The following is a 72,089-nucleotide window of genomic DNA, read 5'->3' as shown; positions in this document are numbered from 1 at the left end:
TGGTGGACAAGGTTTCAGAATACTTTTGGTGGATGAGGGAGTGACATATACTACAAAAGTATTTCTCGCAGTGCTTTTTACTAGAACTAAATTATGGGAACCACCTAAATGCCAAAAACAAGTGAGTGGATCACAAAGATGCAGTATATATGGAACATTACTCAGGCAAACAAAAAGATGCCATTTGTGGCCATATGGATTGAGCTGGAAGGGATAACACTAAGTGAAATAGGTCAGAAGGAGAAAGATAAACTCAAGATGGTGTCACTAATATGTGGAATATTGAACAACTAAACTAAGAGTCAGGTGAGGACAACCTATAAAATCTACCCTTGAAAGATGACCACAGAATTGAAGCATCCAGAGGAGAAAGGGGTGGAGGAAGCATAAAAGCAATGGGGGAAGGAAGCACAATGGAATCAGGTGGTGACACTGGGTGGTAAGTGGTGGGTGCATTAAGCTTCCATTGCTTGAAGGATGTTTCCAAATATTATCTCTAGTAGAAATAATTTTGAAAACTAAATAAAAAATTTAAAAATCCTATTCCTAGGCCTCCCCGGTGGCGCAGCGGTTGAGCGCTGGGTTGCGAAGCTGCTGCATCCTCTGCAGCACCGGTTCGATCCCTGCTCCCCAGCCACCAGAGGAGGGTCCCACATGGTGCACAGACCTCTCCTGCTGCCCGCTGCTCCCCTCAGCAGTGTACTTTGGTCCTTCTGCCTGCTCTGCTCCCCACTCTGGCTCTGGTGAATTCTCTCACCCTCCCGCACTTCTGACTGTACCCAGTGCATATATAAACAAAACAAACAAACAAACAAAGAATAAATAAGTAAATAAAACATGCCTCTATAAAAAAAAATAAATAAATAAATAATAAAAATAAATAAATAAAAATCCTATTCCTTAAATATCCTATTTCTCACTGTGGAGACATCTTTTGCACACATAATTCCTCATGATTTTTTCCATAGAGAACATGGTGTTTATTCATTCAACAATTTCTTGGGGTGTGTTTGGGTAATACTTACCCCTAGATTGCAACATTCTGATGAATAGTATTGATTGCTCTCTCAATGACTCAATCAAAATAATTGTCCAAATATAACTGATAGATAAATGAAAAAAAAAAAGATTCTATCACTTATTCTTTGAAAATATATGTAAAATATATGTAACTGGAAACAACTTCTATTATTAATAATACTTAATAAAGAAAATTAAGACTGCACAGATACAGGGAAGTGCCTTCCTGACTCGCCTTTAAGACCAGGTATCTATGCCTCTGGAACCCACCTTGACTGCCTAGAACTGGAAAAGGGCAGCCCCCACAGCCAGAGGTGAGCTGAAAAGCCCCCACAAGCCAGGTCCACTCCGCCAGTTGGAGCCCAGAGAGGGATCCTGTGATTTGGAGCCCAGTGGGCAATCCAGCCACGACCATGGCAGTCTGTGGGACCGCAAGACCCACTCTGGAATTAAACAAATACAGAAGGAGATTTTCTGTGACAGTAACCACTAACATATGCATAGTACTACTGCCCTACTGGACTTCCGGCATAACAGTTTTTGACTCAATTTGACCACCAGTTACCAACATCCCAGAAAGAGCACACCAAAAAGATGCCAGCCAGTGTCCCAATGCATAGGACAAATTAGAAAACAAGCAGCAGGGAGAAGAAAAACTACAAGCAACCAAGCAAGTCCTCAAGGAAAAGATATACCACAAAAAGAAAATCATCCACCAGAATGCAACAACACTGACTTGGAAGAAATGCTGAGCCTTCCAGAGAGAGAATTTAAAATTGCCATTATTAAAAAAACTGAAAGAAGTCATAAAGGGAAACAATGATAAGGAAAAAATAATCAACGATAGGAAGAATGAAATTGAGTCCCTAAAGAGAGAAGTGAAAGAAATGCAGATCAAAGGATTAATGGAGGAGCTAAAGAACTCTGGGAAAAGCAGTGATAGCAGAATAGACGAAATGGAAGAACGAATAAGTACTCTCGAAGACACAGAAATAAAAAGAACCAAAAAGAAAAGGAAAGAGAAGTATGAGGAAAAAGAATAAAGAAAGACTTCAGGAACTATCTAACTACATGCGGAAAGAAAATATAAGAGTTATAGGAATCCCGGAATGAGAGGAGAGAGACATAAGAAAAGAGAAAATATTCAAGGAAATAATTGAAGAGAACCTCCCAAACATGAAGGAGGAGCTGAAAATAGACATACAAGAAGCAAGAACACCAAATTCCATGATGAAAGGAAAATACAGCAGGACACATAATAGTAAAGTTCCTAAGAATCCAAGACAGGAAAAAATAATGAAGATGACAAGAGGGAAGAAACAGGTAACATACAAAGGAAAACCAATCAGGCTGACATCAGACTTCTCCAAAGAAACACTATGGGCAAGGAGAGAGTAGAGAGACATAGTCAACAGACTCCAAGACAACAAATGCCAACCAAGAATACTCTATCCCACAAAGCTTTCCTTCCTATGTGAGGAAAGAATAAGGACCTTCCCGGATAAACAGAAAACTCCAGAATTTCATTACAACTAAACCCCACTCCAAAAAATATTACAAGGAGTCCTAAAGCTAGATCCAACAGAGGGATAAATAAGAATGAAACGAGACCAAAAAATAATTAATTAAGGTGCCTCCCCAGTGGCACAGCAGTTGAGCGCTAGGTTGAGAGGCTGCCTCTGTAGCACCAGTTCGATCCCCGGCCGCTGGCAAGGGTCCCACATGGCGCACAGACCTCTCCTGCCACCCACTGCTCCCCTCAGCAGTGTACTTCGGTCCTTCTGCCTGTTCTGCTCCCTGCTCTAGCTCTGGTGAGTTCTCTTACCCTCGCACGCTTCTGACTGTACCCAGTACTTGTGTGGGTAAATAAATGAATCTATTAAAAATAAATAAATAAATAAATAAATAAATAAAACCAGAAAAAAGACTAACAAAATGGCAAATACAGACACTAGCATATCAATATTAACTCTAAATGTAAACATACTAAACTCTTCAATAAAAAGACACAGAGTCGCAGGCTGGATTAAGAAACAAAACCCAACCTTTTGCTGTCTCCAGGAAACACACTTAACTACAAAAGATGAGAACAGACTGAAAGTAAAAGGATGGAAAACAATCCTACAAGCAAATGGACCAAAAAAAAAAAAAAAAGGCAGAAACAGCTATGCTTATATCGGATAAAACAGATTTCAAACTCAAAAAGGTAAAAAGAGACCCTGACAGTCACCACATTATGATCAAGGGGACAATACTTCAAGAAGAAATAACACTCATTAACATTTACTCACCAAATGAAGGAGCACCAAAATATATTAGACAACTATTATCATCTCTGAAAACAGACATCAGAGAAAACACTCATGTAGTAGGAGATTTCAACACAACACTATCAACAATGGATAGATCAATGAGACAAAAAGTAAGTAAGGACACCAAAGCTCTAAATAAGTATCTAGAGCTCAAGGACTTAACAGACATCTCTAGAACACGAAACTCAAAAAAATTTGAGTACACATTTTTCTCAAGCACACATGGATCATTCTCCAAGATCACATACTGGGACACAAGACAAACATCAACAGATACACCAAGATTGAAATCATACCAACCATCTTCTCTGACAATGAAGGCATCAAACTAAAAATAAACCATAAAAAGAAGGCAAGGAACCCTCCAACCTCATGGAGATTGAAATCCACACTGTTGGAAGACACTGGACTAATGAAGAGATCAAAGAAGAAATTAAAAAATACTTTGAGTTAAATGACAAGGAGGACACCAATTTCCTAAATGTATGGGACACAGCAAAAGCAGTAATAAGAGGAAAATATATAGCAATACAGGCTCACATCAACAAACAAGAAAGAACTCAAAGAAACAACCTAATCTCACAACTTAAAGAACTAGAAAAAGAACCAAAAAAAAAAACCCTAAAACCAGTAGAAGAAATAATAAAAATCAAAGCAGAAATAAATGAAATTGAAACTAAAAAAACAATCCGAAAGATCAATGAAACCAAAAGTTGGTTCTTCAAAATAATAAATAAAATACACAAACCCTTAGCCAGGCTCACAAAGGAAAAATGGGAGAAAGCACAAATAAATAGGATCATAAATGAAAGAGGAGAAATCACAACAAACACAGAAGAAATTAAAAGAATAATCAGAAACTACTATGAACAGTTATATGCAAACAAGCTCAACAATCTAGAAGAGATGGACAAATTCCTACAACTCTACAATCACCTAAAGCTAGATAAAGAAAAAATAGAACACCTAAACAGACCAACTATAAGCAGTGAAATTGAAATGGTAATCAAAACTCTCCCCAAAAACAAAAGCTCAGGACAAGGTGGATTTACAATTGAATTCTACCAAACATTCAGAAACAAATTAGTGCCTATCCTTCATAAACAAATTAGTGCCTATCCTTCATAAACTGAGAAGGAAGGGATAATACCAAACACGTTCTATAAAGCCAACATTACACTAATACCAAAACCAAACAAGGACAACACAAAAAAAGTAAACTATAGGCCAATCTCTCTAATGAACACTGATGCAAAAATCCTCAATAAAATTTTAGCTATCAGAATCCAACAACGTATCCATAAGATAATTCACCATGACCAAGTAGGATTTATTCCAGGGATACAAGGATGGTTTAACATACGAAAATCAATCAATGTAATCCAACACATCAACAAGAAGAAATATAAAAACCATATGATAATATAATAGATTCTGAGAAAGCTTTCAACAAAGTACAACACCCATTTATGATAAAGAACCTTGAAATTCTCAGGATACAAGGAACATACCTCAACATCATAAAGGCCATATATAACAAGCCCATAGCCAATATCATTCTCAACGGTGAAAAGTTGAATGCATTTCCATTAAGGTCTGGAACAAGACAGGATGCCCCTTCTCACCACTGCTTTTCAAAATAATACTGGAAGTCCTGGCCAGAGCAATAAGACAAGAGAAAAACATACAAAGAATCCAAATAAGGAAGGAAGAAATCAAACTATCACTATCCACAGATGATATGAAAATATACAGAGAACCCCAAAAACTCCACAGAAAAACTAATCAAACTAATTGATCAGTTTAGTAAAGTGGCAGGATACAAAATCAACACACAAAAATCAGTAGCCTTCCTATACATAAACAATAAATTTGAAGAAGAAGAAATCAAGAAAATCATCCCTTTTATTATTGAAACAAAAAAAAATCAAATACTTGGGAATAAGCCTAACAAAAGAGATAAAGGACCTATACAAAGAAAACTATAAAACACTGTAAAAAGAAATAGAAGACAAAAAGAAATGTTAAGACATCCCCTACTCATGGATTGGAAGAATTAACATTACCAAAATGGCCTTCCTACCAAAGGCAATTTACAGATTCAATGCTATTCCAATAAAAATTTTAATAACATTCTTCAGAGAAATAGAACAAACATTGATGAAATTCATATGGAATCACCAAAAACCCTGAATAGCCAAAGCTCTCTTGAAAAAAAAAAAAGGAGGGAATGGAGGCATCACACTCCCAGATTTCAAACTATACTACAAAGCCATGATAATCAAAACTGCATGGTATTAGAACAAGAACAGACACATGGACCAATGGAACTGAATAGAAACTCCAGAAATAAATCCACTGATTTACAGTCAACTAATCTTTGACAAAGGAGCAAAGAATACGCAATGGAGCAAAGAAAGTTTGTTCAATAAATGGTGCTGGGAAAACTGGGTCGCTACATGCAAAAGAATGAAGCTTGACCACTACCTCACACCATACACAAAAACCAACTCAAAATGGATTAAAGAACTAGACATAAGACCTGAAACCATAAAATATATAGAAGGAAATATAGGTGAAATACTACATGACATACACCTCAGCAACATCTTTAAAAACTTATCACCCAAAGCAGTGACAGTGAAGGGAAAAATAAACAGCTGGGACTACATTAAATTAAAGAGCTTCTGTACAGCCAAAGAGACATTAACTAAAACAAAGAGACACCCAACCGACTGGGAGAACATTTTTGCAGACAACACTAATGATAAAGGACTGATCACAAAAATCTACAAAGAGCTGAAGAGACTCAACAAAAACAAAGTAAATAATCCAGTCAAAAAATGGGCAGAAGAGCTAAAAAGAAACTTCTCCAAAGAGGAAATGCAAATGGCCAACAGGCATATGAAAAAGTGTTCAGCATCACTTGTAATCAGGAAAATGCAAATCAAAACTACAATGAGATACTATCTTACACCAGTGAGAATGACACATATTAAAAAAAAAAACAAACAAACAAAAACTAGCTACAACAAATGCTGGCAAGGATGTGGAGAAAAAGGAACTCTCCTGCACTGCTGGTGGGAGTGCAAACTGGTCCAACCACTATGAAAAGCTGTGTGGAGATTCCTCAACCTGCTAAAGATGGGGCTTCCATATGATCCAGCAATTCCTCTCCTAGGTATTTACCAAAGGACACAGAGACATTAATTCAAAAGGGCACCGGCACCCCTGTTTATAGCAGCACTATTTACAATAGCTAAGCTACGGAAACAACCCAAATGCCCAAAAATAGATGACTGGATCAAGAAGATGTGGTACATAGACACAATGAAATATTACTCAGCAATCAAAAAAGATAAACTCATGCAATTTGTAGCAATACGGATGGAGCTGGAAGGGATCATGCTCAGCAAAATAAGACAGAAAGAGAAAGAAAGATACTGGATGGTCTCACTCATAGCAGGAATTTAGAAAACCTAAAGACTAATTATAATAAAGGAAAAAGACTAATTATAATAAAGGAAAAATCCAAATCAACAAGCAACTATAAACCAGACACACTATGAGGGGGTGGGGGAAGGAAGGAGGGATTAGAGTCAAAATAGGGAAGTGGGTATAATATGGGAATATAACCAAGATGAAAAGATACATTGTGTAAAAATGAAAAATGATGTAAAAAATACATAAAATAAAATATTAAAAAAACAAATACAATGCATTGAAATTTGACTATCACAAAAAATAAATAAAATTAATATTCTTTTTCTCATTTATTGTCCCAATTGTGGCATCCTAAAGTTGGATTAACAAACTGTATAACTCTGGAAATATGACCACTGTACATGGTCAGTTTTCCTTATATTAAAAAGAGTTTGATAGGCCAGCATATGACAATTTTTACAACTATACAGTCTAGGTCTCTCTGGTAGTCTAAGGCTTAAGTCTCAGCACTATAACCACCATGGTCTTAGTTGGATCCTGTCCAGGGAGCTAACCTACTTATGGGGCAAGAGACCTCTCCTGTCTCACCTGCTGCTCCCCTTAGCAGTGTATTTCAATAAATCTGCCCATTCTGCTCCTCACTCTGTGGAATTCTCTCACCACCTCAACACCTCACCTCCCCACCCTGCATCTCTGGCCCACACCTCAGTTCTTCTATACAATAATAAATTTTAAACAATTTTGAAAATATTACACAGGCTGCTAAACCTCAGGAGATAAGAAACCCCTGGGAACACCTAGTCCTTATATTTCCAGACATGAAATATTTGAGTGCTTTGAGAAGTTACAGTTGCACCTAAATCTGGTTCTTGTAACATGGTTGTTTAGTCATGGAAGGATGAAATGATATAATTAAATCATCCTTATTCCTAACATGATGAGGCTAGGAAAAGTGATACTCAGCTATGTCTTCAGAAGGAGAAGGTGAGTTTCAGAGGTATGATGCCCATATTGTGTAGGTGTTAAAACATGCTCTAAGATCAACTCTGTGCAAATGAGCAAAAAGGCTTCTGTGCATTTGCAGGTCACTGAGCTTTGCCTAGAGAGAGCCGGCCTAGGACATCCATCTGGACTCAGTCTGCATTGTTCACTCACCTTGTATAAGGACACTAGAGGCTAATTTGTGAATTAATCTGTAAAATCACCAGCCCCCAAAATAGAGTCATAATACTACAAATACATTTATGCAGATCGTGCAACGCACAAATTGTGTTCAAACTTAACTGTCTAATGTGTTTATTAATCCTTTGAAGAGTTTATTTTCTTACCGATTAATGCATGAAGCTCAGAGAGACATTCTGATGAGTAAAATTTTATACTGAAAATCATGTAGCTGGTGTTGAACCTAAATATAGTATTTATGTTTTAGTGTCCTTTCTGTAACTTCTGTTAATTTTTTCTTCTTTACAAAGTGGAGACTGAATTTTGAACATGAAATCAGATTTAGGGAAAAAGATTCCACATCTATGCCATTCAATGCATAGCCATTATACGTACATGTGGCTACCAAACATTTGAAATGTGGTTCCTTTGATTTCAGAGTGCTGCACCATAAATGCATTATGAAATCCAAAGATATTTTAAGAAATTGTGAAAGCCTAGTTATAGCTCTGATATCATTACTTTTTAAAATGAGATTATTTGGATATACCAGGTGAATAAATTATAGCATTAAAATTGACTTCCACTGTTTATTTTATGGTTTTTAAAAAATAGGCTTCCAGAATTATGTAAATTATGCATTTTTGTGAAATTTAGTTTTCTGAGGCAATATTGTTTGAGGCTCCACCTTTATAAAATACTCTTTATTTAAAGATTTATTTATTCATTTATTTATTCACCTCATTCATAAGGTGGGGTACAGACCAGAGATGCGGGAATGAGAGGATTCACCAGAGACAGAGTGGGGAACAGAACAGGCATACTGACTGAAACACACTGCTGAGGGAAGCAGCGGGCGAGACAGGAGAGGTCTGTCTCGCCATGTGGGTTGCTCCCTGGCCGGCCGGGGATCAAACTCATGCTGCAGAGGCTGTGGATTGCTTCATAGTGCAGTGCTTAACCCCTTGTGCCAAAAGGGAGGCCCAAGATACTCTTAACTGTTGTCATTTTAATGATACTTTGGGTACAATGAAATGCTTTAGAACACATTTTAATTACTAAATTTCTTTTGAATTGCTACAATTCCTGAGACCTCAACCAGGTAAATCAGTGCAGTAGATTATTTTAAGGATGGTCAAACTTGCAACACAAAAATTTTAGACCTAACATAGTAGAAATTACTACTTAGCAGATGGTTAAACAGATACCAATAAACATTGTTCACTGTCTATGCAGGTTATGATACATTTGTATAACATTTGTCTTATAAAAACAGACATATTACATTGGCTGGAATCTCTGAGGATAGGTCTCAAAGATGATGCTTTCAAAGATGAGCTTTACCTGAGCATGCAGTGCTTTCTGGCATAGACAGGAGCAAAGAGAGGTTCAAAGAAGAAGATAGTAAGTTTTCAGCCCTAACGGAGAGTAACCCAATAGTTCCTTTATGTTCACAAATATCATGTCCTAAGATTGCAACACTGCAGGTTCTGAGTCAGTGCTGTAGGTTAGTGGGTTAGTTCTGTGCATTTCACATCCTCCCAGTGATAGTGGTGGGGCCATTTGGTGGACAGTGTGTTAAATTGCAAGGACCTATAGCACAGGTTTGTTTAGGAAGCAGGAAAAAAAAGTCAGCTGCTTGGATAAAAGACAGACAGGTGGAGAACATGGGGTAAACAAAGGTACAGGAAATATGCATGGGAACTAGATTCTCCATGAGAGTAGACATTGTCTGTAACACTAAGGACACACTGAAAGCATCGACGAAGAGATTCAAGGTAAGTGCACAGTCTTCTTGAAGATTGTCATTTTTCTGTGTGGTCTCTGTGACTGGACTACACCTGTGTGAGGTCACTGGCAGGGAATTAGGGGGAAAAGGCTCCAGCATATGCTGCTAAGACACAAAGCACAATGGGACAATCTGTTTTATGCATGATTCCTTTGTCATCCTCCCTCAAGCTGATACCAGTTAAGTTTTCTGTATATTAGAACTTGCTCAGAGAAGACATGTTCAGTGTTAGGAAGCTTCCTTATTGTAAACTGGCTTGTTAAATCAGGAATAGGCACCAACCTCTTAAGGAACTGCAATGGCCCAAAAAGCATGTCCTAAAAGAGCAGTAACAGAATGGAAGTAGGAAGTCATGAACAGCTTCTTGAAAAGTTTGGAAACGGGTAGATCCAAACTTGGGCTGGTCAAGTTGAGAATTTGCTAAAGCAGATGTCTGAGTGGGGCTCTTTATAATCTCTCGGGAAACACAGAGGAAAAGATAGGGGGTGAGAGAGAAGGCAGTGGAGGGGGAGCGAGGATAAGAATGAGAGTGTGTGTGTGTGTGTGTGTGTGCATGTGTGTGTGTGTGAGAGAGAGAGAGAGAGAGAGAGACAGACACACAGACACACAGAGAGAGATCAGATTTTTCAGACACATTCCTAATTGAACCTGGAACAGGCAGCTCCCACATGTGCGACCTTTCCCCCCCCTGGGAGAATTCTGGGTAGAATGGTAAGTGCCACACAGGAACCTCCTTTGGAAACACAAATAACTAGGTCATTTGCTTTGCCAATATTGGCAGCACTGGAAGAAGCGAACTAAGTCCTGTTCAGTGTTCTTGTAAGTGGTCACATAGCCCAGAAAATGGGCAGAGATTCTGAGAGCAGAGGCATGTGGGAGCCTGCTGTTCTACCATCCAGCTTTACTAAAGTTAAAGTGTAGGAAGAATATGAGTCTGACCAGAAAGTCCGTTTACGATTAGATAAACCAGAGGATGCTTCGGAATGAAAACTCAGTTTCCTAACTACCCTGAGCCAAAGAATATTAAAATGTGATTTTTTTTTAGTGTTGGGGAGAAGATCCTTAAGAAGTTTCAAAAATATTATGGGTTATACATTATTTGGAGGGTTTTAAATATCCTCCAGTTAAGAAACTTATTTGTTTAACTCTGGTTATCTCAAATCATAGGATCCTGGGATACTTACTTCACATATAGGTATCACCAAACCACCAGATTAATAATACTCTGCTGAATAAACGTGGAAACCTTGCCCAAAAATCACTATTGGCTTTAATAAAGACACCTTCTCTGTTGAAATTCTGGAAGCAGAATCACACATAGGCAAGTGTTACCATTAGCAAAAGTGTTTTCTCAGCCCACAGCACTTTCTATATTCTTACCTTAGCTTATTTGCTTTAGAAAGCCTCCCCTATGACGCTTAGGGGTTGTTTTATTTATAAATCTGGAGTTTAAAGTTTTGTACTTTTGTCAAAGAATTGAGGACACTGTACTGTTTCTGAAATTTTATACATGATTCCTAAAATTATAGTCGACAAGTGCTTACTGATTATTTTACCTGAGGCTGACTTCCTGGTGGAGAACCTGTCCTCAGTAGAGGAACACAACAGACTCCAGGTTGATAGAAGAACTTCCATTCAGGAATGGGAGCTGAGCTGGGTCTCTGCCTGTCTAATTGGATTATTGCCTCTTCATTCTCCACAGACTTCCACAGGAGAATGCGTATAAGAAATGTGTCCACATTGACCGAGTTTCTTCTTTCAGGATTAACTGACCAACCTGAGCTTCAGCTGCCCCTTTTCTTCCTCTTCTTGGGGATTTACATAGCTACCATCGTGGGAAATCTCGGCATGATCTCCATAATTGTGTTGAGTTCTCAACTTCACATTCCCATGTACTATTTCCTCAGTAGTTTATCTTTTATAGATTTCTGCTATTCTTCTGTTATTATCCCCAAAATGCTGGTAGGGATTTTAAGCAGAGATAAATCTATCTCTTATGCTGGATGCAATATTCAGTTATATTTGTTCTGTGTGTGTGCCATTTCTGAGTGCTACATGTTGGCAGCAATGGCCTATGATCGCTATGTCGCCATCTGCAGCCCCCTGCTCTACAATGTCATCATGTCCCCGCGGGTCTGTTCTCTGCTGGTGGCTGCTGTCTTCTCAGCAGGTTTTACACTTTCCATGGTTTCTGAGGGTTGTTTGTTAAGTTTGGATTTCTGTGGGTCAAATGTCATTAAGCATTATTACTGTGACATCGTCCCCCTTATGAAACTCTCCTGTTCCAGCACATATATTGATGAACTTTTGGTTTTTGTTGTTGGTGGATTTAACATGGTAACCACCAGCATGACAATCATCATTTCATACACTTTCATCCTCTCCAGCATCCTCCGCATGCACTCTAAAGAGGGCAGGTCCAAGGCTTTCGGCACTTGTGGATCCCACTTGACAGCGGTTGTTATTTTTTATGGGTCTCTCATGTTCATGTATCTCAAACCTGCATCCATCAGCTCAGCCATCCAGGAGAAAATCAGTTCCATTTTTTACACCATCGTGATTCCCATGTTGAATCCCCTGATTTACAGTCTCAGGAATAAGGAAGTACAAAATGCGCTGATGAAGCTATTGAAGAGAAAAACATCTTCAAAATGAATCTCTTAAGCCCTATTTATGTATCATAATGACATATGTGTAAGTGTATGTTTTTACCCTGACCCTTTCAAAAATATGAAGTTCGATAATATAGTTGTTATTGATAAAGATATACACAGATATATAATTCTGAATGAATATCTGAAATACTGTATTGTGAATACAAAATGTCTTCACTCTTACTAAGTTCATAAAATGTTAAAAAAAAACATTGTGAAAGTGAAAATTCCAAATGTTAAAGTTTAATTCCATGCAGGTATTGAACATCAATGTTTATATTTAATTCTGAAGTACGTCTATAAAGAACACAAAATCATGATATTTAGCACATTCATATCAGGCAAGAAAACATACCAAATTGCTGTTGATCCAACAGTCTTTTATTTATCTTATTTAAATAAACATATTTCTCTTTTGGAAATTTGGATAGGAAATACTGAACAGGAAATTGAAGTCATTACAACTTTAAATAAAGGTGAAAGTAAATATCCATCTTCCAAGGCCTATTAAAGGTAAATGTTATTTCAAACATGAATTCAGTGAGAAAGATCCAGCAAAGGACTAAGCTAAAATGTCCCAGTATTTGGTCTTTAGAGGATTATCATTTTTATCTGATATTATATTTATACAGACAAGGACATCATATCTAAATGAGGTCATCATATCTAAATGAGGACATCATATTTATACAGTTTTCTAAATATCTTGTTTTTTTCCTGCATGACTAATATACATGCAGTATTTTACAACTTTCTGTGGAATTCTGTTGAGTTGGTATTTTACCCAAGATGTAAACTCCATATTTTCAGTTTCCTCCTTATACATTTGAATTTAAAAAAAAAAAGTTTATAGTTCCAAAAGAAAATGTTATACAATAAAACAAGATAATGCACTGCATGCAGCATCCAATGGGTCAGTTCATTCATTTTCTCGGCATACAATTATCATGGGCAGTATTACCAGGCATGCTTCTAAGGGCTGGAATATTATGTGAATATGATGGACAAGGTTTCAAAATACTTTTGGTGGATGAGGCAGTGGCATATACTACAAAAGTACTTCTTGCAGTGCTATTTACTAGAGCTAAATTATGGGAACCACCTAAATGCCAAAAACAAGTGAGTGGATCACAAAGATGCGGTATATATGGAACATTACTCAGGCAAACAAAAAGATGCTATTCGTGGCAATCTGGATTGAGCTGGAAGGGATAACACTAAGTGAAATAGGTCAGAAGGAGAAAGATAAAATCAAGATGGTGCCACTAATATGTGGAATATTGAGCAACTAAACTAAGAGTCAGATGGAGACAAGCTATAAAATCTACCCTTGAAAGAGGACTATAGAATTGAAGCATCCAGAGGAGTAAAGGGGTGGAGGAGGCGTTAGAACAATGAGGGAAGGAAGCACAATGGATTCAGGTGGTGGATGCTGGGTGATGGGTGGTAGGTGGCCCTATGGTTGCAATATCCAAATATTTTCTCAAGTAAAAATAAATTAGTTTTAAAAATTAAATAATTTAAAATTACTATTCTTAATTATTCTACTTCTTACAGCGGAGAGTAGAGATCTGCTCCCTCTCTGTGCATGCACAAATCTAAATGCTTATTCCACAGAGCACTTGGCACTATCCATTCAACAATTTCTTGGGTGTATGTTGGGCGACATTCTACCCTCTAGATTGCAATGTTTTGAAGTACTAATGTTCAATCATCTCTAAGTGTTCTAATCAAAATACATAACAAAAACATAAATGGGTGGGTAAATAAAATGATTCCATAATTTGCCCATTAAAAATATACAACAGGGAAACAACCTGTATCAGTAATAATATTTTCCACGAGAAATTTGTATTTCTCATTTATTCTCTTAATTGATGCAACTTAGATATATTTTAATGTTGGATTATGCCAATTGCATTACTCTGGAAATGTGACCACATTGCATGGTTAGATTTCCTTATAATTAAAAAGTGTCTGGTAGGCCAATAATAACAGTTCTTATAATTATGCAGGCTGCTAAACCTCAAGAGATAAGAAACCCTTGGAAACCAGTCACCTTTATATTTCCAGGCATAAAACACTTGAACTGAGAAGTCACAGTTTCACTTAAACCTGATTCTTATTGTTTAGACACTGAAGGATGAAATGGTTTAACTAAGCCATCTTTATCCTTAACGTGATGACACTATGAGAAGCAATAGTCAGCTAAGTCTTCAGAAGGGGAAGGTGAGTTTCAGAGGTATGATGCCCATATTGTGTAGGTGTTACAACATGCTCGAAAATCAGCTCCAATTGTCCAAATGAGCAAAAAGGCTTCTGCGTGTTTGCAGGTCACTGGGCCTTAGCTTAGAGGGAGCAAGACTTGAGTGTGAGTTGTCCACTCACCTTGTCTAAGGGCCCTAGAGGCTAATCTGCAAATTAATCTGTGAAATCACCAGCCCCCAAAATAGAATTATAATACTACAAGTATGTTTATGCCAATACTGCAACACACAAATTGTTGTGTTCACACTTAAGTATCTAATTTGTACTATAATCCTTTGAAGTGTTTTTTTTTTTTTACTGACTAAAACATTAAGCTCAGAGATTTTCTGGTGAGTCCAATGGCATATTGAAAGTAAACATACTAATTTCTAGTTCAGTATTCTTTCTGCTAGTTCTATATGGTTTTTCCCCATTAAAAGTGGAAATTGGTATTTGTCAAAGAAGCCAGATTTAGAAAAAAAAATTATACTACACCTGTGCTGGTCAATTGTAGCCATACATGTAGCATATGGCTACTGAGCATGAAATGGGGTTCCTTGGATTTGAGTAGTGCTGTAACATAAAGTTATGTTATGATTTCAAAAGAGTTAATCAAAAAAGAATGTGAAATCCCTAATTATAACTTTGATATCATTACTTTGTAAAATGAGATGATTTGTATATACCAGGTGAATAAATTATAGCATTAAAATGGACTCAAACAGATTTTTTTTTCCTTTTTAAAAATGGGTCTCTAATATTTTATTCACTTGTCTGCATTATATTTCTAGTTAGGCAATACTGTTTGATATTCCACCTTTTAATATACTATTAATTGTAATCATTTTACTAATAGTTTGTGGTACCCTAAAATATTTCAAAACACCTTTTAAATTGCCAAACTTCTTTTGAGTTACAGGAGGCATGACAGTAATTAAGTGCAGTAATTATTTTAAGGGTGGTGAAACTTGCAACATGAAAAATGTTAGTCCAAACATGGTAAAAAATACCATTTAGCAGATGGTTAAACAGATGTCAGTTAGCATTGTTTATCGTTCATATGATTTAAGATACATTAGGGTTCTCCCTGGTGGCGCAAGGGGTTAAGGCTCAGCACTTCATAATATGAAACTATTGGCAGGCAGCCACTGCAGCATGAGTTTGATCCCCAGCCAGGAAGCTAACCCAGATGGCACAGCAGATGTCTCCTGCCTTTCCCACTGCTCCCCTCAGCAGTGTATTTCAGTAGATTTGCCTGCCTGTTTTGCTCCCTACTCTCTCTGGTGAATCCTTTCACCCCCTCCCCACCCACCTCTGGTCTACACCTCAGTTCTTGTATGCATAAATAAATAAATATTTTTTAAAAGATACATTAGTATAACACTTGTATAAAGACAGATAAATTATACACCTAGAAATCTCTGAGGCTATTCAGGAATAAAAGTACTAAAACATAAAATTGTACAGAATTGTACAGGAGCAAAGAGAGGTTCAAAGTAGAAAATAAGAATATCAAGAGATTTCATCTCTAAAGGAGAATAAGCCAAATAAATAGTGCTTCTCCAATTCTATGTAAACACAGTGTGGATCCAGATATTGTTTAATTGCAGACTCTGAGTCAGTGCTGTGGGTTAGGACATGACATCGTGCATTTCACATCCTCCCAGTGATGGTGGTGGGGCCAGCTAGTGGAAAACTTGTTAAGAAGGAAGGATTTATGCCACAGGCTTGTTTAGAAAGCAAGGAAAAGAAGAAGCTGGCTTGGATAGAGTCAGACAAGAAGAGGACATGGAATAAAAAAAGACACATAGGAAAATGTGTCGGAAATAGAAACCTAATGAAAGTAGATATTGTCTGCGAACTCAAGACATATTGAAAGCATGTATGAAAAGAGGTTAAAGATAAAAAAACTAAATGGATGGTCTTCCTGAAGATTCCTTTGCTATTTCTCTGTGTCATCCTGTGACTGGACTACACCTGTGAGTGGTCAACGGCAAGGGATGAAAGGAAAAGGGGACTCCAGGGTATGTCACTAACACACAAAATACAGTGGGACAATCTCAGTTTTATACATGATTCCTCTGTCATCATCCCTTAGGATAAAAAAGTAAACAAGCCAGTACAGGAGTCAAGTGTTCCATAGAATTGGAACTTGCTAAGAGAAGTCATTTTAGGGTTAGGAAGCTTCCTTGTTTAAATTGACTTGGGAAATCAGGAGGAGGCACCTACAGCATAGGGAACTTCTACGGCCCAAAGGAAGTATGTCATATAGAGCAGGAACAGACTGGAAATAGGAACAGCCTCTTAAAAAGCTTGGATACAGGCAAACCATGGACTGGTCAGGCTGCGAATATGCTGAAGCAGATGTCTAAGTGGGACTCTGTCTAATCTCTCACTAAGAACAAGAGTTATACAGAGAGAGTAGACAGAGAGGTGGTGGGGGGGAGGGAGAGAAAGAAAAAGAAAGGTCAGAATTTTCAGAGAATATGCTTATTAATTGAACCCAGAACAAGCATCTCCCACAAGTGCCATCTCTGCCCCCTCTTGGGAGAATTCTGGGTGAGAAAGGGAGTGTCACACAGGGGCCTCCTGTGGAAACACACATAAACATACCTGGTTGCTTGGTTTGCCAATATTGGCAGCACTGGCAGAAGAACATTAAGTACTGTTCAGTGTTCTTGTGACAATGGTCAGCCCAGCCCAGAAAATGATCACACATTCAGAGAGCAGACATGGTGTGCGGAAGGTTGCCATTTATCATCCAGCTTACTAAAGCGTAGGAAGAATAGGCTTCTGACCAGGAAGCTAGTTTATGATTAGAATAAATTAGAGGCCATTTAAGAATGAAAAGTCAGGGCCTCCCCGGTGGCACAGCAGTTGAGCGCTGGGTTGCGAAGCTGCCCGCAGCCTCTGCGGTGCCGGTTCGATCCCCGGCTGCTCCCCGGCCACCGGAGGAGGGTCCCACATGGCGTACAGACCTCTCCTGCCGCCCGCTGCTCCCCTCAGCAGTGTACTTCGGTCCTTCTGCCTGTTCTGCTCCCCGCTCTGACTCTGGTGAATTCTCTCACCCTCCCGCGCTTCTGACTGTACCCAGTGCATGTATAAACAAAACAAACAAACAAACAAAACAAACAAATAAATAAAACATGCCTCTATTAAAAAAAAAAAAGAATGAAAAGTCAGTTTTCCAAACACTATGAGCCATATAATGTTCAAATGTGTTTGTTTTTTATGTGAAAAGGGTTTGTTTTTTATGTCAATAGCCAAGTAAGTTTTAAAAATAGTGTGTGTTATACAGTTATTTTGGACGTTCTGAAGTATCCTCCAGTAAAGAAATGTTTTTAAACCACATACCTGAAATCACAGGATACTGGGATACTTATTTCTTGAATACCTATTACCACAGTCCCAGAACTGATACCCTACCGAACACATTTGGAAACCTTACCTAGAAATCATTATTGGCCTTAACAAGAGAGACATTTTCTGTTGAAATGCCGGAAGCAGGGTCAATAGATGGAATTGTGTCATTAGCAAAAGTATCTTCTCAGCCCACTGCATTTTCTTTATGTGGTTCTTTCACTGATTTGCTTTAGAAAACACCTCCCATGGTCCTTAGCATTAGACATATCTCTGCATCTGGAGTTAAATGTTTTATACTTTGCTAAAAGAATTTGAGACAATGCACTGTATGTGAAATCTACAGATAGACAGATGCTAACGGACTGTTTTACCTGAGCACTGACTTTCTGGTGGGTAAAAATCTGTCCTCAATGCAAGCATGAAACAGGCTCCCAGGGGATGAAGAACATGGATTCAGGAATGGGAGCTGAGCTGGGTCTCTGCCTGTCTAACTGGACTCTTCTATTATCTCCACAGATTTGCGCAGGAGAATGGGTATAAGAAATCAGTCCACAGTGACCGAGTTTCTTTTTTCAGGATTAACTGACCGACCTGAGCTTCAGCTGCCCCTTTTCTTCCTCTTCTTAGGGATTTATATAGTTACAGTGGTGGGAAATCTCAGCATGATCTCCATAATTGGGCTGAGCCCGCAACTTCACATTCCCATGTATTATTTCCTCAGTAGTTTGTCTTCTTTAGATTTCTGCTATTCTTCTGTCATTGTGCCCCAAATGTTGATAGGGTTTTTAAGGAGAGATAAAGCGATCCCCTATTCTGGATGCATGGCTCAGTTTTTTTTATTTTGTATGCTTGCCGTTTCTGAGTTCTATCTGTTGGCAGCAATGGCCTATGATCGCTATGTCGCCATCTGCAGTCCCCTGCTCTACAATGTCATCATGTCCCCGCGGGTCTGTTCTCTGCTGGTGGCTGGTGTCTTCTCCATAGGTTTTATCCTTTCCATGGTTTATGAAGTTTTTTTGATAAAGTTGGATTTCTGTGGCTCAAATATCATTAAACATTATTACTGTGACATCATCCCCCTTATGAAACTCTCCTGTTCCAGCACTTTCATTGGTGAACTTCTGATTTTTATCATCGGTGGATTTAATTTGATCACCACTATCCTGATAATCATCATTTCATATGCTTTCATCATCTCCAGCATCCTCCGCATCCAATCTAAAGAGGGCAGGTCCAAAGCTTTCAGTACCTGTGGCTCCCACTTGACAGCTGTTGTTATTTTTTATGGGTCTCTCATGTTCATGTATCTCAAACCTGCTTCCAGCAGTTCAGCCGTCCAAGAAAAAATTGCATCTGTATTTTACACCATTGTGATTCCCATGCTGAATCCCCTGATTTATAGTCTGAGGAATAAGGAAGTGCAAAATGCACTGATGAAGCTCTTAAGGAGAAAAACATCATCAAAATGAATATGCCTTTAAGACTTATTTATATATCATAATGATATATATGTAAGCATTTATATCCTGACTTTTTAAAAATAATTTGAATTGAGGTGAAACACAGATGTAGTTACTGGTAAAGGTATATGCATATTTAGTTCTCAATAAATACCTGAAATTTCAGATTGCTATTAATATGATTGCACATACCTAGATTAGTAAAATGTCAAGAAAGTATGAAAATGTAAAATTCCAAATTTTAAACTGAGATTGAACATTAATAATATTTCTATTTAGTTTCCCGAACTAGGCCAATAAAAAAAGACAAAACCACGATTAACAAGAAATTCACATCAGAAAAAAAAGCCACACTAAATTGCTGTTGATGAGATAATCTTCTATGTAACTTACTAAAAAGGAAGAGATTTCTCTTATGGAAATTTGGATAGGAAACACTGAGCTTGAGACTGAAATCATCATTACAACTTCACAGTTAGTTGAAAGCAACTTTCCATTGTTTTTTAAGGTCTTATTAAAGGTCAACGTTATCGCAATCATCAATCAGTGAGAAGGTCCAGCAAAGGTTAAGCTAATATCGTCCCAGTATTTTGTCTCTGGTGATAAGAGGATTAGACTAAGAATATCTAGATTAGTATATCATATTTATACATTTGTATCTAAACATCTTGGGTTTTTCTTGCATAACCATATGTGTGTACTATTTTAGAACTTTCTGCGTAAATTTTTTGGCGTTGACATTTAATCCAGGAGGTAAACGCCATGATTTCAGTTTCTTCTGTATATATTTTGAGTTAAACATGAAGAAAAAGTTTATTTTTTAAGAAGAAACTCCTATATAATAAATCAAAATAATGTACTGCACGCAGAATACAATGTGTCAATTAATTCATGATCTCATCATATGCTTATCATGGACATAATGTACAAGGCAATCTTCTAAGTTCTAGAATATTAAGTGAATAAAATGAACAAGATTTCTACCTATTTATGGTGGATGAGGGAGGAGCATATATTATAGAAATAATTAAAGACACATGATAAATAAATGTTTTCAAAAAAATGAGGCATATAGTTGCCAGTGAATTAAGGGCAACACTTGATAGATCTCCTAAAAAAGAGACATTTATGGAAACATAACTGAAGAAAATAGCACAGGTATGAAAAAACAAAAAGGAAGAATCAGGAACTGAGTACTAAGGATGAAACAAACATAGCCATATTCAATAAACAGGCATTATGGTTAAAAACTCAAGCAAGAGGAGGAAGAGGGACCAAAGGGGATTCAGGAAGAAGGCACATGCCAGAACATGCCAAAATGACTTTATTCTCAGTACACAGAGAAGCTATGAGTGTGTTCCAAAAGTAGAACCTGTTTTACATTGGCAAAATGCAGTCTATATATTAAGAAATTATACAGTGTGTATATTTTGCATATGTTTGAGTACCTGATAAGTGAAGAAAACTATAACCATATTGGAAAACACAGAGAATATATTACTAAACATGCAAAAAATAATATAGTGCTAATTAGAGTGTGACAATAGGACATAAAAGAAAATGAATTCAAAATACATTTCTGATACTGAATTAATCACATTGAATGTTAAAATAAAGTGTGATGGGCCTCCCTGGTGGTGCAGAGGGTTGAACGCAGTGCTGTGAAGCTGTCCGCAGTCTCTGCAGTGCTGGTTCTATTCTCGGCCGGCCAAGGAGATTCCCACATGGCGCGGCAGACTTCTCCTGTCTTGCCACTGCTCCCCTCAGCAGTGTACTCAGTCCTTCTGCCTGTTCTGCTCCCTGCTCTGTCTCTGGTGAATTCTCTCACCCTCCTGCACCTCTGGCCTATACCCCAGTGCTTGTATAAATAAATAAATCTTTGAAAAAAAATAAAAAATAAAGTGTGATGCCTAGGGTGATACAGTTTGATAAAATTAAAATGAAAATTTAGAACTTTCCTACTGCCAAGAAGACTAAGGCCCACAAGGAGAAATTATTGGTGACCTGGATCTTGCTGGTTGATATATGCACCACAGTGAATGGGGACTTTAAGCTGAGCTATCATCAATATCTCACATGTCTCCTCTCTCATTTGATTAATCCTCAGAAGAAGGACCATATATAAACTTTCAGTATTTGTTGAGGCACTGACAGTGGCAGAAGCTGAAATAGCCTATGGAACAGAGAACATAAATCAAACTCTTCACTACTCCTGTAACTGGGCAAGCCTGATGTCAGGATTGCTAACTGTCATGGAATTTTCTGTCATATTTTAACCCTTAACCCTGGAGCTAATGCAGTGGAGTGACTTAAGTTCCTGAGAGAATGATCAAATACAGAGTGTGACGTAATTTCACATATAGAAAGACAAGTTATCCCAGCATACCAAGAGACCTTGAAAGGACTTAGACATGCATGGCTAAAGAGGTCCCATATTACTTTAGAATTATGTGTTGCAGGATGAGCTGACATTAGGAAAGAAACAGTGAAGAGCAAAAGGTCTTCAAGATCATTGACATGAGTAGTCAACTAGCTGGCATCACAAAGTGAATGATGATTCAAAATTTAGGATTCAAAATTTAGTACCTGTGAGATCCAGGATATGTGCCAGGGTCTCCCCCTCCCCCAACCACTCCCCTCCTACACACACACACACACACACACACACACACAGAGCTGCTAGCGATGCCCAGCGTCAGTATAGGTCAGGTTGCACACACTGGTACTGTTTCAGTTTTGAAACCATCATGCTACTGCAAATGAACCAATTGATCGGGTTCAAGCTCCCACAGACACCAATCAGGTTTATGCTCATATTGGTCCTAATCCAGTAAAAAGGACTAATCAAGCTTGAAAAGCAGGTACCCTGGGGAGGATATAAACTAGGCTGCAGTGAGCTTCAGGAGTCAGACAGACTCATCAGAACTCTTTCCTAGGAAGACCTTCGCAACTTTCAATACCTTCAAGACCTTCACAGACCTTCAAGACCTTTGTATCTAGGGCCTCCCTGGTGGCGCAGGGGTTAAAGTCAGCACTATCAAAACTATTGCCAGCCACTACAGCATGAGTTCAATCGCTGGCCAGGGAGCAATCCACATGGCACAACAGACCTCTCCTGCCTTGCCACGCTGGTCCCCTCAGCAATGTATTTCAGTATATCTACCTGTTCTGCTCCCCACTCTCCCTGGTGAATCCTCTCACCCCACACCCCCGCACCTCTCACTTTCATTCCAGTTCTTGTATGCATAAATAAATAAATCTTTTTAAAAAAAAAAGGCCTTTGCATCTGACCTCTGCATCTCACCACCACCTGACCGGTGCGCTAGCATTTTGCCCTGCTTCCCAACAATGCCTGCTGCCTGGGACTGAGTTGTCTATTAGTCCATGCCAGCACCAATAAAGAAATGCCTGGCACTGGCTTATGCCCAGATCTTTCTATGAGCTATAACTCTAGAGCTTCATTCTAACACTTTTCTTTTTCCAATTTTTTTCTCTCATTCACTAACACTTTTCTTTTTCCAATTTTTTTCTCTCATTCAAGTAAGATAAAAATAAATTTGGTAAATAAACCCCATTTTTTCTTGGACCATGATCTTGAGTTCTGTCTTGCAGTTGTAGATTTTTTTTTAAGATTTATTTTTATTTATGCATACAAGAACTGGGGTACAGCCAGAGGTGCAGGGGGTGAGAGGATTTACCAGAGACAGAGTAGGGAACAGAACAGGCAGATCGACTGAAATACACTGCTGAGGGGAGCAGCGGGCAAGACAGGAGAGGTCTGCTATGCATGTGGATAGCTCTCTGGCCGGTGATCAAACTCATGCTACAGTGGCTGTGGCTAGCTTCATAGTGCTGTGTCTTAACCCCTTGCACCACCGGGGAGACCCCTTGTATTTGTAGTGCACAGCTAAGAACCCACCAATCATGAAAATCACCCCCAAGTTTTTATGTTTTCTGTGTCTGGTGATATCCCAGGAGACCCCAACTGCTGTGTTTATATTATTACTTATAACAGTACCACATTTTGATTACTTTTACTTCTATGCAATAGATCCTTAAGAGTAGGATTCCTGGGCTGAAATATTTAAGTTCTTTCAGTTTTCATAGATGATGGCAGTCAAGAATATAAAGATGAAGCCAGATTACAGAAACTAAGAGGATGTGAGGAATTAGTAAAATGCATCAAAAAAGAAATCAAGTTTCCAGCTAGGGAGGACAGTAGCCAATGAGGCCAAAAATAAAGTGTAAATTAATGGAGGCAGCCCAAACCTGGTGACGAAGAATTTGGTAAGGACTACTTTGGGCTAGATTAAAGGTGTCTACAGGACATGAAATAAACAGGACATTTTTCTGAAATTTAAACACAGATTAGGAGTTGTCAGCAAGAGGATGTAGTTAAATCAGGAGTGTGTATCATCATGTCAGGAATATTGCACATATTGTGACAAGAGATAAAGAAGAAAGTTCTGGAGAACACCAACATTCATGACAAAGAGCAAGGAAGTTAGATTGAGGAGGTAAAGAATTGCAAATGGGGCCTCCCTGGTATTGCAAGGGGTTAAGACACAACCTATGAAGCTATCAGCAGCCACTGCAGCACAAGTTCAATCCCCAGCCAGGGAGCAAACCCACATGGAGCAGCAGACCTCTTCTGACTTGCCCGCTATTCCCCTCAACAGTGTATTTTTGGTCAATCTGCCTGTTCTGCTCCCCACTCTGTCTCTGGTGAATCCTCTCACCCTCCACATCTCTGGCTTGTACCCCAGTGCTTGTATGCATCCATAAATAAATCTTAAAGAAAAAAATTACAAATGTTTGGTGACATGCACCTGGGAAGGTGAGACCCTAATCCCTAAATCATACAGAATGCTATAAATGAAATAAAACCTCATTTAAAATGGGGGAATTTTTTTTTTAATAAAGGAGCATAAATGTTGTTGAGGAAATAAAAAGAGGCTGGAGTTTTGAAGAGAAACTGAGCAATGACAAAGCTACAGAGAAAGCAAATGCAGTAGAACTTGAACATAGGTCACTTAATTTGACAACTAGGTCACTGTGATCTTGTCAAATTATCTCACAATGATTATCTCACAATGATCATTGTGAGACCATTGGTGATTCTGGTATTTTCAGTAAAATAATGGAGAACAGAAAATAGAAGAGATTGAAATATTTTAATAGAAAGGAAATATGACCCAAATACTAAAATCATGTAAGATAAAGATTTAGGATATAAAGATTTAAGCTACCTGACACCTGAATAATCACATTCCTGCCCAACAGATGTGTGCTCAAGGCAACACTAAATCATGATCCCTGCAGCTGAAACAGCCATGCCGGACATCTGGCTGAAGGGAAAAGCACAAAGGGTCTGTGTGACCCCTGGGCATGTAGAGAAGTGGCATTCCCCTTCATATTTGGGTCTTAGTGAAGACTGTAAAGTGGGTGTCTATGGGCACAGTACCTACACAGCACAATTATATGGACCTTGCTCGGCTGCCCCTCACATGCCACTTCATGCCACTGACTTCTCTGTTCCCTTCATCAACAAGATATCCCCTGAGGTGCAGGCCTTCAGGATGGGATTCCCTGATGTGTGGAAGTGGGTGATGGCATTTTGCTGAAAGTTAGTCCTAAGCATCATGATTATGTAAGTCCCAGGAATGCTTTTGACATTGAAGTTCCTTTTATTCAACACTAGAATTTCAGAATCAGAATTTGAAAGGGTGGTGCCTGCTTTTACCAGCCACCCTGGGTGATTGCTCAGCACAATAAGTTAAGACTCCTTCCAGTGATAGTGCTGACAGCGGGACAGGGAGTAGGACTTATTCTTGGATGTGTTTCTAGTCCTCAGGCCCTTTCACATGTACAGGTTCTTTGATGCGAACCTCTAGTTTAGAGCTTCTCAATCTAAGTCGTCTTTACTTTTGAGACTTTCTTCATGAATTACCTGAACATTTATGTCAAATTTTGGGTCTGGTGCATAATTTGGAGGAGCTAGTGAGAGAAAGAGTAGCAGTATTTGATATAAGACAGTAGCAGTGGCTTCAATGCTAGATATAGTCTTTCCTTCAGAATCTGAGTTTGCTCTTCAAATTTAGTGATATTTACCAAACCACCCAACAGGACCTCAAGCTTTACTTTATGTCTCTCAACCTATATATTTGCCTGTTAGGGAAAAAAACCATGGACTCTATGTAAAGCATCCCCGGATTACTTTCCTGACTCTGCCTCTTAGCAGATGTGTGACTTACAGCAAATGCCATCATGACTCTAAACTCCACTAGTCTCTTAAGCAAAATGGAACTAAGTGTTCTCTTCACAAAGTGTTCTCTCTACTAGCAACTGGGATCAAGTTTACACAGTCAGGACACAACACATATCAACACCTTTCACCTTTTCCCCTCTGTTGTTGTGGGTATAGCTATGGGCAGAGGGACAGAACAGAGCCCCCCTGGACATGGCAGGTGAGATTATCAGTATCACATTCAAGTCTCTGTATCATCAAGGCAAGGAATTCTTGAAGTATTCGATGGAGGGAAATTGGGAGTTTGACATGATTAATCTGACCCAGTACAAAAGCTATGTCCACCCTCATAAGGATGTGAAATCCAAGAACAGCATGAAGCTCTCAGACATTTTACTGAGTTGTGTCCATTTGCCTATTCAAAGTATTCAAATACCTAAAAAACAGAAATTATCAAATTTAGTAGAAACCTAGTTAAGAATCTGGTGTACAATTAGCATTTATTGCATAGATTACTAGAGAACTACCACCCAGGGAACACACTTAAACCATGTGTCCTTTTTGCACAGACTCTGAGATCCACTCAGGTTAAAGTCCCATTGCTGGATGGAAAAGCAACAGCAACGAAGGCAGAAGTTCCTGGTGGGAGCTGGCAAGGGATGTGGGTTACATGGAGCAGCAACTCTCACTAGTACTAATATAGTGAGAGCAACCGTGGAAGAAGGCAGGGTGTAGGCCCTCTGCTTCTTCCCAATTCAAAGAAATATATCAACTAAAGGTTTAACTTCCTTCAAAAGAGTTTTAAAAAAAAGACAGAAAATAAGAATCAAAACAAAGCCACCTTTCTAACCATCCTGAATTTATACTAGCTCATCTGACTTTACAATTGTATCATTCTTGGGTCACCTCTTTCAGATAATGTATTCTAGAGAGGAGAGAAAACTATATTCTGATTGGCTACAAATGCCTGTTCAGCAGCCAAACCACCCTGAAAATGCCCTATAGGTAGAGACGCTAAGCAGAACCTGGGCTGGTTAGCACTTGGATGGGAGATAGAGAACCCTAGTGCAGATGAACTTGCCTGTATCTTAAATATCCCTTTGTATCCTCTCAGGTTCAGTGTATTCTTCCTACTTCTGAATTACAGCTTAAATTCTACCCATAAATCAATAATTAATTGATTAATTAAGAAATTCTATCCATACATAAAGATTGTCATTCTCCCTACAGTGAGTGGTGATCTGCTCCCTCTCTGAGCACACACACTTCCTCATGTTTACTCCATACAGCAACATGGTGCTTATTCAGTCCACAATTTCTTGAGGTATGCATTAGGCTATTCTCAGGCCAACAGAGTGCAACATTTTGAGGGACTATTACAGAAATCTATTTGTGTCCCAATCAATGGCAGCTACCCAAAACAGATTTTTTGAATAAATAAAAATAGTACATTATTTGTCCTATAAAAATATGTAAGTAGGAACCTAGTTCTATTTGAATAAAACTTTCTGCTTGAAAATTATATTCTTTTTTGCATTTATTTTCTTTTAGTTGAAACCTAAATATATTCCAAATATATTCAAATATTAGGCCATGCCATGGATTACTCAGGAAATGTGACCACATTACATGATTAGGTCCTTATATTAAAAAGTTTGAAAGACCATCAAATGACAGGTCTTACACTACACAGCCTGCTAAAACTCAGGAGATAAGAAACCTCTGGGAATTACTCATCTTTATATTTCTAGACATAAAATATTTAAACAGAGACAGGAAATCACAGTTTCACTGACACCAGGATCTTGTTACTGTGTTACTTGTAGTTGCTTAGACACTGAAGGATGAAATGTTACAATTATTCCAACTTTATTCCTAAAGTGATGAGACTAGGAGAAGCCACACTCAGCTAAGTCTTCAGAAGGGGAAGGTGAGTTTCAGAGGTATGATGCACATATTGTGTAGGTGATAAAATATACTCTAAAATCAATTTCAATTGTTCACATGAGCGCAAAGGCTTCTGTGTGTTTGCTGGTCATTGAGCCTTGGTCTAAAGGGAGCAGGCCTGCAACGTTCATCTGGACTCTGTGCGTTGTTCACTCACCTTGTCTAAGGGCTCTAGAAGCCAATCTGTGAATTAATCTGTGAAATCACCAGCCCCTAAAATAGAATGATAATACTACAAATATATTTATGCAGGCCTTGCAGTGCACAAATTCTGTTCGCAAATTGTCTTCTTTAATTTGTACAATAGTCCTTTGAAGTGTTCATTTTACTGATTAAAATATGAATTTCAGAGGGACACTCAAATATTATAATGTAAATCTTAGAGCTGTTGGTGAATCTAATATAGTAATTTCTAGTTCAGTATTCTTTCTTATACTTCTGTACTATATTTTTCCTCATTATAAGAGCAAATTGACATTTGACAAAGAAGCAAGATTTAGGAAAAACAATTTTTCTATACCTGTGTTGCTCAAATTATAGCCATATATGTAGCATGTGGCTACTGAGCACTGAAATATGAGTCCTTTGATGTGGGAAATGCTGCACCATAAAATATCTAATGACTATAAACATTCAGTCAAAACAGAGTGCAAATCACCAAAAAATCATTTTAATATCATCATTTATAAAAATGAAATGATTTCCCTACATCAGGTGAACAAACAATAGCATTAAAACTGACTTTAAGTGTTTGTTTTTACTAGTTAAGAAATGGGCTTGTAGAATCATTTAAATCACCCATTAATGAAAAATATATTTGTCGTTGGAAATACTTTTTGAGAGTCCACCTTTGTAATATTCTTGTTATCGTCCCAGTAATAACACTTTGGGGCACATTAAAATATTGAAAAACACCATTCAAACTGCTACATTTTTTTTTTTGAGTTGCTAGAATTACTGAAGGCTGACAAAGGTAAAACAACACAGTATATTATTTGACAGGTGGTCAAAATTGTAACGTAAAAGATTTACTCCTAGTGAACATCACTATTTAGCAGATAGTTAAATAAAATAAGTACTAGATATCATTGTTTCCTTTTATGTGGATAAGATACATTGTATAATGTTTTATAAGGATAGGTCTATAACACTACCAAAAATCTCAATGTATTAAAATAAATTTGTGCAGATTCATCCAAGAAGGCTCTTCTTAATAAGATGTTTTCAAATAAGTTTTTAAATACCAAAGTAGTGCTGTCAGGCACAGAGAATGCAAAGAGTGGTTCAAAGTACAAAATAAGAACAACGAGATTTCAAATCTAAACAACAATAAGCCAAACAGTGCTTCTCACACTCTATGTACACTCACATCGTGTCCAGAGACCATTAAAATGAAGGTTCTGAGACAGTGCTGTGGGTTAGGACATGACATAGTGCATTTCACATCCTCCCAGTGATGGTGGTGGGGCCACTTGGTGGGCTACGTGCTATGTAGCAAGGACCTACGGCACAGGATTGCTTAAGAAATAGGATAAAGAAGTAGCTGGCTTGGCTAGAAGTCAGACAGGTGCAGGACATTGGATAAAGAAAAAGGAAACAGGGAAAATGTGTGGAATTAGACACTTGGTGAGAGTAGATAATATCTGCAATACTAAGGACACTTTGGAAGCATGATGAAAGAGATTAATGGTAAGTACACCGTCTTCTTGAACATTGCATTGCTATTTCTCTGTGTGATCTCTGTAACTGGTCTACAACTGTGCATGCTATTTGGCAAAAAAAGACTAATGGAAAAGAGAACTTCATAGTATGTCATTAACAGTCAAACCACAATGGGACAATCTCTCTTTCGCACATGATTCCTCTGCCCTCATTCCTCAGGATAGGAAAAGAAGAGTAGGTACAAGAGGCAAGTGTTCCATAGAATTGGAAGTTGCTCAGAGAAGACATGTGCAGTGTTAGGAAGCTTCCTTATTTAAACTGCCTTGGGAAGTCAGGAGGAGACACTAACATCGTAAGAAACTCCCATGGCCCAAAAGAAGTGTGTCCTATAGTGCAGGAACAGACTGGAAATAGGAAGTCAGAAACAGTTTCTTGAAAAGACTGGAGACAGGGAGATCCTGGGCTGGTCAGGTAGAATTTGTAAAGCAGATGTCTGAGTGGGGCTCTTTATAATTTCTGGGTAATCAAGAAATAAAGATACAGAAAGGCAAAGACTAGACAAGACTCTTAGAGTAGTTCATCATGGGAAAAAGAAAATGACAGGTCAACTTTTCGGAAAACATAATGTGACCCCAGAACAAGCAGACCCAGATGTGTCATCTCTGCCCAACCCTGGGAAAATTCTGGCTGAAACTGGATGCTATGAGAAACCTATAGTGGAAACACAAATACCTGGGATGCTTAAAGTGGCAGCACTACAGGGATGTATTAAATCCAGCTCAGCAGCTCCTGAGAGAAGTCAAGCTAGTCCAGAAAGCAGTCAGAGATTCAGAGAGCAGACACAGGCTGGGAAGGCTGCCATTCTACCATGCAGCTACTGAAGTGCATGAAACAAGCTTCTGACCAGGCAGTAAGTTAGGATTAGATTAAATCAGAGACATTCAGTATGAAAACTCAGTTCTCTCAACAGTACAGAGCAACATAACGCAAACCTATTTCTTTTTTTTTTTTTAAGAGGCATGTGTTTTTATTTATTTATTCGTTTTTTTTTTTGTTTGTTTGTTTGTTTATACATGCACTGGGTACAGTCAGAAGCGCGGGAGGGTGAGAGAATTCACCAGAGCCAGAGCGGGGAGCAGAGCAGACAGAAGGACCGAAGTACACTGCTGAGGGGAGCAGCGGGCGGCAGGAGAGGTCTGCGCACCATGTGGGACCCTCATCCGGTGGCCGGGGAGCAGCCGGGGATTGAACCGGCGCCTCAGAGGCTGCAGGCAGCTTCGCAACCCAGCGCTCAACCACTGAGCCACCGGGGAGGCCCATAACGCAAACCTATTTCTAGGTTTCAGAAATAGTGTGGTTTTCAGAAACTTGTATGGGGAATATATCCAAAATGAAAATGCATACATTGTGCAAAGATGAAAAAAGATGTAAGAATTATTTAAAATAAAACATTTAAATTAAAAAAAAGAAAAAGAAACTTATTTAACTCTGTATGTCTGAAATCAAAGGATCCTGGGATACGTACTTCATGCACTTCCATAACTACAGCCCCAGAATTAATACCCTACAGAACACACTTGGAAACCTTACCCAGTTATCACTATTGGCCTTAACAAGAGACATCTTCTCTGCTGAAATCCTGCAAACAGGGTCCTGTCCTTAGCAGGAGCATTTTCTCAGCCCACAGTAATTTCCTCATGCCCTTCTTTGGCTGATTTTCATTAGAAAGCTTCCTCCATGATCTTTAGTATTAGTCTCTCCAATTTAAGTCTCTCTATATTTAAGTGTTTTATATTTGGCTAAAAGAATTTGAGACACTGGACTAGGTTCGAAAGTTTGTACATGGTTCTTAAACAGAAGCTTCTTAGACAGAAGCTTACTGAATTTTTAACCTGAGTACTGAATTTCTGGTGGGTAACAACCTCTCATCAATGGAGGCCCAGAAAAGGTGCAAAAGGAGTGCAGAACCTGGATATGGGAATGGGAGCTGAGCTGGGTCTCTGCCTGTCTAATTGGATTCTTTGCTCTTTGATCTCCACAGATTTCCACAGGAGAATGGGGATAAGAAATCACTCCACAGTGACCGAGTTTGTTCTTTCAGGATTAACCGACCAACCAGAGCTTCAGCTGCCCCTTTTCTTCCTCTTCTTAGGGATCTATCTAGCTACAGTGGTGGGAAATCTCGGCATGATCACAATCATTGCATTGAGTCCTCAACTTCACATTCCCATGTACTATTTCCTCAGTAGTTTGTCTTCCTTAGATTTCTGCTATTCTACTGTCATTGTCCCCAAAATGCTGACAGGCTTTTTAAACAGAGATAAATCTATCTCCTATTCTGGATGCATGGCTCAGTTTTTTCTCTTCTGTATGTGTGCCATTTCTGAGTTCTATCTGTTGGCAGCAATGGCCTATGATCGCTATGTCGCCATCTGCAGCCCCCTGCTCTACAATGTCATCATGTCCCCGCGGGTCTGTTCTCTGCTGGTGGCTACTGTCTTCTCCATAGGTTTTATCTGTGCCGTGATTTATGACACTTCTTTGTTACAGTTGGATTTCTGTGGCTCAAATATCATTAAACATTATTACTGTGACATCATCCCCCTTATTCAACTCTCCTGCTCCAGCACATATGTCGATGAACTTTTGATTTTTATCATTGGTGGATTTAGTATGGAGGCCACCAGCATAGCAATCATCATTTCATATGCTTTCATCCTCTCCAGCATCCTCCGTATCCAATCAAAAGAGGGCAGGTCCAAAGCTTTCAGCACTTGTGGGTCCCACTTGACAGCGGTTGTTATTTTTTATGGGTCTTTCATGTTCATGTATCTCAAACCTACTTCTAGCACTTCAGTCATTCAAGAAAAGGTGACGTCTGTGTTTTACACCATTGTGATTCCCATGCTGAATCCCCTGATTTATAGTCTGAGAAATAAGGAAGTGCAAAATGCATTGATGAAGCTCTTAAGGAGAAAAAAATCTTCTTAATGTATATGCTCCTTTAAGATTTACTTATGTATCATAATGATATATATGTGTGTTTGCATTTCTATCATGACCATTTTAAAACAATTTGAAGTGAGGTGAAAATATATAGTCAAAAATAAATCAAAATACAGGTATAATTGTCTAAATATCTGAATCTGATATTGTGATTATTAAATATGTTCACATGTAATAAGATTAGCAAAAAAGTATGAAAGTGTAAAATCAAAATGTCAAAATTTAATATCTGTCTGGGTTTGAATATCAATGTCTATATTCAGTTTCCTGAACGAAGTCAATAAAGATGACAAAATCACAATATACAGTAACAGTCACATCAGGAAAAAGAAATACACAAAATTCCTGTTTAGGTGACAAAGGTTTCTCTTATTTTTCTCACCCCAAAAAAAGAGATTTCTCTCACTGATATTTGGAAATACTGACTTTGTGACCTCTATCATTTACTATATAGCTTACCTTAAAGGAGGATGAATGTTTCCATTGTTTTTTAAATGGCTTATTTTAAAAAAGATTTATTTTTATTTATTTATGCATACAAGAACTGGGATTTAGGTCAGAGGTGCAGCAGGCGAGAGAATTCACCAGAGACAGAGTGGGGAGCAGAGCAAGCAGATCTACTGAAATACTCTGCTGAGGGGGACAGCAGAGAGACAGGAGAGGTCTGCTGTGCCATGTGGGTTAGCACCCTGACTTGAGAACACACTCGTACCGCGGTGGCTGGCGATAGCTTGATAGCACTCAAACTTTAGCCCCTGTGCCAACAGGGAGGATTCTTAAAGGGCTTATTAAAAGTCACTGTGATATCAAACATGAATTCAATGAGTAACATGCAGGAAAGGGCTAAGTTAATACAGTCCCAGTATTTGATGTCAGGAGATACAAGGATTAGAATAAGTGTATCAGAGGAAGAGATAAGATATATACACTCATACAGTCCATTATAAATTTCTTGGGTATATTTTCTGCATATGTATATGCAGTATTTTAAAACTTTTTGTGGAATTCTTTTGAGTTGCTAGTTTATCCAGGATGTAAGGTACATGTTTTCAATTTCCTCCTTAAACACTTTGAGTTAACAAAAAGAAAAAGTTGATAGTTCCCAAGAAGAAACCCTTAAATGCACTGCAATGCAGAACTAAAGGTGTCAATTCATTCAGCCAATCAGCATATGATTCTCATAGACAGTATTGTGCCAGGCAAACTTCAAAGGACTGGAATATTATGGGAACATGATGGACAAGGTTTCTACTTAAATTTGTGGATGAGGGAGTGGCACAAATTAGAGAAATAATTAAATAAGGAAGCATAATAAGTATAAATAAATGCTCTGAAAAAAGTGAGGTATATAGTTGTCAGTGGATTAACAGCAACAGTTGGTAGATCTTCTGAAGAAGAGACAATGAAGGAAACTTAACTGAACAAAAGACCACAGGTATGCAGAAACAGAAGGGCAGAAGGAACAGAGTACCAGGATGGAACAAACATGGCCACATTCAATAAACAGGCATTATGGCTGAAAATTCATGAAGGAGAAGAAAGACATACCAAATAGGGTTCAGTAACAAGGCACATGCCAGTCCAACTCAGGAGTAGGACTTTATTCTCAGCACAAAGAGAAGCCGCTCGAATGTTTTCATTTCAAGACTGATGCATTCTTTTATGCATTGGAAAAATCTCTAATATAAATTGAAAAGAAAAAAGATAGATAGATAGATAGATAGACAGATAGATAGATAGATAGATAGATAGACAGACAGAGAGATAGCTAGACTGTTGTATGTGTATTCTGTGTATGTTTGGGGTCTGGGTAAGGGAAGGAAAACTATTAGCCAGGGTGGAAACACCGAGAATATGTCTGTCTAATGAAATTATCATGCAAGGAATAATATAATGTTAATTACAGTATAGCAATAAGAAATAGGAGAAAAATGAATGAATTCAGGTATATTTCTGATATTAAATAAAATTAAATGTTGAAATAAAGTGTGATGCCTAGGGTGATACATTTTGATAAAATTAAAATGAAAAAATAGAAATTAGGATTTTTACTGCCAAGAAGACTAAGGCCCACAAGGAGAAACTATTGGTGGTCTGTGACTCTCTGGTTGATATATACACTATTGGGAGTGGGGACTTCAAGCTGAGCTGTCATCAATATCCCACATATCTCCTCTCTAATTTAATTAGTTCTCAAAAGAAGGACCAGATACTAACTTTAAGCTGTTGTTGAGGCACTGACAATGGCAGAAGCTGAAATAGCCTGGGGAACAGAGAAGATAAATCTCACTTTTCACTACTCCTATCCTGGGAAATTTTGTTATTAGAAAAGTTAATTGCCATGAACTCTTCTATCATGCTTCAACCCTTAACCCTGGAGCTAACACAGTGGAATGACTTAAGTTCCTGAGAGAACAATTGGATACAGAGTGAGATGTAATTTCACACATAGGAAGTCTAGTTATCTATGCATATATAAAGACCTTGAAAGCACTCAGACATGCATGGCTAAAGACGTCCCATGTTCTTTAGAATTATGTGTTCCAGAATGAGCTGACATTAGGAGAGACTCAGTGAAGAGCAGAAGGACTTCAAGATCATTGACGTGAGTGGACAGCTAGCTAGCATCACAAAAGTGAATGATAATTCAAAATTTAGGATGTTGCCTGTACCTGTGAGGCTGAGGATTTATGCCAGGGAAATGCCACAGCAGCCCTATTGTCACAAGGCTCCTTTACCCCACAAACACACAGAGTCGTAGTGATTCCCAGCCTTCGTATATGTCAGGTTAGAGACTAGTGCAGTATTAGTTTTGAAATTAGTATTTGATTGAAAATGGCCAACTCATCAGGTTTAAGCTCCCACAAGCACCAATCAGGTTTGTGCTCACATGGGTCTCAATCCAGTAAAACAGATCAATCAAGTTTGAAAGGCAGGTACCCTGAAAGGGATATAAGCTAGGCTCTAGCCAGCTTCAAGAGGTAGAGACATTCATCAGAACTCTCTCCTAGGAAGACCTAAACAGACCTTCAGGACCTTCACAGACATTCCAGACCTTTCCATCTGACCTCTGCTTCTCATAGCCACCTGATCTTTGTTCCAGCATTCGGCCCTGTCTCCCACCGCCTGCTGACCGGGACAGAGTTGTGTGCAACCCTTGCTCAGCACCAATAAAGAGCTGTTTCTGCCACCTGTTTATGCCTATATCACTCTGAGAGCTGTAACACTAGTGCCTGATTCTATCACTTTCCTTTTCCCAGTATCTTTCTCTGGTTCACACTTTGGTAAATGAACCCTGTTGTTCGTTAGACCATGAGCCTTAGTCCTTTCCTGTATTTCTAGTTGTAAATCCATGGATGAGGACCCACTAATCATGATAAATTGGTGAAATATACCAAACCACCCAGGAGGACTCCAAAAACTTGCTTTATATCCCTCACTGTCGGCCACTGCCAACCTATATATTTTCCTCCTAGGGAAAAATAACATGGACTTTGGTGTGAGGCATCCCCGGATTTCTTTCCTGACTCTGCTTCTTAGAAGATGTGTGACTTTGAGCAAATGCATCATCACTCTAAACTCCACTAGTCTCACAAGCAAGATGGAACTAAGCATTCTCTTACTTCAGTACTTTCTACTAGCAACTGGGATCAAGTTTACACAGTGCTTAGGTCAGCACACAAAACATATCAAAGCCTTTTACCTTTTCTTCCCAGTTGTTGTGTGGGGATGGCTATGGGCAGAGCTACAGAACAGAGCACCCTGGACATGGCAGGTGAGATCATCAGGATCATGTTCAAATCTCTGTATCATCAAAGCCAGGAATTCTTGACATATTCATATGGATGGAAATTGGGAATTTGATCTGATGAATATGACTTAGTGCAATAACCTATGTCCACCCTCATAGAGATGTGAAATCCAAGAACATCATGAAGTCCTCAGACTCTAAGCCATGTCCCTTTACCTACCCATAGTATTCAAATACCAAAAAACAGATATTATTAACTTTAGTGGAAATCTAGTTAAGATACGGGTTACCATTAACATTTATTGCATAGATTGGTAGAGAACCACCACCCACAGAACAAACTTAAGCCATGTGTCCTTTCTGCACAGACCCTGTATTCCACTCAGGTTAAAGTCCCACTGCTAGGTGGAAATGCAATGAATGCCAGAGGTGCCTGGTGGAAGCCGGTACAGGATGTGGATCACATGGAGCATCAACTGTCACCAGTACTAATAAAGTGAGAGCAACAGAAGAACGAGGCAGTGTGTAGGCTCTGTGCTTCTTCCCAACCTAAAAAGGCTTAACTTGAAAGAGTTAAAATATATGAATCAAAAACTAAACCACCTTTCTAACCATCCTGGATTTATACTAGCTCATCTGACTTTACAATTGTATCATTCTTGGGTCACCACTTTCAGATGATATATTCTAGAGAGGAGAGAAAACCGTATTCTGATTGGCTACAAGTGCCTGTTCAGCAGCCAAACCACCCTGGAAATGCCCTATGTGGGTGGAGAAGCAAAGCAGAACCTGGGCTGGTTAGCACTTGGATGGGAGATAGAGAACCCTAGTGCAGATGACCTTACCTATATCTTTAACATCCCTTTGTATCCTCTCAGGTTCAGTGTATTCTTTCTACTTATGAATTACAGCTTAAATTCTATCCATAAATAAATAAGTAAATTAATTGATTAATTGATTACTTAAGAAATTCTATCCATACAAAAAGATTGTTACTCTCCCTATGGTGAGTGGTGACCTGCTCCCTCTCTGAGAACACACACTTCCTCATGTTTATTCCATACAGCAACATGGTGCTTATTCATCCCACAATTTCTTGAGTGTGCATTAGGCTATTCTCAGTCCAATAGAGTGCAACAATTTGAGATACTATTACTGAATCCTATTTCACTGTCCCAATCAATAGCATCTGCCTAAAATAAACATTTTGGGAAAACATAAAAAAATTCATTATTTTCCTATAAAATATGTAAATAGGAAACTATTTCATTTTAATAATGCTTTCTGTTTGCAATCTATATTCTTTTACTTATTTTCTTTATTGCTGCAATCTAAATACATTCTAATATTGGGCTCTATCAACTGCATTACTCTAGAATGGTGGCAACACTACATGGTTAGGTTTCCTTACATTAAAGAGTTTGATAGGACTGGGAGCTCCATCCCTCAGTAGCAGCCATCCTGAAGTTGTGTGCCCTGTTGGGAGAGTAGTGCAAATTCCCCATTTCTAAGCCCTGCCAGCAGCTGTGACCCGCAGCACCTATGAGGAATACCAGTAGCCACACACATCCGGTAGCCATGTGTCCTAACAAAGCATCCCAGGCACAAGGAAGATATATCCACACCCTACTAAGAACATCCAGAATTAATGCCTGCATGATTAAGTAACATAGTTGCCCAACTCATAGAACTAAGCAGAAAGTAAAAAACAGGAAGAAACAAAAATGGAAATGGTCAAGCACACAATATTGGGAACAATACACCAATAAAGAAAATCAGCTTCCAGCTGGGAGAATTTCTTGGCCTAACAGATAAAGAATTCAGAATCACATTAATTAAAAAAGACAGAGCTTTCATATGATCCAGCAATTCCACTCCTAGGTATTTACCCAAATGACACAGAAACATTAATTCAAAAGGGCACCTGCAGCCCTAAGTTTATAGGAGCACTATTTACAACAGCTAAGCTATGGAAACAACCCAAATGCCCAAAAGTAGATGACTGGATCAAGAAGATGTGGTATATATACACAATGGAATATTACTCAGCAATCAAAAAAGATAAACTCATGCAATTTGCAGCAACATGGATGGAGCTGGAAGGGATCATGCACAGTGAAATGAGCCAGAAAGAAAAAAAAAATACTGGATGGTCTCACTCATAGCAGGAGTTTAGAAAACCTAAATAAGGCACCAGGAAAAAGAATAATTATAATAAAGAAAAAATCAAAATCAACAAGCAACTATAAACCAGAGACACACTACAGCAGTGGGGGGAGGGGAAAGGAGAGACTGGGGTCAAAATAAGAGGGGTGCAATTGTATGGGGAATATAACCAAGATGAAAATGCATACATTGTAGGGCCTCCCCTGGTGGCACAGGCAGTTGAGCGCCATGCTGTGAAGCTGTCCACAGCCTCTGCAGTGCTGGTTCAATCCCGGCTGGCCAGCAAGGGTCCCACATGGCATGGCAGACCTCTACTGTCGCGCCCACTGCTCCCCTCAACAGTATATTTCATCAGTCTGCCTGTTCTATTCCCCGCTCTGTCTCTGGTGAATCCTCTCACCCTCCCGTGCATCTGGCCTGTACCCTGGTTCATGTATAAATAAATAAATCTTAAAAAAAAAAAAAGAAAAGAAAATGCATGCATTGTGCAAAAATGAAAAATGACATAAGAAATATATTTTAAAAATTTTTTAAAAATTTAAAAACTGAAAGAAGCAAAAAAAAAAACAGAATGCTATGAGAGACACAATCAACAAACTGAAGAATGAGAATGAATCTTTAAATAAGAAAATAGGGCCTCCCTGGTGACGCAAGCAGTTGAGAACAGCACTGTGAAGCTTTCCACAGCCTCTGCAGTGCCAGTTTGATCCCCACCGGCCACAGAGATGCCCACATGGCATGGCAGACATCTCTTGTCTCTCCCGCTGCTCCCCTCAGCAGTATATTTAGTCAGCCTTCCTGTTCTGTTCCACATTCTGTCTCTAGTGAATCCTCTCACCCTCCCACACATCTGGCCTATACCCCGGTTCTTGTATAAATAAATAAATCTTAAAAAAAAAATAAGAAAATAAAGGAAATGCAGAATTTCAAAATTCTAGAAAACCTACAGAAACAGAATAGATTAAATGGAAGAATGAATCAGTATGCTAGAAGATACAGGTATAAAAAGACACATAAAAGAAAAGCAAAGAGAGATACAAAGAAAAAACAGGAAGAAACCTTTCACAATCTATCTAACACCATGAGGAAAGGAAATAGGAGAGGCAGAGGGATCCCAGAAGGAGAAGAGAGAGACATAGGAACTGAAAATCTAGTCAAGGAAATAAGTGAAGAAAACTTTCAAACTTGAAGAAAAAAATGAAGCAGACATACAGGAAGTCAGAAGGACACCAAACTACCATAATGAAAAGAAAACTACAGCAATACACATAATATTTAAGCTACCGAGAGTCCAATACAAAGAAAAAATAATTAAGGTGGTCGGGGGAAAAAAACAGATAACCTATAAAGGAAACCAATTAGGCTGACATTGGACTTCTCTAAAGAAACACTGCAGGTAAGAAGAGAATGGAGTTACATTTTCAAAAACCTCCAAGACACAAAATGCCAACCAAGAATACTTTATCCTGCAAAGCTCTCATTTCTTATGAAGGTAAAATAAGTATTTTCTCATACAAACAAAATCTTCAGAAATTTGCTTCTACTAACCCCCTTCTCCATGAAATACTGCAAGAAGCCATAAAATCTAACCCAACAAAACAATGAACAGAGAGAACTGAACAAGGTACTGAAGAGAACCATGAAACAATGAATAAAATGGCAAGCACAGATTTTAATGTGTCAATAATCACCCTAAACATAAATGGACTAAACTCAGCAAAAATATTCACAGAGTAGAAGGATAGATAAGAAAACAGGATCCAACCTTCTGCTATCTCCAGGAAACACACCTAACTGCTAAAGATAAACACAGACTTAAAGTAAAGGGTTGGAAAACAATTCTACAAGCAAATGGCCCCCCAAAAGAAGGCTGGGATGGCCATACTTGTATTAGGTAAAATAGATTTCAAAATAAAAAAGGTAAGAAGAGACATAGATAATCACTGTATAGTGCTCAAGGAGACAATACACCAGGAAGATATTACACTCATTAACATATACTCACCAAACGAAGGAGCCCCAACATACATTAGGCAATTACTATCATCTCTGAGAGCAGACATTAGAGAAAATACATATGTAGTAGGAGACTTCACCCACTCTCACCAAAAGGCAGATCAGCAAGACAAAAAATAAACAGGGACACAATAGCCCTAAATAAAGATCTAGACCACATGGGCCTAACAGACTCTATAGGACACTGCATCTAGAAAAAAAAACTGAATACACATTTTTCTCAAGTGTACATTGATCATTCTCAGGATAAACCACATACTAGGTCACTAAACAAACATCAATAAACACATGAAGATCAAAATCACAGCAACTATCTTCTCTGACCATAAAGGCATCAAACTACAAATCAGCTACAAAAAGAAAGCAAGGAACCCCCTTGATACATGGAAAACAGCCAACATGCTCCTGAAAGACCACTGGATTGATGAGGAAATCAACGAGGAAATTTAAAAATATGTTGAGACAAATAATGAGGACACAACGTACAAGCGGAGATAAATGAAATAGAAGTTAAAAGGACAATCCAAAAGATCAATGAAAGGCTGGTTCTTTGGGGAAAAATAACAAAGTAGACAAACCTCTAGTCAGGATCACAAAGGATAAAAGGGAGAAAACTCAAATAAATAGGACCATAAATGAAAAAGGAGAAATTACAACAGACACAGCAGAAATCCAGAGGATAATTAGGAATTACCATGAATATTTATATGCAAACAAGTTCAACAATCTATAAGAGATGAACAAATTCTTAGAACTAGACAAACATGCAAAGCTGAATAAAGAAGTAGAACTCCTAAACAAACCAACTGCAAGCAATGAAATTGAAACAGCAGTCAAAATCCTCCCCAAAAACAAAAGCCCTGGACCATATGGTTTCACAAATGAGCTCTACCAAACATTCAAAGATGAACTGGTGCCTATCCTACAAAAACTCTTTCAAAAAAATCAAGAGGGCCTCCCCGGTGGCGCAGCAGTTCAGTGCTGGGTTGAGAAGCTGCCCGCAGCCTCTGCAGTGCTGGTTCGATCCCCGGCTGCTCCCCAGCCACCGGAGGAGGGTCCCACATGGCGCGCAGATCTCTCCTGCCGCCCGCTGCTCCCCTCAGCAGTGTCCTTCGGTCCTTCTGCCTGCTCTGCAACCCGCTCTGGCTCTGGTGAATTCTCTCACCCTCCCGCACTTCTGACTGTACCCAGTGCTTATATAAATAAATAAATAAATAAATCTTTTTAAAAAAAAAATCAAGAAAGAAGTAATACTACCTAATATATTACACTCATACCAAAACCAAGAAAAGATAACACGCACAAAAAAAGAAAACTACAGGCCAATCTCCCTAATCAACACAGATGCAAATATCCTCAATAAAATCCTTGCAAACAGAATCCAGCAATGCACCAAAAGGACAATATACCATAGACCAAGTGAGATTTATTCCAGGGACACAAGAATGATTAAATATCTGAAATGAATCAATGTAGTCCACCACATCAACAAAAAGAAAAATAAAAATCATATCATCATATCAATAGACACTGAGGGAGCATTTGATAAAGTTAAACATCCACTTATAAAGAAGGCCCTCGAAATTCTTGGGATAGAAGGAATATACCTTAACATAATAAAAACCATTTATGACAAACCCATAGCTAATAACATTCTTTTAATATTTATTTAATTTATTTATTTTTATTTTCTTACATCATGGATCATCTTTCTATAGTTATTGTTCCCCTTAGGTGCAGCCCTCCCACCAATAATCTATTCACATAATACCACCTGATTCCCCTGTTTCTCTCTTCCCCAATCTGATCAGTCCCAATCCCCCATTGCTGCCAGACATAGGCCTTGTCTTTTTCCTGGAACCTTATTCTTTTCCTGGGTGAGGACCTGGTCTCCTGGACCAAAGCAGACCAGGTTGCTCAGATCCCCAGGAAAAACCATGAGGCAGGTAGCAAAGCCGAGAGACATCCAGGATCCTCTTGTAGGACAGTTGTGTGGAGTGGTTCTCCAGACTCCTGAATTTCCTGTGGTATAGGAGATTGTCCAGTTTTCTCCAGACCAGTGTGGTCTCTGGATTCTGTGTGTCTCATTCATAGTGATTGTGCCATCCATTCCAGTGACTGTCACATGATACTGCTTCTGAGTCATAATCCTGGCCATGGGAACCCTCCTCCTGCTAATGAGTGGAGAAATTCCCTGATGGGAACAGATTCCAGTAGGTGATTAGTCCAGCTCCTCTCACCTCCTTTCATGGTATCCAGTCCTAGCCTGGGTCCCCAGTCACATCTCTGATGTTTTCTTCCCCCAGTTGGAAAAGGAGGAAGCCTCACACACATTGCATGCATCCCTGGACCATGGGTTTGGTTCCCCAGCCCTCAGAAATGTTGCAGGTGGCGCTCATGTGATAGATTGCCACACCAGCTTGTCTCATGGTCCTATCTCTTATGCATCCAACCGTGCTGTTTGGGTCTGCCCCAGGCAATGACTATGTCCAAGGATTTGATTTGTTCCTCTTGTCTCCTGAATGTCTGCAGCAGGAGTGACTGAATGAAAGGTATCTTACACCAATCTGATTGAAGTGGGAGTCAGAAAAGAAAGGGGATCCCCTTTGGCCTCCAAGAGCCCTAGACCCTGTGGCCTAGGCCATGGAGGGGTGTGCTGGACCCCTGTTGAAGACCCAGGCCATGTTGGGGCAACTGGCTTGTACCTCCAGCCTGACTGGAACTAATATCACTCTAAATGGTGAAAAACTGAAAGCCTTCCCATTAAGATCTAGAGCAAGACAAAGATGGCTACTCTCACCACTGCTTTTCAACATAATACTGGAAGTCCTACCTTGAAAAATTAAGCAAGAGAAAGATATACAAGGAATGGAAATAGGGAAAGAAGTAGTACAACTACCACTATTTGCAGATCTTATGATAATATAAGTAGAGAACCCTAAAAACTCCACAGAAAAACTAATGAAAACAATAAGCCAATTTAGTAAAGTAGCAGGCTACAAAATCAACACACCAAAATTAGTAGCCCTCTTATATGCAAACAATTAGCCTGAAGAAAAAGAAATCAACAAAACCATGTCATTTACACTGTACCAAAAAACAAACAAACAAAAAAAACAACTAAATACTCGGCTTACACCTAACAAAGAAAATTACCAAACATTGTTAAAACAAATAGAAGATGCAAAGAAATAGGCATTCCCCGCTCATGGATTGGAAGAATTAACATTATCAAAATGGTCATCCTACCAAAAGCAATTTACAGATTCAATACAATTCCATTAAAAATCTTAATGGCATTCTTCAAAGAAATGGAACAAATATTGCTGAAATTCATATGGATCCACAAAAAAAAAAAATCAAATAGCCAAAGCTCTCCTGACTAAAAAGAGGAAAAAGGGAGCCATTACATGCCCAGACTTCAAACTATAATACAAGGCCATAAAAATTAAAACAGCATGGTACTGGAACAAAAACAGATACACAGACCAATGGACTTGAACTGAAAATCCAGAAATAAAACCACACATATATGTTCAAATAATCTATGACAAAGGAGCAAAGAATATGCAATGGAACAAGGAAAGTCTCTTCAATTAATGGTGCAGGGAAACTGCAGCACTACATGCAAAAGAATGAAACTACATTACTACCTCACACCATACACAAAGATCAACTCAAAGTGAATAAAAGACTTGAATGTAAGTCCTGAAACCATAAAATGCATAAAAGAAAACATAGCACAACACTCCACAACATACATCTCAAAAATATCTTTGAGGACTCATCTCCAGGAGCAAAGAAAATGAAGGAAAAGATAAACAGTTGGAACTACACCAAACTAAAAATCTTCTCTACAGCAACAGAGATGATAACCAAAACAAGGAAACAACCTACAGACTGGGAGAAAATACTTGCATGCCACATAACTAATAAGGCACTGATATCAAAGATCTACCAACTCAATTAAAAACAAAGCAAACAACACAGTCACACAATAAGCAGAAGAATTAAAAAGACACTTCTCCAAAAAGGAAATGCAAATGGCCAACAAGTATATAAAAAAATGTTCAATGTCACTGATAATCAGGGAAAGACAAATCAGAAACACAGTGAGATAACACCTCACACCAGTGAGAACAGCCCATATTAAAAAAAAAAAAACTGACAACAAATGCTGTTGAGGATGTGGAGCAAAAGGAACTCTCCTACACTGCTGGTGGGACTGCAAACTGGTCCAACTATTATGGAAAGCTGTGTGGAGGTTCCTCAGTATACTAAAAATGGAGTTAGCATATGACCCAGCAATTCCATTCTGAGGAATCAACCCAAAGGACACAAAAACATTAATTCAAAAAGATACCTGCACACCTATGTTTACGATGCACTATTTACAATAGCTAAGATATGAAAACAACCTAAATGCCAAAAACAGATGACTGGATCAAGAAGATGTGGTATGTATACATAATGGAATACTATTCAGCAATTAAAAAAGATATATTCATAACCTTTGCAGCAACATGGATGGAACTATCAATAGAAGGAATTATTATCAGTGATATAAGTCAGAAGGAAAAAGAAAAATACCAGATCGTTTCACTATAGGGGGAATATAGGGAAGCCGATCAAAGGAGCAAAAAAACATAGAAAACGAAACTTGCAAGCAAACTATAGATCTGAGGCATACAACAGGGTAGGAGGAGGGAGATGCATCAAAATAAGGAAGGGAAGAGCACAAGGGACTCTGGTGATGGATTATGGGTGATGTGGTGGTGGAAGATTTAAAGGGACTACACATGAGCAGAGAAATGTAATACTGGACAAAAATAACAATGTAAGAAAAGAATAAAGTTTAATAAAAATAAATGAATAAATGAATAAAGAAAATGTGTTTTATTTTAAAATAATAAAATACAAAGTTTGATAAACCAGCAAATTACAGTTCTTACAACTACATAGCCTGCCTAATCTCAGGAGGTAAGAAACCTTTGGGAATTACTGATCTTTATATTTTCAGCATAAAATACTTAAACTGAGAGAGAAGACACAGTTTCACTTAAACCGGACTCTCCTAACTCATGATTGTTTAGACACTGAAGGATAAAATGGTTTAATTAATCCATCTTTATCCCTAATGTGATGAAGCTAGGAGAAGCAATAATCAGCTAAGGCTTCAGAAGGGGAAGGTGAGTTTCAGAGGTATGATGAACATATTTGTAGGTGTAGAAACATGCTCTAAAATCAACTCTGTCCACATGAGCACAAAGCCTTCTGCGTGTTTGCAGGTCACTGAGTCTAGGTCTAGTGGGAGCAGGCCAGCGATGTCCATCCAGACTGTGTGCATTGTCCACTCAACTTGTCTAAGGATACTAGAAGCTAATCTGTGAATTAATCTGTGAAATCAGCAGCCCAGAAAATAGAATTTTAATACTACAAATATATTTATGCAGACCTTGCAATGCACAAAATGTGTTCGCACAAACTGTCTTATTTAATTTGTACAATAATCCTTTGCAGTGTTCGTTATTGATTAAAACATGAATCTCAGAGAGACACTCAGATGAGTCAAATGTTATACTATAATTCTTAGATCTGGTATTGAAATTAAATATTGTGATTTATATTTCTTTCTGCCACATCTGTGCTACTGTTTTCTTCATTAAAGAGAGGAACCTTAACACAGATGGAGCTAGAAGGGATTCTGCTAAGCAAAATAAACCCTCAAAGGAGACAGCTAAATACCACATGGTGACAATGTGAAACATAGGGAAACCAAACAAAGGGACAAAGAAAAACTTTAAAGCAAACCCTTGAAAGCAGACCGTAGATCCAAGGTATCCACAAAAGAAAGGGGAGCAGCAGGAAGAGGAGAAGGTGAGGGCACCGTGGACTATGGGGGAGGACTATGAGTGCTTTGGGGGAGGGAGAGCTACTGTGACCACAGCTGAAGGTAGAAAAATCCTATAGAGTGAAAATATTACACAGAGGTACAGAATGGTACTCATTAAAAAGTGAATAAATAAATATTTTTAAAAGCAGAAAGAATTGACCATTAAGTCAGATTTCGAGAAAAAATTGTTCTGTACCAAAGCTGCTCACTGTGTAGTTACAGATGTAGCATGTGGCTTCTGAGCACTTGAAATGTTTTCTCCTTCATTTCAGAAGTGCTGAAGTGTTAAATACAATAATATAATTTCAAAGATTTCATCAAAAAATAATGTAAATTACCAAATGATAATTTTGGTATTATTACACATTAAAATGACATGATTTGCCTATACCAGGTAAATTAACTATTGCATGAACATATGCTTCAACTGTTTCTTTAAACTTTTTATAAATGGACTTCTAGAATACTTGAAGTTACCCGATTATCTGTATTATATTTATATTGGGCAGTAGTGTCCAAAACTGCACCTGTATAAAGCTATTTTAATTGCCTATATTTCAACAATACATCATAGTATATTGAAATATTATAAAACACCTTTTAAACTGTTAAATTCCTTTGAGTAGCTACATTACATGAGGCCTGAAGCAGGTAAAGAAGTACAGTAGATTATTTGAAGGGTGGTCAAAATTGTAACATAAAAATTTATTCCTAACCTAGTAGAAATTAGAATTTACAGATGGTTAAATAAAAGAGGTACCAGTTAGCATGTTCAATTTTTATGTGGGTTAAAATAATATTACTACAACATATGTATCATTTCTTCATACAACCGAATTGTCACGTAAGGACAGGTATATTACACTGCTGAGAACTGCTGAGTCTACAGAATCATCCAAGAAGCTCTTCTGGATAAGATGTTTTCAAAAATAAGCTTTAAATGCTCATGTAGTGATTTCAGGCATAGGGAAAACAGAGAGGTTCAAAGTAAACAAAACATCAAGAGATTTCAGCTCTAAAGGAGAATAAACCAGGGCTTCCCCGGTGGCGCGGCGGTTGAGCGCTGGGTTGCGAAGCTGCCTGCGGCCCCTGCAGCGCCGGTTCGATCCCCGGCTGCTCCCCGGCCACCAGAGGAGGGTCCCACATGGCGCGCAGACCTCTCCTGCGGCCCGCTGCTCCCCTCAGCAGTGTACTTCGGTTCTTCTGCCTGCTCTGCTCCCTGCTCTGGCTCTGGTGAATTCTCTCACCCTCCCGCGCTTCTGACTGTACCCTGTGCATGTATAACCAACCAACCAAACAAACAAACAAATAAATAAAGCATGCCTCTATAAAAAAAAAAAAAAAAGAAAAACATGTAATATTATTTAAAAAAAAAAAAAAAATAAAAATAAAGGAGAATAAACCAATAGCACTTTTATGTACGCACACATCATGTCCAGATATTGTTAAATTGCATATTCTGAGTCAGTGCTGAGGGTTAGGACATGACATTGTGCATTTCACATCCGCCCAGTGAGTGGTGGAGCCAGTTGGTGGACTACGTTTTAAGCAGCAAGGACCTACAGCACAGGCTTGTTTAGGAAGCAGGAAAAAGAAGTAGAAGGCTTGGATAGAAGTCAGACAGGTACAAGACATCAACAAACAAAAAAGCCTAAGATTGGAAAAGTGTGTGACTTAACTCGAGAATAGATATAGTTTGGGACACTAAGAACGCAATGAAAGCATGCATGAAGAGAGATTAATGGTAAGTACACAGTCTTCTTAAAGACAGAGTTGCTTCATCTCTGTTGTCACTGTGACTGGACTACACTTTTGTGTGTTCACAAAGGGACAAAGGGAAAAGAGGACCCCAAGAGTGTCATTAACAGCAAAGCACAATGGAACAATCTCTTTTTTGCACATGATCCCTCTGTCTTCATCCCTTATACATAAAAGAACAGATACAAGAATCAAGTGTTCCTCAGAATGGGAACTTGCTCAGAGAAGACATGTTCAGTGTTATGATATTTCTTTGTTATAAACAAAGAGCAGCATCTACATCACAGAGAAATCCTATGGCCCAAAGGATGGGTGTCCTAATAGAGCAGTAACAGACTGAAAGTAGGAAGAAATTAATAGGATCTTGAAAACCCTAAGACAGGTAGACCCTGGGCTGGCAGGCTGAGAATTAGGTAAAGCAGATGTCTGAGTGGGGCTCATTATAATCTGTGGCAAACATGAGAGTAGAGAGAGGAAACTATGAGCATCCACGGCTGGAAAAAAAAATGAACAGAAGGTCTGATTTTTCAGAGATAAGGTCTAATTGAAGCCAGAACAGGCAGCTCCCACAAGTGCCACCTCTGTCCTCTCCTGGGAGAATTCTGGATGAAAAGAGTATGTGCAACTCAGGAGCCTCCTGTGGAAACACAAATACCTGGTTCGTTTGCTTTGCCAAAAGTGGCAGCAGTGACAGAAGTACATTAAGTCCTGTTCAGTTGCCTTAAGAGGGAGATCAGCCTAACCCAGAAACTGATCAGAGACAGAGGTCAGAAACATGTGGGAGTCTGCTGTTCTGACATCCAGCTTTACTGAAGTTTAGGAAGAATAACCTTTGAATGAGGAAGCCAGTTCATGATTAGATTAAGTTAGAGAACCTTTAGGAATGAAAACTCAGCTTTATAAACTGTTCTGAGCCTATAATGCTACAATATATTTTATTAAGTGGTAGGAGGAGTCAATCACCAAGCTTCAAATATTCAGTTGTATAGTTGTTTAGGAGGTTCGGAAATATCCTTCAGTAAATTTCCTTCAGAAATTTACTTAACTCTGCATGCCTGAAATATTCGGCTCCTGGGATAATTACATCATGAGTACCGATTACCATAGCTACAAAAGAGTCTGGTGAACACACTTGGAAACCTTACCCAAAACTCAGTACTGTCCTAAACAAGAAACACCTTCTCCGTTGAAATCCTGGAAGCAGGGTCACACATAGAAAATGTGCAATTATCGAAAGTATTTTCTCAGTTTACAGCCTGTTTCTTTAGCTGATTTTCATTAGCAAGTCTCTGTCATTGTTCCCAGCAATATTTATATATCTTAGAGTTAAAGGTTTATACTTTGCTAAAAGGATTTGAGACATTGCACAGGATGTAAAAATTCATGCATGGCTCCTAAAGCCTATAGGTAGACACAAGCTTATTGACTGTTTAATCTGAGTACTGATTTTCTGGTGGGTAAGAACCAGAAGCCCAGAACAGGTGAGGAGATGGAGAACCTGGATTCAGGAATGGGAGCTGAGCTGGATCTTTGCCTGTCTAACTGGACTCTTTTCTCTGTTACTTCCACAGGTTTTTCACAGGAGAATGGGTATCAGAAATCAGTCTACAGTGACCGACTTTCTTCTTTCAGGATTAACTGACCAACCTGAGCTTCAGCTGCCCCTTTTCTTCCTTTTCTTGGGGATTTATATAGTTACAGTGGTGGGAAATCTTGGCATGATCTCCATAATTGGGTTGAGTTCTCAACTTCACATTCCCATGTACTATTTCCTCAGTAGTTTGTCTTCTTTAGATTTCTGTTATTCTACTGTCATTGTCCCCAAATTGCTGGTAGGGTTGTTATACAAAGATAAAGCGATCTCCTATTCAGGATGCATGACTCAGTTTTTTTTCTTCTGTATGTGTGCCATTTCTGAGTTCTATCTGTTGGCAGCAATGGCCTATGATCGCTATGTCGCCATCTGCAGCCCCCTGCTCTACAATGTCATCATGTCCCCGCGGGTCTGTTCTCTGCTGGTGGCTGCTGTCTTCTCCACAGGTTTTATCCTTTCTATGATTTATGAAGTTTTTTTGTTACAGCTAGATTTCTGTGGATCAAATATCATTAAACATTATTATTGTGACATCATTCCCCTTATCAAACTCTCCTGCTCAAGCACGTATATTGATGAACTTTTGATTTTTGTCATTGGTGGATTTAACATGGTAGCCACCAGCATGACAATTATAATTTCATATGCTTTCATCCTCTCCAGCATCCTCCGCATGCAATCTAAAGAGGGAAGATCCAAGGCTTTCAGCACCTGTGGCTCCCACTTGACAGCAGTTGTTATTTTTTACAGGTCTCTCATGTTCTTGTATCTCAAACCTACTTCCAGCACTTCAGTCATTCAGGAGAAAGTCACCTCTGTATTTTACACCATTGTGATTCCCATGTTAAATCCCCTAATTTATAGTCTGAGAAATAAGGAAGTTCAAAATGCACTGATGAAGCTCTTAAGAAGAAAAATATCATCATGATTAATATACTCCTTTAAGATTTATTTATGTATCATAATGATATATACATGTGTTTGTCTTTATATCCTGACCATTTAAAACAATTTGAGGTGAAGTAAAAATACACATATAGTGATAAGTAAATCTATATACAGATGTAATTCTGACTAAGTGTCTGAAATTTATATATTGATATTTATATCAATAGATATTTACATCAGATATACAATATCTGAAATATGTTCAGATTAATAAAAAGGAAAACAAAAAGTATGAAAGTATAAAATCAAAATTTCAAAGTTTAATTCCAGCCTGGGCTTGAATTGAACATCAATGTCTATATTCAGTTTCCTGAACTAAGTCAATAAAGTCAAAAAAATCTTGATATACAACAGTCACATCAGTAAAAATAATACACCAAATTCCTGTTTATGTGACAGTCTTTTCTTACCCCCCAAAAAAGAGTTATTTCTTATTGAAATGTAGATAGCAAATACTGAACCTCAGTGTGACTGAAATCTTCACTACAACTTTACAATAAAGGAGAATGAATTCTTCCACTGTTTTGCAAAGGGCTTATTAAAAGTTAATGTTATATCAAACATGAATTCAATGAGTAACGTCCAGAAAGAGCTTAGTTAATATGGTCTCAGTATTTGATGTATAGAGATAAAAGGATTAGAACAAATGTATCTGGAGGAGGATATTATATTTATACACTCTTTTCTAAAAATCTTGTTTTTTTTTCTCCTGCATGACCAGTATATGTGCAGTATTTTACAACTTTGTGGAATTCTTTTCAGTTGGTATTTTATCCAGGATGTAAAGTCCATGTTCTCAATTTGCTCCTTAAACATTTGAATTAAATAAAAGGAAAAAGTTGAGAGTTTCCAAGAAGAGACTCTTATACAATAAACCAGGATATTGCACAGCATGCAGAGTCCAATGTTTCAGTTCATTCACTTACTCAGCATATGGTTATCATGGACAGTATTGTGTTGGGGACACCTCTAAGTACAGGAATATTATGTGAATATGATGGAATGTTGGTGGATAAGAGGTGGCATATATTGCAGAAGCAACTAAATAAACAAGCATGATAACTAATGGCATAAATAAATGCTTTGGAAAAATATTAGGCATGTAGTTGTCAGTGGATTAAGGGCAACTTTTAATAGATCCCCTTGAGGAAGAGATTTTTATTGAAACCTAACTGAAGAGAAGAGCAAAGTTATGCAAAAAGAGAAGGGTAGAAGCACATACAAAGTACCAATGATGGAACAATTTTTTCCAAATGCAAGAAACAAGCATTATGGCTGAAAACTCATGAAAGAGAAGAAAAAGGTACCAAAGGAGATTCAATAAGAAGGCACAGACCCTATTATGTCAAGAGAATAACTTTATTCTCAGTAAAAAGAGAAGCCACTTATATGTTTCAAAGGCAGAGTGATGCAGTCTCATTTACATTTCCAAAATGTCTTTGATATATAGATAATAAAATACTTCGATGTATGTATATATATATCTGTTGTGTGTAGTTTTGAGTGTTTATAAATGAAAGGAAAACTATTGTCTGGACTGGACATGTCTAATGAACTACCATGGCAATGGATGATATAATTTTATTTAGACTATGGCAATAGGAGCAGAGAAAAAATGGATGGTGTCAAGATAGATTTCTAATTTCATTTGTAATGGAACAAAACCGTTCACTTGGTTGAGGGACTACATAGTGATTTGGAGACATCATTCTAGCAAAAACTTAAGAACATTTGTGCTGGATATTCTCTTACATAAATCCTATCTTAAATTTATGGGACTCTGAGTGACAGAAGCAAAGGAAATCAGAGTTTCAGGATTTTAACTGCCTCAGCATTTTTTTCAAAAGTACATTAATAAAATTTAAATTCAACTAATATATTTTATTAAAATTTGTACAATCCTGAGAATACCTCTTTGTTTCTATATATGATATGTAGAAAATGATTGCATAATTTTCTAGAGGAAAAAGTCAATAAATTGAATACAATAGAAATGTCATGAACTACAACACTATAAAACTGAAATTATTATGTGCACTTTAAGAACTTATGCCTTATACTTCAGACATTTAAAAAATCAAATTCCTGAAAACAGCTTCTGAATCAAAAGAATATAAAACATGAATTAATAAATAAGAAACTTCCACACTACCTATGAAAGAATAACTGAGATCAGAGTTAAGATCCTACTAAAAATAACTAGAAATAAGTAGAAATAAAAAAGACTGTCCAAAGATTGCTAAGCAAAGGGTAGTCCTTGAAAAAATAAATAAAGCAGACCAATTTCTTGCAAGACTCACTAAAAGAAAGGAGAAATCAATTTAAAATGGATAAAAGACTTGGGTGCAATACCTGAAACCATAAAGTACATGAAAGAAAAATTAGGCAAAACATTTCACAACATAAGCTTCAGTGATTTCTTTAATGATTCATCCCCTACAGCAAGGAAAACAAAAGAGAAGATAAACTGCAGAGACAAAATCAAACTAAAAATGTCTGTACAGCCAAAGAAATTGTATGTTAAAACAAAAGATACCCTACTGATTAGGGGAAAAAAATTTACACACCATACATCTGACAAAGCACTGATATCCAAGATCTACAAAAATCTCACACAACTCAGCAAAAAGAAAACAAATAATCTAATCAAAAAATGAGCAGATGAACTAAACAGACACTTCTCTAAAGACTTATAGATTGCAAACAGACACATGAAAAAAATGTTCATCATCACTTATCATCAGGAAAAAGCAAACCAAGAAACAGAGAGATACCCACTCACATCTGTGAGAATGGCCCATATTGTGAAGACCAGAAACAATAAGTGTTGACAAGCATGTGGAGAAAAGGGAGCCCTCCTATACTGCTGGTGGGAATGCAGACTGGTCCAGCCTTTATGGAAAGCAGTATCAGGTGTTTCAGAACAATTAAAATCGATCCATCATTCAAGCCAATAACTCCACTCCTGGACATCTACCCAAAAAATTCAAAAACATTAATTTGAAAGGAAACTTGTAACACAGGTTTATTGCAGTGCTATTTACTATAGCCAAATTATGGAAACCACCAAAGTATCCCAGGAGAGATGACTGGATCAAGAAGGTACAGTATATATACACAATGGAATATTACTCACCACTCAATAAAAGATAAACTCATGCTATTTGTGACAACATACATTGAGCTGGAAGGGATAATGCTAAGTGAAATAAGTCAGAGGAGAAAAATAAATAACAGATGGTGTCACCAATATGTGAAATATGGATTAACTAAACTAAGGGTGAGATAAAGACAAGCTTTAAAATGAAACATTGGAAGCTGATTACAGAAGTGAAGTAACCAGAGTGGGAAGAGGTGGGGAGAGATAAGAATATAGAGGGACGGAAGCAGAATGGACTACAGTGGTGGACTACAGGTGATTTGGTTGTGGGTGCATTATGGAGTATTACCCAATAGGAGTATTCAAATATTATCTCAATTAAAAATTGGGTTTTGAAATAAATAGAATAAAATTAAATCTACTCTTCTATAAAGACTGTCCTCTCACTATAAAGAATAGTAATTTGCTCTACCTCTGTGTACACACAATTCCTCATGCTTATTCCATAGACAATTTCATGGGGTGTGTGTTGGACAATACTCTGCCCACTAGATTGCAGTGTTTTGAGGGACTAATATTTATTCCTTTTTCAGTTTTCCAATCAAAATAAGTGACCAAAGGGATCATGCTCAGCGAAATAAGCCAAAAAGAAAAAGAAAAATACCGGATGGTCTCACTCATAGCAGGAATCTAGAAAACTTAAATAAGGGGTCAGGAAAATGAATAACTATAAGAAAGTGAAAATCAAAATCAACAAAAAACTATGAACCAGAGACACTTTTTGGGGGGTGGGGGGCGGGAGGGGAGGGATTGGGGTCAGAATGGGGGGGTTGCAATTGTATGGGGAAATATAAAAATAAAACTTATTATTAAAAAAAGATGAAATATGATGTAAGAATTATATAAAAAATAAAATATTAAAAAATAAATAAAATAAAATAAATAAAATAAACAAGACTTTTTCCTCAAAAAAAATAAATAAATAAGTGACCAAAATACAATTCATGGATAAATAAAAGATTCCATCATTTGTCCTATAAAAAATACATAGCTTGGAAACTACCTCTATCATTAATAATGCTTTTCATAAGAAAATTATATTATTGCTCTCATTTATTCCCTTTATTGCTGCAATCTAAGCATATTCTAATGTTGGACTATCTCAATTGCATTACTCTGGAAATGTGACCACATTACATGGTTAGGATTCCTTATATTAGAAAGAGTTTGCTAGACCAGCTTAATGATATTTCCTACAAGTCCACAAGTTGCTAAACCTCAGGGGGTAAGAAACCCTTGGGTATTACTAGTCTATAATTTCCAGACATAAAATACCAAAACTGAGAAGAAAAGTCAGTTTCACTTAAACCTGATTCTTCTTAGTTGTGGTTTTAGACGCTGACGGTTGAAATGGTTTAATTAATCCATCTTTATCCCTAATGTGATGAGGCTAGAAGTGATACTCAGCGAAGTCTTCAAAAGGGAAGGTAAGTTTCCGAGGCATGATGCCCATATTTTGTAGGTGTTAAAACATGCTCTAAAATCAACTCTGATTGTCCACAAGGGCACAAAGGCGTCTGCGTGTTTGTAGGTCACTGAGCGTTGGTCTAAAGGGAGCTGGCTTGCGACGTCCATCTGAACTCAGTGTGTGTTGTCCACTCACCTTGTCTAAGGGCCCTAGAGGCTAATCTGTGAATTAATCTGTGAAATCACCAGCCCTAAGAATAGAATTATAATACTACAAATATATTTATGCAGACCTCGCAACGCACAAATTAACTGTCTCATTTAATTTGTACAATAATCCTTTGAAGTGTTCATTTTTTTTACTGATTAAAACATGAAACTCAGGAGACACTCTGATGAGTCAAATATTATACTATAAATCTTAGAGTTAGTGCCGAAACTAAATATAGTGATTTATAGTTCAGTGTTCTTTCTAACACTGCTAATTTTTTCCTCATTAAAAAGGGAAAGTTGAGATTTGACAAAGCCAGAATTAGGGAAAAAAATTTATTCTCTACCCGGGCAGCTACATGTGTAGCCATATATGTACCATGTAGCTACTGAGCATTGAAATGTGGTTCCTTAGATTTGGGAAACATAAAATATGTTATGAATTCCAAAGAATTAATCAAAAAAGCATGTGAGGGCCTCCCCGGTGGCGCAGCGGTTGAGCGCTGGGTTGCGAAGCTGCCTGCAGCCTCTGCAGCCGGTTCGATCCCCGGCTGCTCCCCAGCCACCGGAGGAGGGTCCCACATGGCGCGCAGACCTCTCCTGCCGCCCGCTGCTCCCCTCAGCAGTGTACTTCGGTCCTTCTGCCTGCTCTGTTCCCCGCTCTGGCTCTGGTGAGTTCTCTCACCCTCCCGCGCTTCTGACTGTACCCAGTGCATGTATAAACCAAACAAACAAACAAACAAATAAATAAATAAATAAGACATGCCTCTAGAAAATTAAAAAAAAAAAAAAAGCATGTGAAACACCTAATTATAACTTATATTATTGGCTATAATTATAACTAATTATAACAATGATGATGATATCATTGCTTGTTAAAATGAGATTTAGATATATCACCTGAGTGGTGTATCAGTAACTGTCTTTACTTTTTATAAATAGACTACTAGAATATTTCAAATTGCCCATTTGCACGCATTAAGTTTCTATTGGGTAATACTGTTTGAGACACAAACCTTTGTAATATACTCTTGCAATCATGTTAGTAATAGTTGCAGTACATTAAAATACTTAAAAGCACTTCTTAAATAACTAAATTTCTTTTCAGTTGCAAGTTAATACAGGCTGAATAGGTAAATACGTGTAGTAGATTATTTGAAGGGTGGTCAAAATGGTAAAATAAAAAATGTATTCCTAAACTAGTGGATATTACTACAGAACAGACAGTCAAATAAAATAGATACAAGTTAGCACTATTCAATTTTTATGTGGATTGAAATGCAATGAATACAATGTGTAAATTATTTCTTCATACAGCATAACAACATTTGTTGTGTAAGGACAGGTATATAGCACTTCCAGGACTCAAGTCTACATGCAGGTGTCAAAATACTAAAATATAAAATTGTACACTTCTACCCTAAACTTCTGTAGACTCATCTAAGAAGCTCTTCTTGATGTATTCAAAGATTAGCTTTACATGGTCATGTAAAGCAGACACAGAGAATGCAAAGAGAGTTTCAAAACAGAAAAAAAGAACATTGAGAGATTTCATCTCTAAAGGAAAAAAACCCAAACAGTGCTTCTCACATTCTATATACACACACACATTGTTTCCAGAGATTGTTAACTTGCAGACTCTGATTCAATGCTGTGGGTTAGGAAATGATATTGCACATTTCACATTCTCCCAATGATGTCAATGGGGCCAGTTGGTGGACAACTTGTTAAGGAGCAAGGACCTATGGTACTGGCTTGTTTAGGAAGTAGGAAAAAGAAGTTGCTGGCTTGAGAGAAGTCAGACAGCTGAATAAAAAATGAAACGGAAAATATCAGGGAATTAGACACCTGATGATATAGACATACTTTGTGACACATTGAAACCTGCATGAAAACAGATGTATAGGTAAGTATATAGACTTCTAGAAGATTGCTTTGCATTTCTCTGTGTGTTCTCTGTGACCTGTGCATGCTCTTGGAAAAGGACGAGAGGAAAAGCTGTCTCGAAGCATATGTTATTAATAGGCAAAGCAGAATGGGACAACCTCTTCTTCCCATGTGATTCCTCTGACTTCATCCCTTGGGATAAGAAAAGAAGAGCAGATAAAGAATCAAGAGTTCTGACGTATTGGAAACTTGGTCAAAGCACAATTGTTCAGTTTCATGAAGTTTCTTTACTCCAAATTGTTAGAATCATGAAGAGGCACCAACATCACAGGGAACATCAGTGACGCAAAGTGTGTGCTATAGAGGAGTAGCAGACAGGAAAGAGGAAGGTATGACAGCATCTAAAGGACCTGGAGACAGGTAGATGCTGGGTTGGCCATGTAGAGAATTCCTTAAAGCAGATGTCTGAGTGGGGCACTTTATAATTCTGGATAAATATGTGAGTGGGGAGAGGATGAGAGAAACACCAGAGAGGAATCTGTGAGTAGACCAACTCTGGAAAAAAGGAAGAAGAGTCATATTTTTCAGAGATTATGCCTAATTGAACCCAGAACAGGCAGCTCCCACAAGTGCCATCTCTGCCTCCTCCTGAGAGAACTTTCTGGGTGAGAAGGGGAGGGCCACAGGGGCCCTCCCATGGAAACACAAATACCTGGTTGCTTGGTTTGCCAACATTGGCAGCACTGGCAGAAGTGCATTAAATCCTGTTCCGTGTTCTTGTGACAATGGTCAGCCTAGCCCAGAAAATGATGACACATTCAGAGAGCAGACATGGTGTGGGGAAGGTTGCCATTTACCATCCAGCTTTACTGAAGTGTAGAAAGAATAGGCTTCTGATCAGGAAGCTAGTTTATGATTAGAATAAATTAGAGGCCATTTAAGAATGAAGAGTCAGAAAAGTCTAAATTGTTCTGAGCCATAATATGCTACAATGTTTTTTTTCTAAACCATGGGAAAGGGAGTTAATGACCAAGAGAGTTTCAAATATTGTGTGTTATATAGTTGTTTTAGAGTTTCTGAAATATTCCAGATAAGAAATTTGTTTAATTCCACATGTCTGAAATCACAGGATCCTGGGATACTTACTTCATGTACACTATGACTCAACCCCAGAATTAATAATCTGCTGAACACTTGGAAAGCTTGCCCAGAAATCATTATTGGCCTTAACAAGAGATCAGGGTCACAGGTAGAAATGTGTAATCATCAAAAATTTCTCCTCTGCTGACAGTCTTTTCGTCAAGCACATCTTTAGCTGATTTTCATTAGAAAGCCTCCATCATGGTCTTTATCATTAATCTTGTCTCTGACTCTGGAGTTAACAGTTTAATACTTTGCTAAAATAATTTGAGGCACTGGATGGAAACTGAAAGTTTATTCATGGTCCCTAAAAATCCATGGATAGATGCTTAGGCACTGTTTTACCAGAGTCCTGACTTTCTGGTGGGTATGAACCCATCCCCAATGGAAGCACAGAACAGGTGTGAAGGGGATAAAGAATGTGGATTTGGGAGTGGGAACTGGGCAGGATCTCTGCCTGTCTAATTGGACTCTTTTTCTCTTTGATCTCCACAGATTTCCACAGGAGAATGGGTATAAGAAATCAGTCCACAGTGACCGAATTTCTTCTTTCAGGATTAACTGACCAACCTGAGCTTCAGCTGCCCCTTTTCTTTCTCTTCTTAGGGATTTATATAGTTACAGTGGTGGGAAATCTCAGCATGTTCATAATAATTGGGTTGAGTCCTCAACTTCACATTCCCATGTACTATTTCCTCAGTAGTTTGTCTTTTTTAGATTTCTGCTATTCTTCTGACATAACTCCCATAATGCTGGCAGGCTTTTTATGCAGATATAAAGCTATTTCCTATTCTGGATGCATGGCTCAGTTTTTTTTCATCTGTATGCTTGCCATTTCTGAGTTCTATCTGTTGGCAGCAATGGCCTATGATCGCTATGTCGCCATCTGCAGCCCCCTGCTCTACAATGTCATCATGTCCCCGCGAGTCTGTTCTCTGCTGGTGGCTGCTGTCTTCTCCATGGGTTTTACCCAAACCATTATTTATGAAGGTTGTTTGTTAAGACTGGATTTCTGTGGATCAAATGTCATTAAACATTATTATTGTGACATCATTCCCCTTATGAAACTCTCCTGTTCCAGCACATATATTGATGAACTTTTGATTTTTATCATTGGTGGATTTAACTTGATTGCCACTATCCTGACAATCATCATTTCATATGTTTTCATCCTCTCCAGCATCCTCCGCATCCAATCTAAAGAGGGAAGGTCCAAAGCTTTCAGCACCTGTGGCTCCCACTTGACAGCTGTTCTTGTATTTTATGGGTCTCTCATGTTCATGTATCTCAAACCCTCTTCCAGCAGTTCAGCCATCCAGGAGAAAGTCACCTCTGTATTTTACACCACTGTGATTCCCATGTTGAATCCCCTGATTTATAGTCTGAGGAATAAGGAAGTGCAAAATGCACTGATGAAGCTCTTAAAAAGAAATATATCTTCATAATGAATGTTTTGAAGACTTACTTATGTATCATAATGATATATATGTATGCTTGTATTTATATCCTGATCATTCAAAAATAATTTAAAGTGAGGTGAAAATATTGAAGTTATATATGTAGCTGTATACACATATAACTCTAAATTAATACCTGAAATTTTATAGTGAAGTGCTTAATTAATATGTTCACACATGGGCCTCCCTGATGGCGCAGAGGTTGAGCACTGGGTTGCGAAGCTGCCCACAGCCTCTGCAGTGCCGGTTAGATCCCCGGCCGCCGGGCAAGGGTCCCACATGGTGCGCAGACCTCTCCTGCCGCCCGCTGCTCCCCTCAGCAGTGTACTTCGTCAGTCTGCCTGTTCTGCTCCCTGCTCTGGCTCTGGTGAATTCTCTCACCCTCCCATGCTTCTGACTGTACCCCATGCTTGTATAAATAAATAAACAAATCTTTAAAAAAAAATATGTTCACACATAACAAGATTAATAAAATGTAAAAGAACTAATATGAAAGTGCAAAATACCAAATTTTAAAGTTTAATCCATTTGGATTAAATATCACTATTCATGTTTCATTTCCTGAAATAAGACAATAAAGAATCAAAATCATTATGCATAATACAGTAACATCACAAAATTCACACTAAATTCCTGTTGATCAGTCTTTTATTTATTTTACTCAAAAACGTGATTTCTCTTACCTAAATTTGCATATAAGAAAATGAGCAGAAAACAGAAATCATGGCTACAACTTCACAATAAAGGTGAAAGAATTTTTCCATTTTTTTAAAGGCTTTGTAAAGATCAATGTTATATTAAACATGAAGTCAATGAGGAAGATGATCCAGCAAAGTTAATATGGTCCCAGTATTTTCTCTCTAGTGATAAAAGGATTAGATTAAGAATATCTAGATAACGATAATATATTAGTCTTATCTAAATATCTTGTTGCAATTTTTTTCTGCATGACCAGAATATGAGCAGCTTTTTACAAATGCTGTGTAATCTTTCTTAGCTGGATGTAGGTATAGTACATTCCATGTTTTCAATTTCCAATTTTTCAATTTAATTTTCCTTGTTACATGTTTTGAATTTAACAAAAATAAAGTTTATGGCTTCCAATAAGAAACTCTTTATACAATCAACCACGATAATGCACTGCACGCAGAATGAAATGTGTCACTTCATTTACTCAGCATATGCTTGTCATGCATAGTATATGTCAGGCACTATGCAAAGTGCTGGATTATGTGAGTATGATTGACAAAATCTCTTGTATTTTTGCTCGAAAGTCCAAGTTCTTAGGCATTATGCCATCCTACTCCTTTCTACTTATTTTTGGTGCATGAAGGAGTTGAAATATTACAGAATTAAATAAATAAGTATGATAATATTAGGATAAATAAATGCTTTGGGAAAAAGTGAGACATACAGTTGTCAGTGGATTAATGGAAACTTTTTTTTATTATTTTTTAAGCACCATTATTTTACACAAAAGCACCTCCCATAATCTACTGTATTCTTCCCCCATCTCCCGGTTTTCACCCCTCTTCCTCCTTATTCCTCTCTCAAAGCCATACATCAATGGTGAGTTTTCAAGGGTTGGTTTTAAAGTTTGTGTTTGTCTGACCCTCTGTTTGGTTTTCCGATATTCCACATATAAGTGACACTATGAATATTTATCTTTCTCCTACTGGTTGATTTCATTTAGTGTAAGCCCTTCCAGTTCCATCCATGTTGCTGCAAATGACATGAGTTTATCTTCTTTGATTGCTGAGTAATATTCCGTTGCATATGTATAACACATTTTCTTGATCCAGTCATTTATTTTGGGGCATTTAGGGTGTTTTCATAACTTGGCTATTGTAAAAAAAAAAGTGCTACTAAAACATGGGGATGAAAGTTTCCTTTGAATTAGTATTGTTTGTACTTTTCTGGATAGCTACGTAGGAGTAGAATTGCTGGGGCATATGGCAGATTCATTTTTAATCTTTTGAGAAACATCCACACTGCTTTCCCCGGGGGCTGGACTGTCTACATTCCCACCAACAGTGTAAAAATGTTCCTTTTCCTCCACACCCTTGCCAGCACTTGTTTCTGGTCTTGCTGATATGTGCCATTTTACAGGTATGAAGTGGTATCTCATTATCGTTTTGATTTTTACTTCTCTGATGATAAGTGATGATGAACATTTTTCCATGTGCCTGTTGGCCATCTGTATGTCTTCTTTGGAGAAGTGTCTACTTCTGCCCATTTTTTTATTAAGTTATCTGTTTTCTTTTTGTTGAGTTGTATGAGTTCCTTTTATATCCTGGATATCAATCTCTTATAAGAAGTATGCTGTGCAAATATTTTCTCTCATTCAGGAGGGTGTCTCTTCATTTAAATTGCTGTTTCTTTGGCTGTGTAGAGCTTTTTAGTTTGATCTAGTCCCAATTGTTTATATTCTCCTTTGTTTTCTTTGTTGCTGGGGATGACTCTATAAAGATAGCTCTGAGGCTCATATCTTCTAGCATTTTGTCTATGTTTTCTTCTATGTACCTTATGGCTGCAGGTCTTACATTCAAGTCTTTTATCCATTTTGAGTTGATTTTTCAGTGTGATGTGAATTAGGGTCTACTTTCACTCATTTGTATGTGGTATTCCAATTTTCCAAACACCATTCATAGAAGAAGCTTTCCATGGTCCAATGTATGTTCTTTGCTCTTTGGTCATAGGCTAGCTGTCCATATATGTGTGGGTTTATTTCTCAATTCAATTCCATTGGTCTGTTTGTTTGTTTTATTTCCAGTATCATGCTATTTTAATTATGATAGCCTTATAGTATAAAGTCTAGAATTATAATGCCCATTTTGGCTATTCTGGGTCTTTGGTGATTCCATATGAATTTCAGTAGTGTTTTATAATAATAATAATTCAGTATCACTCCATTTACTTGCAGAATGCCATTGAAATTTTTATTTGGGTTGCACTGAATCTGTAAATTGGGTAAAATGGCTCTAACAAAAGAGATGAGCACAGATATGCAAAAACAGAAGGTCATAAGCAAGTATAGAGTACTAAGTATGGAATCACCTTGGCAATAAACAAGAAATAGGTATTCTAGCTGAAAAATTATTAAAAAGGAGAAAGAGGACCAAAGGAGGTTTGCTAAGAAGACAATGCTAAATCATGTCAGGAGTATGACCTTATACTTAGTACAAAGAGAAGTTACTGCTATGTTTCAAAGAAAAAGTGATGTAATCCATTTTACATTTGCAAAAGGTTTTTTTATACTGGTAAGAAAATATATAGATGCATATGTATATGTGTTATGCGTATGTTTGGGGGCTTGATAAGGGAAGGAATGGAAACACAGAGAACACTGTTGACTCTAGTAAAATTATCTTGCAAGGAAGGATAAAATTTTAATTAGACTATGGCAACAGAAGCAGGAAAAAATGGATAATTTCAAGTCAGATTTCTCATTTTGAATCAATAACAATTACTGTTGAAATAAAATGTTTCCTATTGAAATAAAATGTGATACTTAGAGTGTAAAATAAAATTTAGAAATTGGAAAATATAAATAAAAGACCTTTCAAAAGAAAAACAGAAATGGACCCAAAACTTACACAGTTTGATCTTCAACTGTCTGAGTTTCTAGTTAGCCAAAATAAAGATAAACATGGTAGTGGTGATAGTTAAATTATTCTCTTTTTTTTTTTAAAGGCACCATTTTTGGTGGTATGTGTGGTGGGGAAATACATTCCCGAAGTGTGTGATCCTATACATCTAAATGACACAATATTCTAAACCAATGTTACCTCAATATTTAAAAAGAGGATCAGTCTAAGTATTTTTATAAAATTGTAAAAAAAAAAATAATTCTTTCCCATTATCCCAAAGAGACCAAAAAAACATTTATGTAGAATTTACTTAGGGAACAGTAGAAGATGCTAGTGAGTAGAGCTTTTGAATGGAGCAAAGTGGTGTTTTTCTAAGGTATTTTTACCTCTTTGGGTCTTTCCTATCTCATGGAATGCGTCACCCAAGTTACTGAAGAGTTAAGATGGCTTGGAATCTTTTCCTTCTTAAAAGAAGATATTGCTCACCCCTCTTTAGAATGTCAATTCAGAAAATTAAGAGAGAGGAGACAAGAAATAGAGTCTGGGATGATACATATGTGGGGTTAATGCATATAATTTTTTAATACCCATGAAGAAATCACTTTTATGTTGTGGTACTCCAGTATATTCGGTGTAGGCTATATCCAGTAAACTGAAAATGATTTTAAACCTTGTGCTGAAGACCATCTGTATCATTTGAAGAGTAATGATGAAAAGAAAACTAATTTCTTTGTAGATTTTACTAATATTACTTAGAACTTGTAACTAATTTTACTAATGTAACTTGTAACTGAACAGAATAGTTGCTAGGTAAAGCACTACTCAGTGATTTGGAGGCATTATTCTAACAAGAACTTAGGAACATTTAGACTCTGGATAGTCTCTTTTCATATATCCCACTTTAAATTTATGAGATAGCTGCAAAGGAAACCAGAGTTTCAGAATTATAACTTCCTCTGTCATTTTTCCAAAAGCACAATTAATAAAATTTAAATGTAAAAATATATATCTATTAAAATTTTGTACTATTCTGAGAATACCACTTTGTTTCTATACATGATATATCAAAGTGGATTATGTCATTTTTTAGAGGAAAAAGCCAATAAATTCAAAACAGTAGAAATGTCATGAAACACAACACGAAATCATTATGTGCAGTTCGAGAATTTCAAAATTTTAGACATTTTAAAAATTCAAACTCCTCTGATTAGCTGAGGAATCAAAATATTATGAAATTTAATAAATGAGAAACTTTCACAATGCCAATGACAGTGAAATCAGAGTTAATTTCCTGCCATGCATAACTAGAAAAATAGAAAATAAATTTTTAAAAAACATTTTGAGACTTTGCATAATAGGTATCCCAGGAGTATGATTCCTGATGGAAACACAAATCAGGTGTGCCTTATAACCACCATGACTTTCCATCTGAGGGCACTTTATAGACCATAATTCAGAGAAAGGGATCCCAAGCCTACCTCATTAATCTAACTGTGCTGAGGAAACAGATGTCAGAGTTGGGTGAGGTGAAGGCCCCATATATTCAGCACCCAAAAGGAAGACTGTTGTGCAGACAGAGAGGTTGCATAAATCTTCACAGGAATTATCTTGAGTGACTGAAGACCAATGTGTAGGGAGGAACTTAACAAGGCCAGAAAAATAATAGTACCTGGGAAGCTATAACGTGAACACTGAACATTTCTCCAAGTTCAGAGAGGCTCCAAACCCATCCAGTTGGAAAAAAAGATATCTTAATGAACAATTTAGAGAATCAGAAGTATCACAATCCAATAGTAAAGTTAAATTTTTCTGATATGAAGCATGCAAGAAAATAGAAAATATGGTCCATTCAAAGAAATGAACTGAAACTGTCTCTAAGGAAACCCAGACATTGGACTTACTAGACAAAGAATAGTATCCCTTAAATATGATCAAAGAAATAAAGGAAACTATGAATAATGAGGCAAAGAAACCAGGAGAATGTCTGAAAAAATAGATAGTAACAATAAATTATAAAAAGCAGCTCTTTTTCAGTTCTTCTGGGGCTGAAAACAATAAAATGGAGAAACTGACTAGAGAATTTCAATAGCAGATATGAACATGCAGAAGACCAAATCTATGAAACTAAAGGGAGTAAATTAAAATTAATGAGGATCAGAAAGAAAACAAGAATAATTTAAAAGAAAAAACTAAACAGTGTCTTAGTGACCATTAGGATACCATTATGAGAACCAACATATGCATTATGGGAGCCCTAAAAGAAGAAAGTGAAAAACAAGACAGAAAACTTACTTAAAGAAATAATAACTGGAAATAAATTTGTCCTAAATTGTTGAAAAACATGAATCTACACATCTAAGGAACTCAATAAACATCAAGGATAAATGCAAAGAGACCCATACCAAGAAAAACTGTAATCAGAAAAGCCAAAGACAGAAAAAGTTCTGAAAGCAGAAAGAAGCAAGTAGACAGTAGTCACATATAAGAGATTTGCTAAAAGATTAACAGCCAGTTTTTATTATAAAACATGGAGGCTAGACAGCAGTGACCTATCTAAAATACTGAGAGAGAGTTTAATAAAAGCTATAAGACTAATGCTATATATATCAAAACTCTTCCTTAAGAATAAACTAGAAATTAAGACATGTTCATATTTCTAAAAAGATGGGGATGTGTTGCCAGTATATCAATAGAGTAAAAGGAAAGGACACTATACATTAATTTGAAGATGAATGGAGAAATAAAGATCTCCAATAAAGTAACTATATATGCAAATAGGAAAAAAGCAAAAAGCATTTACTTTTTTCTATAAATAGGTATATATAAAAGCCAGTATTATTACTTTTGGCTTTAAGTCCTTTAAGTCCTTTTTTTATTTCCTAAGTGATATAAAAGACAAACACATAAGTAGCATTATGAAACTATTGTAATGGGCACACGAAGTATAAAGTTGTGATTTGTAACAACAAAATAAAGGGGCAGAAATGGAGTGGCATAGGAACACAATGTATGATATTGAAAGTAAGTTGGTATCACTTTAACTGAGATTGTTACAATTATGCCATTAATTGTAATCCCATGGTAATGAGTTGGCAATCAAAATACATCCTGAAAAATAAACACGCAAAAAAAGAGAGCAATCGAGGTAATAAGGGACAAAGGGCAGAAAACATACAGAAACAAAATAGCAAAATAACAGAAGTAATTCCTTTTTATCAGTAATGACTTTAAATATAAATGGATTAAATTTCCAACCAAAATGTAGAGATTGACAGAAAGTATTTTTTTTTAATGTTCTAACACTATAGCTATAGAGACTCACTTAAGATCCAAGGATACAAATAGGTTGAAAGAAATAAGCCAAAAAGAAAAAGAAAAATACCGGATGGTCTCACTCATAGCAGGAATCTAGAAAACTTAAATAAGGGACCAGGAAAATGAATAACTATAAGAAAGTGAAAATCAAAATCAACAAAAAACTATGAACCAGAGACACTTTTTTGGGGGCGGGGGCGGGAGGGGAGGGATTGGGGTCAAAATGGGGGGGCTGCAATTGTATGGGGAATATAAAAATAAAATTTATTATTAAAAAAATAAATAAATAAATAGAAAAAAAAGAAAATAATGGAAAAATATACTGCCAGCAAATAACCAAAAGGGAGTTTGGGTAGCTATACAAATATCAACTGAAATATACTTTAAGATAAAGTCTGTTATAAGAGGGCCCTCCTGGGGTTAAGGCTCAGCACTATCACCACTGTGGCCTGAATTCAATCCCTGGCCAAGGAGCTAACCCACATATGGCACAGCAGACATATACTGTCTTATTCATTACTCCCCCCCATCAGTGTATTTCAGTAAATTCCCCTGTTCTGCTCCCCACTCTGTCTCTGGTGAATCCTCTCACCCCCTCACCTCTGGCCTACACCCCAGTTTTCTACACAAAAGTAAATATACATAAAAAAAATAAAATAGTCTGTTATAGGAGTCAAAGAAGGACATAATATTTCAATAAAATTTCAATTCACCAAGAACACATAACAATTGCAAACATGTGCACACCAAACAACAGATTTTTCAAAATATGAAGCAAACATCCACAGACTTGGAGACAAAGGCAATTCTGTTTTAATAATTGAGACTTCAGTTCATCACTTTGAACAATGATTAGAATATCTGGAAAGCAGCTGAGGAATTGAACATCAGTAAAAACCAACTAGACCTGGAAAACCTATAGAGTACAATCCACCCAATAATTGCTGCATACAAATATTTGTGAAGTGTACATGAAACTTTTTTAAGATAGATCACATATTAGGTCACAAAACAAGTCTCAGTATATTTTAAAATACTGAAGTCATACAATGTGTCTTCTCCAACCACAATGGAATAAACTAAAATGTCAGTAACAGGAGGAAAACTATTCACAAATATGTGGGGAAGAAATCACAAGTATGTAGAAATGGTTTGCCTTTATCTGAGCCTTAGATTGGTTTCTCTATATTCCACGTATTAGTGACATCATCTAGTATTTACCTTTCTCCTTCTGACTTGTGTTGGTTAGTATAATTCCTTCTAGCTCCATCCACGTTGCCACAAATGGCATAGTTTCTTTTCTGATTGCTGAGTAATAGTCCATTGTGAATATATACCACATCTTCTTGATTCACTTGAATCATTATTTCTCTTCTGTTTAGATGTGTCCAGTAACCAAAATATAGATGGATTTTTTAAACTAATCCAACAACTCTTGAATTTTAATACATAGACATGTCAATGTTTCAAAACTTTGATAGAGATAAACTGATGAGTACTGTGATGCTGAAATAAATGGAGTATACAAGAGTCACAAGGCAAAAAATGCATAGAGGGGTGTACTATTTGAGAGTAATCCAATTGAACACTTTTCCACTCCATGCCTGGCTGCTTTGGAAAGTATCTGTATCTTTTGGTGATTGCACTTGATCAACCTAGAAAGTATGTGTTCACTTATTGGCACCTAACTATCACTCCAACTCACAAATCTAAGGACTTTTAGGTTAAAATAAGGAGAAGATACAGACTAATAGAATAAATGAAGGTGAAGACATCTTTTATAGGTTTTTGGCAAGAATGAAAGACTTTTTTCTCCACTTTAACACAGAAAGGAAATTTTATAATATTTAGAGCATTGGAAGGATTATTATTATCAACAGTCCTAAGAAAGGAAAAGCTGACATAATTCTGTCAATTATTTAGGAACATGAAAAGTTTTCTAGGTCTCAGTGTACTAAAGCAGGACACCAAGATTTTATTAATTGAGAAAAACAGAACATGAGTGAAAAACAGAACAGTCCTAAACAGTCTGTCATGTCCAAGTAAACTCTGTAATTCATATTGGTTTTTCAAGGTTAAACTTATCTGATTACAATAATAGTAATTAACCTCTTTTACCTCATATTCTCAAAAACAATTCTCAAATATTTAAGAAAGAGCAACAAATATCACTATTCATGGGCCATTCTCATAGAGGAAAAGACATCACACCCTAGATACAGAAAAAAGAGGTTGAACTCAAACTTTAATTTACCTTATAAAGGATTTGGAGTTTTCAGAATAAATACATGAAAACAATTCATAAGCAGATTCCATATCAATTTAATGGTGGATTTTGTGAAAAAGCTGTACAAAGATACAGACTTCTATAGAAAAGTCATGCTTTTCTCCCATTTTATAGAAACAATTTCATGGAATATTTATTCAGACAAGGCCACTGTGCAACACAAACTACCAAAATATCCTCTTTTTTTACCCAAGGAATGGCTGCTGCTTCTTTACAAGTTAAAGCTTTATCTCACATTGTCTTACCTCACTATACACAAGGTAAATACTAAGATAACCAATCATAGAATTGCCCCGTCTTTCTGATAGCATCCAATCCAGAGAAAGCCCCCACTTCCTTAGACCCTCCTTTACAGTACCCAACCAAAACCTAAATCCTGTAATACATTCACTGTCTTACTAACATATGCCACATCCTCCACAGTGTGGGCTCTCTATCACTACAACAAATAATAAACCAAATTTCCCCTTAATGTATTGATTGTTTCACAACATTGTATGTGATTCAGAGGGGTAGGATTACACCTCCTCAGATGAATGTCACTATACCACACCCACCACCATGCCACCCATAGTGATCTACCACAGTCCGTTTGACACCCTCTACACTTTACTCTCCCCCTCAGCGTCTCCCTCTAGTAGCCTAAACTCTGCAAACATATTTCAGGGGCTTGTTGTTGGTTTGGTTTTGACTGACCTTTTGTTTTGTTTCTTTATGTCCACATATAAGTGAATCCATGTGACATTTGTCTTTTTCCTTTTGACTTATTTTGCTTAGCATTATCCCCTCACTTCAATCCATGCTGCCACAAATGGGAAACTTTTTTTATCACTGAGTAGTATTCCATTGTCTATCTATACCACATCTTCTTAACCCACTCATCTGTCCATTAGCACTTGGGTTGTTTCTGTTGCATATAGTGTTGCAATGTGCATAGGAGTGCCTATATCACTTCAAATTAGTATTTTTGCATTCTTTAGGTAGATACCTAGAAGTGGAGTTACTGGATCCCACAGTAGATCTATTTTTAGTATTTTGAGAAATTTCCTTAATTTTCCATGGGGACTGGACTAGTCTGCAATCCCACTAACAGTGTACAAGGGTTCCCTTATCTTCATACCCTTGCCAAAACTTGCTGTTTCTAGATTTTTTGATATGAACCATTCTCACAGGTGTGAAGTGTTACCTCACTGTAGCTTTGATTTGCATTTCCCCAATGATGATAAACCCAATTTTTCAACTGTATATATGTCCATAGTCTTTGACACAAAGGCAGTGCCATATAGCAGAAGACAAGGCCTTAATACTAGGCAAAATAAGCTTTAAAGCGATTGAATCCAGTTCACAAGATATCTGAAAAATCCAGAAACAAAAAAGGTGAAAGAACACATATAATGTAGTAGGAATATAGAGGAACCAAATAAGACATCAGTGTAAAAAAATAATATGAGTGAAAAACACAATAAAGCAAAAACAGACAATTATAAATCAGAGACATAACTGCAGTGGAGGAGGCAGGAGAGGGATCAGAGGGAGGGAGGGAGGAGCACAGGGGACTGAGCTGATGGTGCATGGGTGCACTGGGGAAGGAAACTCTACGGGTACTACACCTGAGGGGGTGGGGGGAAGCAAATATTTTTTAAAAATGAACAATGATGTAAAAAAATAATAAAAATTTAAAAATTTAAAAAATAAAGGAAAAAAACACATAATGTAAAAAAGGACCATGAAAAGAATAGAAAAACTACCTCTGACTTCATCACTTGATAAATTTAACAATCCCCAATGAGAAGGAATTGATTAAATAAGGCCATATCTTAAAATATAGATCACTTAAATTATGTCTTTACATGTCTAAATAAAGGGCATTAAAACTATAATTTGTTTACCCATAAAATTTGTTTTGTTTTCTTAGTTATCAGTAATACCCATGCTATTAAAACCCTGGGATTAAAGAACTCCATTCAAATGTTGTTCATGCTAAACATCTAAATATAAGTGTGCATAGCCAATATTTGTTGAATTTGGTGTCCAAAGTCCATGAGGGTTCTAGTTACAGTGACATCTGTAACCTCGCTGGTGTGTAACACTATTGTCTATATAACACTTTATAATTAGAAAAACCCTTTTTTGATAACCTTTTCCTCAAATTCTATTTTTATTTTGAATTTTCCTTTAAAACCGTCCACTTTTTAAACCCTATTGTCTTCTGCTCTTAAGTCCAGATCCCTTACCCAAAGGGATCTGCTTTTACTCACTTATGAACCCAATTTAATAAATTGCCTTCAGTAGGTTTTCTCATGCAATTTTTTTTATGTTGGGAAATAATAAATTATCTAGGGCTTTACCAGTTATAAACTCAATGACTTTGTAAATGTCATTTCCTTGCTTTCTCCCTACCCATCACCATTCTCACCACTGATCTGAGAGCTGGCTGTTCAATGAAACCCCAAATCTCTTGGAGAACAATTCTTCAAATATAAGCTTCTTATCTTATATACTAAAAAGCTAAGTCAAATTTATTTGTGTTCATGCACACAATTTTGTCATCCTGATAAAAACTGAATTTAATAGCAGTACCTGATTTCAGCCAAACATTTTTAAATGTCCAGAATAGCCTTATTTTTTTTTGTTTTTTAAGATTTATTTACTTATTTATTTATTTATACAGCACTGGGTGCAGTCAGAAGCGCGGGAGGGTGAGAGAATTCACCAGAGCCAGAGCGGGAGCAGAGCAGGCAGAAGGACCGAGGTACACTGCTGAGGGGAGCAGCGGGCGGCAGGAGAGGTCTGCGTGCCATGTGGGACCCTCCACTGGTGGCCGCGGAGCAGCCGGGGATCGAACTGGAGCTGCAGAGGCTGCAGGCAGCTTTGCAACCCAGCACTCAACCACTGCGCCACTGGGGAGGCCAGAATAGCCTTATTTGTTTTAAGACTCACATCCCATTCAGTTTATACAGTGGTGATGTGGAGAAGGAGGAGTGATCAAAAGAGAAGTGGAAAATGTTTCACCTGTATATAAAGAAAACCCCTTAAGGGTAATTGTGGAAGTAAATACTTTAAAAGGGGGATTTTCAAAACTTCTTAATTCATTCATAGTTTTCTCACTACCAAAAATGTCTTAAAGGCTGAAAGAAAATATTTGAAATAATTAATCTGATTAATTTGACTGATATTTTAGGTGACATTTTTTAGCCT

General features: G+C 37.5%; 5 protein-coding genes across 5 annotated transcripts; all 5 read left to right on the top strand.

Annotated features, from left to right (window-relative positions):
* Positions 1-11,425: 11,425 nt before the first annotated feature.
* On the top strand, positions 11,426-12,381 carry LOC311181434 (olfactory receptor 8D4-like; the record flags this gene model as incomplete). Its single annotated transcript, XM_084249906.1, has 1 exon — positions 11,426-12,381. Exon 1 carries the CDS (start codon positions 11,443-11,445, stop codon positions 12,379-12,381), a length of 939 nt encoding a protein of 312 aa, XP_084106032.1. The 5' UTR covers positions 11,426-11,442.
* Positions 12,382-18,520: 6,139 nt separating this feature from the next.
* Positions 18,521-19,459, top strand: LOC311181432 (olfactory receptor 8D4-like; the record flags this gene model as incomplete). The annotated part of the gene is made up of 1 exon (XM_084249855.1): positions 18,521-19,459. One exon carries the CDS (start codon positions 18,521-18,523, stop codon positions 19,457-19,459), a length of 939 nt encoding a protein of 312 aa, XP_084105981.1.
* An 11,902-nt stretch (positions 19,460-31,361) lies between these two features.
* LOC311182123 (olfactory receptor 8D4-like) lies at positions 31,362-32,297 on the top strand (the record flags this gene model as incomplete). The annotated part of the gene is made up of 1 exon (XM_084250723.1): positions 31,362-32,297. The coding sequence occupies one exon, from the start codon at positions 31,362-31,364 to the stop codon at positions 32,295-32,297; it is 936 nt and encodes a 311-aa protein (XP_084106849.1).
* A 17,185-nt stretch (positions 32,298-49,482) lies between these two features.
* On the top strand, positions 49,483-50,418 carry LOC311182122 (olfactory receptor 8D4-like; the record flags this gene model as incomplete). Its single annotated transcript, XM_084250722.1, has 1 exon — positions 49,483-50,418. One exon carries the CDS (start codon positions 49,483-49,485, stop codon positions 50,416-50,418), a length of 936 nt encoding a protein of 311 aa, XP_084106848.1.
* Positions 50,419-58,734: 8,316 nt separating this feature from the next.
* On the top strand, positions 58,735-59,687 carry LOC311182156 (olfactory receptor 8D4-like; the record flags this gene model as incomplete). Its single annotated transcript, XM_084250753.1, has 1 exon — positions 58,735-59,687. The coding sequence occupies exon 1, from the start codon at positions 58,752-58,754 to the stop codon at positions 59,685-59,687; it is 936 nt and encodes a 311-aa protein (XP_084106879.1). The 5' UTR covers positions 58,735-58,751.
* Between the last annotated feature and the right edge of the window lie 12,402 nt (positions 59,688-72,089).

This window comes from Talpa europaea (assembly GCF_964194135.1).
Source record: "Talpa europaea genome assembly, chromosome: 12".
NCBI lineage: Eukaryota > Metazoa > Chordata > Mammalia > Eulipotyphla > Talpidae > Talpa > Talpa europaea.
This window is presented reverse-complemented; position numbering and strand designations above follow the sequence as displayed.